The sequence below is a fragment of the Schistosoma mansoni genome, chromosome W (genome assembly GCF_000237925.1).
Source record: "Schistosoma mansoni strain Puerto Rico chromosome W, complete genome".
Classification (NCBI taxonomy): Eukaryota; Metazoa; Platyhelminthes; class Trematoda; order Strigeidida; family Schistosomatidae; genus Schistosoma; species Schistosoma mansoni.
Genome location: NC_031502.1, coordinates 16,156,916 through 16,217,863, shown reverse-complemented (window position 1 = coordinate 16,217,863; position 60,948 = coordinate 16,156,916). Strand labels below are relative to the sequence as shown.

General features: G+C 37.0%; 2 protein-coding genes across 2 annotated transcripts; both read left to right on the top strand.

Moving 5' to 3' along the window:
• Nucleotides 1–730: 730 nt before the first annotated feature.
• Nucleotides 731–39,378, top strand: Smp_171870 (putative sugar transporter; the record flags this gene model as incomplete). Its single annotated transcript, XM_018788754.1, has 13 exons — nucleotides 731–859; nucleotides 900–1,190; nucleotides 12,614–12,862; nucleotides 13,848–13,946; nucleotides 16,091–16,162; nucleotides 20,529–20,653; nucleotides 21,947–22,010; nucleotides 23,185–23,310; nucleotides 24,710–24,841; nucleotides 31,561–31,717; nucleotides 31,890–32,045; nucleotides 35,632–35,825; nucleotides 39,019–39,378. The coding sequence occupies 13 exons, from the start codon at nucleotides 731–733 to the stop codon at nucleotides 39,118–39,120; spliced, it is 1,896 nt and encodes a 631-aa protein (XP_018654265.1). The 3' UTR covers nucleotides 39,121–39,378.
• Nucleotides 36,445–36,681, top strand: Smp_189850 (putative sugar transporter; the record flags this gene model as incomplete). The annotated part of the gene is made up of 1 exon (XM_018788755.1): nucleotides 36,445–36,681. The coding sequence occupies one exon, from the start codon at nucleotides 36,445–36,447 to the stop codon at nucleotides 36,679–36,681; it is 237 nt and encodes a 78-aa protein (XP_018654266.1).
• Nucleotides 39,379–60,948: the final 21,570 nt, after the last annotated feature.

Sequence of the window (60,948 nt, the reverse complement as noted above, 5' to 3'; positions counted from 1 at the left end):
TCACGGGTTTACTCTTGTGATTTGTTGCATGAATTTTTATCACTTGATCTCTCACTCGATCCTTGTATTCGGTTTGTGATCTCAAACCAATCAGTTATACTGTGGTGTATACTATCTTCATTTCACTGATATCGGTTTCATTGCGATTTCGTCCAAACTTTGTGTCATCAATCACATGCTTCAGTCTTGTTGTTTTAATAGAACGGAAGATTTTATATACAAAATAATACCGTATAGTATATTATTACAAAGGGCCTTGAAGTTTGGAAGTGAAAGAAGTGAAGCAGAACTCATAAAACGTTTACAACTACTCATGAACAAGAATGAAATTCAGTGGTACTATATCACCATCCGCAACTTAGTAGAAAATCCTTTTGTTCACATCACAACGGCCTAAAATAAGCCACCATCGTTTAGAATCACTATTTAATTATCATAAAATGATTTCAGACTCAAAGGGTTGGGAGAGAGCAAATGCATCTCTGTTGGATTAAGGTACAGCATCTTCAGAAGCTGTGTTCATCAGTCAAGTATACAAACAGAAAAAGGTTTCTCCTAGAAAGATGTCATCCACAAACTGTGAATGTTGTCATATCCAGAGCAAAGGACCTTAAATTTGAAATTGAAGTTGTTTCCATAGACAATGTAGACCATGTTTTGGAAATTATTAGTACTGTACAGATCTCTGGATAATAACCGCAGTACCCAGACACAGAAGGTAATATATTTGATGAGTAAATACTTTGCTCAGTTAAGGAAATCAAATAAAACGCTTTTCATTACAGCGACCAACTTGTTATCATCTGATAGTCTGGGTGCTGATATAGCTGTTGGGTCTTCAAGACGTTTCGGAATATCAGTGAGTTTTGGAAAACTTCATACAGCATTTATTTCGCCAGCTGAAGCACTTACCGGATTATTACCAGTCGGTCGCAATGAACCAACCTGCCTGTCGACTTGCCTTACAAACGCGGGGACGACATATTCGTAGAGGTAAAGTAACAAGTAACTTTTACACATTTCAAGCATTGCTTGCTAATATGGTTGCTTCCTATGCTGTCCATCATGGTCCGGACGGATTAAAACAAATAGCTTCACGTATCTATAGAAATACTTTACGCTTAATATCAGCTATAGAAAATAGGGGTTATAAGATTGGCAATCAGACTTCAGTATTTGATGTGACCAAAGTATTGCTAGTTTCTAAACAAAATTGTCTTCAGTTTATTTGAAGAAAAGCATTCGAAAAAAGGGTAGATCTCTTAAATTATTGAAACGGTAGGGCAATTGGTTTATTATTAAATGAAGCTCTAACCAGCGAAGATTTTAATGACCTAATGTACACTTTTGGAGCAACTCGAGTGAAGTCTAAGGAACATTCAATTTCCTCTATCCGACAGATATCTTAATTTAATGCGTAAACATATTTATTTAACACATCCTGTATTCAATTTATTTCATTCAGTAACTGAATTATTACGATATATTAAAAATCTAGATAATTAAGATATCTGTCTAGCACCTCCTCAGATCTTTTGCTTTTGATGCATGAGCGTTATATTCGTTATTCAATACTCAGCATATAAGCTGTTTATTCTCAAACAATCCGTCGAGTAATATAAGTCGAAAACATCAAAAGAGGTAAGGCACAAAGGGACAAAGAATATACGACTAAGGCGAATAATGTGAGTGGGTTTCGCCTACCGAATGAACCATTTTCCTAGCCACTAATAGGACATTATGAGAAAGGTGGATGGAAACATTGAGCCAAATCTTTGTGAACACGTAATATAAACTCACACAATGACCACTCGCAATAACGACGAATTCCGAAAGGAATTCAGGTGACTTTTGCTTTTTTCCCTGTTTATTTCACTCTGTTTTAGTACTTCTTAAGTTATATTTTTTACACAGACTGGCCGTATATATTTCACATGAACTACTCCCCAAACCGTTGTTAGCATAAGACATGCTTATAGGCTTTATGTGACTAATACTACCACGAAAAAGTGGTTCTTCGACGAAGGATTCTCGATCAAATGTGACTAAGTACTTGAAGAGCTTTTCGTTGTCATTTTCGCATGCTTAGCAAAGTTATGTACTAAGTCAACGACTACTGCTACAGCGTGATTTATAATGCAATCATATAACTCATTTTCATTAACATCCCTCAAATTGTTTACTATATTTTTAACTTCTGACGTTTCCGAATGTGTTCTGAACTATGAAATGCCTTGAGCTTAGTTACGATTTGACAATCACGTATTATGATCGATTAAGAAATGAAACTAAGAACTAAATCAGTCGACAACCTAACTAATAACTATATACACAAATAGTGTTGTTTTTCCACTGTTATCTTTATACAAACACTGACTACAAGTTCATACCGTTATCATGGAGATGGGTTAGAAGTTATACTCGTCTGGGCCAAACCTATACTCTCTCTGATAATCACGTAGTGTGCATTCACTGTATCGACTTACAAACACTTAAATATTTGAAGACAATTTATAATACAGTACCTGTAAGGTTTTAATGGCATTGGGCCCTAACCACACAATCCTCAGAGCTGAGTATGAAACGGCTGAGAAAATAGATATTGAACATTATATTAGCTGTATAGATTTCACGGCGAGACTATAACTTATGGACGAACCAATCAAGTTTAAGATAGCGGGTCTTGGATTTTGGCGCGAAATTTGTTCGTGCCTTTGGCTGATTAACATTTCGGCATTATAGTTGTCACTTTGTGTTCATAACATTATATCTAATTCCTAATCCTAACCTTTAAAGTCAAAACTGAACTCTGATTCCTCATACTAATATATAACCCTCATTTAACTCTAATAAGTAGGATAAGTAGGATATCCTAAGGTCATTTTAGCGTTGCTGAAAGGTCGCCCATAAATTACAGCCTCACTGATTTCCCATACTTAATTTCAAACTCCGCAAGGCAACCAGAACATTGGGTTTACGACATGACTCACACGGCTACGCTCATATTAGGCCAATTACTGTCCGCTGTCCATTTGAAATTCTGCAACTTCCCAGTATTGTTATGTTGAAAAACCTTATTTTATACGAATAACAGTTCATATATTTGGTTTTTCTTGTGGTGTAAGTGGAACCTACCACGCATATGACTTTTATATTCGATTATTATTATCAGCAGAAATTACTTGTACTGTTCATACTCTAGGCAGCTAACGCGGCATTCCAGCGTGGCTAGTTAGGGCACTTTTGCATACTTATCCGTCCTTTTATTGTTATTTTTCCTCATGTCTGAGTAAGTTCAGGTCAATGAACATCGTGTGGATGTGAGTTTTGTGGATGAGAACACCGAGCCCCCACACAGACACTCGAACCACTGTCCTCTCGAACGTTAGACCACGCGGTTGACAAATAGACCACACCGGCTGTGGTGACCGGGATCGCAGTATTTACTTATGTTGTTCACGATACTCATTACTAGTAGAACTCGCACGCTTGTAAAGTGCAAACTGACTTATTTCCAAGGTGACTAGGGGATAAAGTTTCACTACAGCATACATGCCTTACAGCAAGTCATCAAATGGTTGATCTGTAAGTCTCTGATTATGTCGCTGACCATAAAAAAGTACTCGATTCTCAGGATCTTCGAAATTTCATTTCTCTCCTTAATCGTATATTCTATTTTTGCATAAGAATTATGTTTCCTATTATCTAATTGTAAATGTTGAAAAGCTTTGTGTGTTTGAATAAGTAACTTCGCACTCGATTGTGTGCCAACCACGAGTCTGTAGCTGTAAATAATTCCCCAAAATCAATAGCTCATTAAGTGTTCGACATTGGATGCTGACCATGTTGTTTAAGTGGACTTGTTTAACTGAAGGCTTTCGGTCATGCATCCGTACCAGATCACGTTTCAACTCGGCGTGGGACACAGCTCCTACGTTCATTAGCCAGCTTATAGTAAAGGTTCCTCGATATATTGGTAACGTATCAAATATATCTTTCCTACCTCTCCTCGTCTGACTTCTGGTTTCTATTCGACTGGGAACGAACGATTATAGAAGATACTACTGGTTGCTAGTTGCAAAACTAGAATATCCGTCGTATCCTCAGTGGTGAGACCGACGTGATCTGGTACACCAAGCCAATATACTGTGAGTCTGTTCCATTTTGGAATATTATTATTCATTGTTATTCTTTATTTGAATTTTATATATTGTGATATACTTTTTTTCGCGAGAATTTTTTTTCTCGGATATATTTTAATTAGACATTTTTCGTTATCTATATTACTATGACGGAACACTCACCTAAGGTTCTTAAGTTTAAGTCTATTCCCCCTATTTCGATTCAGTTAACGCCATTTTGGCCCGACAATATCGAGTCCTGGTTCTGCTACGCAGAAGCTGATTTTTGCATGCACGGAATCACGGACTCGCGCACACGATTCCTCGCGGTAGTTAAGGCGTTACCGCGCGAGTTTAACAGGTACGTAACACCTAGTATGTTTACTAGTGATGTTCCCGAACCTTACGAAACTCTCAAATGTTCGATTCTAAAACGTGGAGACCTAACCGACCGACAACGGTTAGACCAACTCTTCCATAACATCGACTTGCAACAGGGTTCTGCGACAGACATGTTGCTAAGAATGAGAGAGGTTATCGACCAACGAACCTTCGATGATGGCCTATTCAGACAACTTTCCCTGTCTAACCTTCCTCATCAGGTGCAGGCAGTGCTTGTTTCGTTTCAAAACAACACCATAGACGAGCTGGCTGCATCTGACGACCAAATCTTAGAAATCACTAAATCTTCTAAGGCCGAGGTTTTTTCAGTCAAAGAAAAACCCCAATCGACCTCGACTGACATGGCCGAACTATGTCACACGCTTACAAGATATCTTAGAGTTCGTAATGACCGTAGTCGGTCAAAATCCTCATGTAGGAGCGTTTCACGTAAGAGATCTGGCTCTCGACCACGAGAGACAGACAATCCCGACTGGTGCTGGTATCATAACCAGTACGGTAAGTCTTCCAGAAATTGCAGGAAACCCTGAAATTATCCTACCTCAAAATCGAGTGACACGAAAAACAGTTCGGGAAACTTCCCAGCCGGCACGCGTTAACGGCAACCGTAGCCGGCGAACACAGCCGCCTCTTATATGTCACAGATGTGACCACGAAAGTTCGCTACCTCGTCGACACTGGCGCAGAAGTTAGCGTTCTTCCAGCAAATCCCGACGACAGACTTCGCGAGTCTGTTTTAAGTTTACAGGCAGCGAACGGAAAGCCGGTCGCTACTTACAGTAAAAGGTACGTCTACCTTAACGTGGGTTTACGCAAACCCATACACTGGATTTTCGTGGTTGCAGATGTCTCCATGCCAATCATTGGTATAGACCTGTTACAACACCACAATCTACTCATCGACACACGCTCACGAAGGTTAATAGATGGAAACACTAAGTTATCTGTTTGCGTAACTCCTTGTTCTGGTTGCAGGTTATCCCCAGTCACGATTAAGCACACCATAGACCCCTCGTACCAATCAGTACTCGACAAATACCCCGGGATATACCAATCACAATCGAAATTGCCTGGTGTAACCATCAATGTTACACATCACATCTCGACTACAGGACCACCTGTATTTTCGAAAGCCCGTCGACTCGCCCCCGAAAAGCTTAGGTTAGCCAAAAACGAATTTGACCATATGATAGACTTAGGTATAATTAGACCATCGAATAGTCCATGGTCATCCCCATTACACATGGTCCCTAAAAAGGACAGCAACGATTGGCGGCCAACTGGTGATTATCGGCGTCTGAATGCCAAAACCATTCCCGATCGTTACCCGCTGCCTCAAATTAACGATTTGACAGCTACCTTGAAAGGTACAACTGTCTTTTCAAAAATCGACTTAGTTAAGGCCTATAACCAAATACCGATGGCACCTGACGACATTCCTAAAACCGCCATCATCACTCCTTTCGGTCTTTATGAATTCTTACGAATGCCTTTTGGTTTAAGAAATGCAGCTCAAACCTTCCAAAGGTTTATAGACGACGTCTTTCGAGGCCTCAACTTCGTACATACGTATGTTGATGACTGTCTTATAGCAAGTTCGGACAGAGAATCGCATCTCAAGCATCCGGACATTGTTTTAGATCGACTCCAAAGGCATGGCATTACTGCCAACATTCAGAAATGCCAAATCGGATCCAACTCCTTAGACTTCTTAGGACACACTATTGATGCCCAAGGCATCCGACCCCTTAGGAGCAAAGTGGCGGCCATTCTGGATTACCCAGAACCGACCACGATCAAGTACTTACGAACTTTTAACGGACTTGTAAGTTTCTATAGACGGTTCATACCCAAATGCGCATCTCTTATGAAACCGTTAACCGATCAACTTCGTGGAAATGCGAAATCAATTAGTTTAGACGACACAGCCCGTAAAGCATTCTCCACAGTTAAGGAACACATCGCTAAAGCAACCCTGCTTGCTCATCAGGACACTCAAGCGCCCATTAGTATCGCCGTAGACGCATCCGACTCAGCAATCGGAGCAGTCTTACAACAATGGGTTAACAACTCGTGGCAACCTTTAGGATTTTTCTCCAGACGGTCGTTAGACGCGGAATCTAGGTACAGCACGTTCGGTAGGGAACTCCTAGCTATGTATTGTGCTGTACGGCATTTCCAACATTCCATCGAAGGAAGAGAATTCACGTTTTTTACCGATCACAAACCTCTTACCTTCTCTTTAGGTTCATCTTCAGACAAGTACTCACCGCGAGAGTCTCGACAACTCGACTACATTTCGCAGTTTACTTCAGACATACAACACATTTCTGGAGCTAACAATGTAGTCGCAGACGCCTTGTCCCGAATAAGTTCCTTGAACAGTTTCCAGGGAATCGACCTTCTTAAACTCGCTCAGCTTCAAAAAGAAGACATTGATCTTCAGCATGAGTTATCCTCGACAACTCAAACTACGTATTAAGCAGATGGAAACAGGTAAGGAAACCTTACTATGTGACACATCTACAAGTAGGGATCGTCCAATAGTACCAAAACACTATCGACGCAACGTCTTCAATACGTTGCACAATATTTCTCATCCAGGTGCTCGTGCAACAGTCAAACTTATAGCCGAACGGTTTTGTTGGCCTGGCATGAATAAAGACGTGAGGGAGTTGGCACGCTCCTGTGTAAGCTGTCAGAAATCTAAGGTCATAAGACACAACAAATGTCCCTTAGGCTCTTTCAAGACCCCTGACGCTCGTTTCGACCACGTCCATCTAGATTTGGTAGGACCCTTACCCGACTCGAACGGATACTCATATCTCTTAACATGCGTAGACCGTTTTACTCGATGGCCAGAAGCAGTACTGATTAAGGACATTACTGCTGAAACCGTGGCCCGCGCTTTCGTCGAACGATGGGTAGCAAATTTCGGCTACCCTTCAACCATCACTACAGACCGCGGACGCCAGTTCGAATCTGGACTTTTCCGTTGTTTGACCTCACTTTTAGGAATCACGCGCTTCCGAACGACCGCCTACCACCCACAAGCAAACGAGTTGGTAGAACGTTTTCATTGACAACTAAAAGCTTCATTATCAGCTTCAAACGTTTCACAGTGGACAGACGCTCTTCCACTCGTCTTGCTAGGTATCCGCAATGCAGTGAAAGCTGACATTGGATACAGGGCATCTCAACTCGTTTACGGAACGACACTCCGACTCCCAGGAGAATTCGTGGATCCTTCAGCTTCTTCATTGAACATGGATCTAAACGCCGACACGAGTAGGCTTTCAAACGCTATGCGTTCAGTTAAACCTGCTCACACTCGACCTCAATCAACTGATGTTTTCGTTCAACCCGAATTACGACATAGTACACACGTCTTCGTTCGTCGAGACTCACATCGACGACCCCTTGAATCAGCATACGAAGGACCCTTCAAAGTTCTTCAACGCGAACCTAAGTACTATGTAGTCGACAAGAACGGTACGAACGATAGCATCAGTATCGATCAACTCAAAGCAGCGTACTTAGAAGGAAACCCTAGCTACGTCGATTTTCCTTCGGTACAAGCAAACGACACAGCTACTACACTCGTAGTACCCTACACGACAGCCGACACACAACTTGATACTTCGTCAACGTCGATAGATAAACCTAAAACAACGCGTTCTGGAAGACGAGTAAGATTTCCAGAACATCTTAACGAATATTGCACGTAGGACATAAGCTTTATCTTGAATTACCCTTTCATAGTTTATTATAAAAAATTTTTTTAATATGCTCATTTTGTTTATTTATATAAAAAACAAAACATTATTATTTTTTTTGAGCGTATATATATTTTTTTATATATAAAAAAAACAAAAAAACCCATTTTTTCCGATCGCTTTTACGCTGTTAGTAAGTGTATTGGTTTTTTTCCGCTCATCTTGTGTCCTTACGCAAGTACGAGTGTATTTTCGACATGCACTCACACGTCTTATTTTTCCTCTTTTCCAGGACGGCTGGAAAAGAACGAAGAAGTTTCGCAAGGAATCGAAATTTACATTGTACTTTATTTCTTTATTGCTACGTTGTACATTTTGGTCCCTTAGTTTAAGGGAAGACGACCAGACGCTGCTAAACGAAGCAAGCTATCAGAAGAGTGTTTACCAACGACAAACTCGTTGGGTTTAAACTTCTGGCTGGTCACGTCTTAGGGGCATCACTACCTCACTAGGGGGGAGTGATCTGTAGCTGTAAATAATTCCCCAAAATCAATAGCTCATTAAGTGTTCGACATTGGATGCTGACCATGTTGTTTAAGTGGACTTGTTTAACTGAAGGCTTTCGGTCATGCATCCGTACCAGATCACGTTGCAACTCGGCGTGGGACACAGCTCCTACGTTCATTAGCCAGCTTATAGTAAAGGTTCCTCGATATATTGGTAACGTATCAAATATATCTTTCCTACCTCTCCTCGTCTGACTTCTGGTTTCTATTCGACTGGGAACGAACGATTATAGAAGATACTACTGGTTGCTAGTTGCAAAACTAGAATATCCGTCGTATCCTCAAGCCAAATAAGGACTTAAACGCTATTAGTCTGGTTTATTCTATCGAGAGAATGAGGGATACCTACAGGCACGAAAATTCCTCTGATTGACGAGTCGGATGAGTTTAAAGCGATAAACTTGGGTGCTTTGATGTTCTGATGTGCTGGCATAGTTGCTTTTGTGATATTTCCTTAATTATGGAAAAAATTCCTTGGTAGTTTCATCCAAATTGAAGATTTTCTCATTTCCATGAAGTTGGTATGTTAAGGGTCTTATAATGACCGTGTAATCTCGTATTAACCGTTAATATAAATTCACTAGGCCGTTGAAAGTACGTAAATGCTAAACTATGGTAGGTCCTCGGTAATCCCAAATGGCTGAATTTTGCTTTGCAGAGGGCGGATGCCTTGATCATCAATACTGTGTCCGAAAAAGTATACGGAATCAGTTCCGAAACTGACATTCCTAAACGTCCACAGTAATGCTGTGATTTCGCAGTCGTTTGAAAACATGGTCTGGATGCTGGGGGAAAAGATTCTATGTCTGGGCATGTGACCAAGGAGTCATCTACATAAGCGTGTATGAATTCGAGACCTCAGAAGAAGCCGTCAATGGATTTCTGGAAATTTTGCGCAGAAGTTCTTAGGGCGGAAAATGTGCGCAAAACTTTGTAGACTCCGAAAGGGGTAACCGATTTTTGGAGAAAGCAGTTCTACCTTTTGAGGTAGCTGCCAAGTCGTCAATGTGCAGCAAAGGGTAACGATAGAGAGTTGTTTTCGTATTAAGTCGTCTGCAGTCACTAGTCCCACACCAATCATTGCTATCACTTTTACGGGCCACGTGCAAAGAGGATGCCCGTGAACTGATTGGTGGCAGAATGATTCCTAAGTCTATTATGATGTCAAATTCGTTTTTGGCTACCCTCAGCTTTTCTGAAGCTAGCCAGGGTGGTGGTCCTGTAGTCGTTATGTAGTGTGCGAAATTGTCCGTTGCATGAAGTAATAAAGATAGCGTTTGGTACAGTTTGAGGTATTAGTAGAGTATCCGTTAATAGTATGGGTCGAAAATGTGCTTAACAGCGACTCGGAATGATCTACAACAGAGGTATATGAAGTCGTTGTGTATTGCTTGAGGCATTTCTTTGACATAAATTAACCTCGACTCTGGAGGTTCTGGTAATCTCCAGAGTCTGATCGACAAATGCAAACAGTTCGTATACAGCGTCATTTTGGAATGAAACAAGAACCATCTGTTCCTGTTGGCGGGGAGCTCAGATAACAACGGCTGTATAAACAGACCATCATCAAATGTTCGTTGACCAATGAACACTCGCTTTCGCAGCGACTTTTCTGTTGTTGAGCTCGATGTTGTGGAAGAGTTAGTCTAACCCTTGTTGGTCGGTCAGGTCTTCAGGTTTATGAATGGTCTTCTTCAAAGTGTTGTAGTTCCAAAACACCACTGGTAAATATACAAGGTGTGACGTATCTGTCGACACCTCGAGGTAATGCCTCCACCACTGCGAAGAGTTGTGCATGTTGGTCTGTTATGCCTTACTCGTGGAAGTCAGCTTCTGAGTAGCAGAACCAGGCTTCGATCGTGTCGGGTCAGAATGGCATGAGTTGGAGAGTGGGAGGCAAAAGAGTTTTAATCTTCGATAGCTTAGATATCTGTCCCATCATAATGAACATGAAATATACAAATGGGCAGGAAAACTATACGAAAATATTAGAACAAAATCACTATATGTAAAGATAAAACTTAAGAAATGATGCATATTGTTTCAGCAGGGAACAGAGTCACAATTTATTGTTTGACAACTCCTTTACACATAACACCTTTATATCGGAGGTATGCCAACTCAGGCAAATCAAAAGTCAGGAATGAGTGTGTTGGAAGATATATTTGAAAGAGTGTCGATATGTTGAGAAATGTTTGGTCTAACCTGGCTAACAGTTGCAAGGAATGTGTAGCACGGCGTACCTATTCGTGGTCTGGTGTGGATGGGTGACCGGGAGCCTTCAGGTACTGATTTCCAGTAAAAACATGCAGAAGTATAAATTTTGAGGATTGATTAACCACTGAACGCTTCTCAACACGGCGACAACATTTCTGATTTGACTCGGATGGTATACTTTAATTATATTGGTGTTACAGACAAAATCGTCGTGACAATATAAATATCTGTGGCATCTGCAAATCATCTCTTTCTTCCTTCTTCCATATTTAATAATGGTTTATTTTTCGTTTTCGAAATTTCATATGACCAACCAAAGTAGTTCTGAGGTGATGCGATACAATACCTACTAAACTCATTTTTATGTGAAATCCTCACCTATCATCGTGTAAGCAAATCATCCTCTGACCAGTAATCGCCACGTTAAGAATAGGATAATCGAGTGTTTAGAGTAACCTATCTGGACGATTCAAAACCCTTCGAATCGTTTTATAACCATAGCAAGATAGGGTATGATAAGCTGAGTTATGTGTACCAGCTCGTTACAAATATATGAATTTCTAATTCGAAATAAAACGTTTTGTAAGCACTGTCAAATTACATTGTATCATAGCATCAAGGCGGGAAGAGGTAAAGGCGTCCAACCAAATCGTGTTTTGTCTTTTTCGTACTCGCATCGTAAATTTCCTTATGTGGTAATCAAGATTTGTCTTTCCAATTATTTCCCTATTAGTAAAATAAAAATATAGAGTACTCCAAATTTTCTTCTTTTCTAGAGATTCTTATTCCTGGTAATCTATAGTTTTGAAAGAGCAAAATGCATCTGACTCCATCTAATGGTAGTTTTTTAGTCATAAAAGAGTCATATCTCGTATACTAAAAAATCGATGACACATAATCTTGTCAGTACGTTGCAGAATTCTGCAATGGTATGTAACCTCAACGTGACGTCACCGTTGCCTCTAGGTTATCTCGGCATAAGATGTTCTAGACTTGAGTTCACACATTAGGATTAATTGTGCAGTGCTGTTCTGCATATCGCCTTGCAGCACAACAAGATAGTATTGTGGATGGTTTTTTTCACGGGTCGGTTGGCTTGGTCATTGGAAAAACTGACATAACTGGTACTAAACATTTTCCTGGCATACTGTGACCTAATAATAATCTGAGCATTAAGTTTTTTCCGAAAAGATATGTATATTAATGACTCAATTGATGCCCATCTCTTGTATCTTGAACATCAAGACTGGAGTTAATATCATTCATTTGTTTAGTTTTATCTGTCCTGTGTTCCATATTATTCACAATTTCCAGGTTCATTGTTTACCTATGTTTATTGAATCTATGTTTTTATGGTGACGGTTTTCTTGTAATTGATATGAGCTCTATTATTATTCGTCTTAACAGATCTTCCACCTCGATGTTTTAAAAATGAGTACTTTGTTTCGTTACTTCAGATATGCTTCTGATATTGTAAATATGACCAAACAGTTGACCTAACTTCCCAACAAAACACCTGCAACTTTTATCGCAATTCAAGTTAATATATAATGGTTTGTTAAGGGCGTTATAATTGTATAAACCCTCTTAGGACTATCAGTCTTCGCCTCCTGTATATCAGTCCCTCTTTCCTGATAAATCTGGAAACAAACTGAATTCAAATGAAGTAGTTGGATCTACGCGAATAGACTCAGAAGATTTGGATAAGTCTAATTCCAGTAGAAACGGGTTAGATACAGAAAAAAAGCCGAACCCTACATATACAGTTGAAGATGCTGTGGAGTCAGCTGGTTTTGGAAGGTTTCAATTGAAGCTTTTCGTTTTATGTGGAGCCATATCGGTAAGCATCTTCGTTGTATCTAGCATTAAAGCTCATGGTTTCTACCCTGCATAGTTATTTCGGTGTATTAAAAAATATTTGTGATATAAATCTTTGGTATTGCCTTTCTAAAAAGAAGAAATGTTGAGGAAAATGTATTTTCCATTTTGAAATATACTTCCATGTTTATAAATACAGCACTTAAGAAATCAAAATAAGGAATATCCGATTTCAGGTAAAATGAGTTTATTATTCATAGTGAACTGTTTAACGTGACTTTTCAACCACAGCATACCCTGTTTTTGTACATCGTTGAAGACAGTTTAAAATGTTAACCAGGATATTAGTAAATTGCCAAAGAAACAAAGGCGAATAAAAAATGTGCATGGAAAGCATACATTTCGTCATCAAACTTGAAGTCTGTCGGTCCAATATCAACGGGAGTTCCAGAAAAGTCCGGAAATGAGAAAAATACAAACTCGGTTCTTTGTTTTTCTTAGTCCCAAATGCATGAGCGTGCAAACTACGAATGTGTCAAACCCTTGAACCATTAAGTTGTGTAAATGCCTTTTTAGACTCTTTGTCTTTTGATAACCTGTAGGACAAAACTGTGCAAGGTTCTGTTAATTTCTGTTTACTAATTTTATGATTAGTTGCATAAACTTTTTAATTTTTGTATTGCATTAAGAAAATCACATTATGTACCATCCTGGTACTATTTCGTTGTGTATCACCATAAGTGCAGAAAAATAATTTACTATAGCTGTAAATAACGTCCTCACGCCTCAACATTTCGGACTGATAAAATATATCTGTAAAATTATTCTTGAAATCTTCAGTCACTGTTGTCACTTTGCTTGAACAAACTAAGTAATGTGCTCCTTCTCACTAAATGCCGAATAGCTTGACATATATGAATAATTAGGGTTTATGGTTTACTTAACTTTATTTTTATTGTTAATTCTGCTAACAAACCTTACTAAACGTATCAAACTTCTACTCGTAGGCTGCAGATGCAATGGAAATGCTACTGCTTTCAGTACTTGGTCCAGCATTACGATGTTATTGGCTTCTGTCATCAGGGCAAGTCGCTGCCATAACTACAGTAAGTACGAGTTACCTGTTTAAAAATTTCAGAGAAAATTTACAAGCTTATTCGCTTTCTCAAGTTCTCTGTACATTGGTAGGCTTCAAAAAAACCCAAACCAGCTACGGTTTTGTCCTATGATCGCTTCTTCAGTGTTACTGGACATTTATTTTAGCCAAAACTAACCTTTACTGATTCTGATTCAATAGGATAAAAAATGGAAATACCAGGATGTCTTCTTCCAAATGACAGAAGCGAGTGTTTGAAAATTGTAAGATTCGTCTAAGTTCCTGCTCGTAGCAGCTTTCTTCCAAGAAAACAGTTTGCCTAACAGAGAATTCCTCAACAGTCGTACCATTAAGTAATAAAATAGCAAATAGGGAAACAAAGGTTAAAGATTTTTTTAACTGTATATCCCATTTACTCATTACTAAAAAAGGCTTTAGTAATGATGGGTGTTTGTATGAAAAGCAGTATCTCACGTTAGGTCAACAAGCGGCCTCGGTTCTTTTGATCAAAATTTTCTGGTAATCATCGTTACAATCAAATTAAGCATGCAAAACTTGTTATTTACAACTAGCGAGACAGTAAGGATTTTTACTGTTTTAAAATGGAAATCGTCCTAGTAATTGACGTATCAAGAGTCTGGACATTTTTGCGAATATTTTTCAGATAGCTTCAGCTTAATAATAGTGTACAGATGGATTGTACTTAAAATTGTACCTATCATTAAGTCTTATGAAAATATGTTCATATATATGTGTGCAGTTGATTTACGAGTGATGCACTTATTCGCACATATCAGTATTCACTTCTAGAATGCTGTTTGCTAGCGAATTACTTACCAAGATCGAGACAATGATTGACATCCGATTGCTAACCTACTCAAGTAGGAACTGAATTCGTAGTTTTAAGACACCTAAAATCAATTTAAGATGTATTAACAACAGATAAGAAGGATTTTGATGCAAACACATTGCACTTGACTAAGTGTGGATTCAAAATTCTCCCACAAGTAGACCATTCAAACACCCTAGAAAAATAATCATCAGTAGCATATTTTGTTAGCTCTCCTTACATGGAAAAATTAAAAAGACAGCTATGTACAGTCATTCAATCATATTGAAATAACAGTGACTGTTTGCATATTAAAGGCAGATTTGCCTCAGCCTCTGGATTTTATGTGGTTACAGGATAGCGTAATCACCCTTCAGTCTGTAAACTTTAGCAACTAGAATGTCTAGTTCTCAAGCTTCGACAGTACACGAGATGAGAAATTCGACTTGACCTTGAATCTGCAAGTTGTTGAGTTGATGATGAAGTAAAATACCCTACTCAACCACCAAATAATATTTCGTATATATTTTGTTTACGGGCTCATCTGCAGCTTCATTGGCAATTTTCCCGATCTCTGTCTAGTGTATCTGATTATCTTTATATATTCTTAACATTAAGTTTATACTTTTCTTTTCGTACTGTATTTGTGGCTTGCCTTATTATTATTATCAAGCTGCACAATCGTATATATATGAAAATGTTTTGTTAAAGTACTAATTCCGTGAGGAAATGTGAACACATTCGTTGAAAAGAAATCCCTTCACTAAACTTCGTGTTTTTGTTTTAATGTTTAAATGGGAATTATATACCGCTTGCTTTATAATTGTTTGTCATAATCCTTTTTAAGCGACTCAGACAATAATATCATTTATTAACTGGATCTGTTGTGAGATTACGAGCTAGTTCTCGTTTTTTGTATTGTTTGGTGCAATTTAATTCGAATAAAACATGTAATTTATCAACAGTGTTACTCTTTTAGTGGTCCTATTTTTTATAACTAATCAACTTTTCGGTTAAATTTGTCTCAGTCCCACTTATCTCATCAGGTTACTGTAACAACACTATATCTGCAACTAGCCTGGCGAACATTTATGTTGATCTCTAGTTATCCATGTATATCATATTCGTACGGTTAGAATCACAGCCTGTGAATGTTAACCAAAATTACGGATTTTCAATGTGCTAAGTTTCGAAAGAATACCAGGTACTTTTTTGATCAAAATGTTTATATTTTTGTGTTCGGTGATTAGAGTACCTTCAATATGATAAAAGAAATTGGGACAGTTGGGTGAAATTTAATTGCTTTGATCTTTGATATGTTGTAGGTTGTTTTTGCCGGGTTTTTATTTGGGGCTCCTTTGTGGGGTTTTATCGCAGATAGATTTGGTCGTTGGCCGGTAAGCTTTCATGATGTAGAAATTATTTAAATTCTCAACTTAATATCCAGATAGTTGAATCTGCTAACAATTTTTTCATAAATCTATTATTATTATTATTATTGTTATTATTATTATTATTAATATCACGATTATTATTCTGACGAAAACTCAGTATATTAGTTGTGGGAATCTTCACGCCCAGGATTTGTTTTCATCCTCTTGTTAAAGTCTTCTTGTGATTTTTAGCAGTATTTAGAAAAGAAACTTACGCCTCTTACCCCTCATGGAAGAGCATAGGCCGCCCACCAGCATTCTCCATCCAACCCTGTCCTGGGTAATCATTTCCAGTTCTTTCCGTTTGTTATTCATCCTTTTCATGTCTGCTTCTATTTCTCGGTGTAATGTGTCCTTTGATCTTCCTCTTTTCCGCTTCCCTTCCGGATTCCAAGCTAGGGATTGCCTCGTGATGCAGTTCGGTGATTTCCGCAATGTATGTCCGATTCACTTCCAACGTTTTTTCCCAATTCCCTCTTCAGCTGGAAGCTGGTTTGTCCTCTCCCACAGAAGACTTGCTGATGGTATCCGGCCAGTGAATGTTGAGTTTTTTGCGAAGACGACTATTTATAAATAATTGTACCTTCTTGACAATGGTTGTAGTAGTTCTCCACGTTTCACCTCCGTACAGTAGGACTGTCTTGACGTTCGTATTGAAGATTCTCACTTTGAAATTAGTTGAGAGTTGTTTGGAGTTCCATATGTTCTTCAATTGTAGGAATGCTGTCCTTGCTTTGTCAATCCTCGCCTTTACGTCTGCATCAGATCCCCCTTGTTTATCAACGATGCTTCCCAGGTACGTGAATGTTTCCACCTCTTCCAGAGTTTCGCCATCAAGTGTGATTGGGTTGGTGTTCTCCGTATTGTATTTAAGAATCTTGCTTTTTCCTTTGTGAATGTTGAGGCCTATTGATGCAGAGGCTGCTGCTACATTTGCTGTCTTCATCTGCATTTGTTCGTGTGTATGAGAGAGGAGAGCTAGGTCATCTGCGAAGTCCAAATCTTCTAATTGGTTCTGAGATGCTCATTGTATTCCGTGCTTCCCCTCAGATGTCGAAGTCTTCATAATCCAGTCAATCATCAGAAGTGACAGAAAGGGGGAGAGTAGACAGCCTTGTTTGACTCCGGTCCTTACTGGAAATGCATCTGTCAGCTGTCCTCCATGCACGACTTTGCAGTGTAGTCCGTCCGAATAATGTTAACAATCTTCTCAGGAACTCCATAGTGTCGAAAACGTTTCCATAATGTTCTCCTGTTCACACTGTCAAACACCTCATAGTCAATGAAGTTGATGTATAGTGACGAGTTCCACTCAATTGATTGTTCAACGATGATCCATAGCGTCGCAATTTGGTCTGTGCACGACCGATCCTTGCGGAATCCAGCCTGTTGATCTCTAAGTTGGGCGTCTACTGCCTCTTTCATCCAGTTCAGCAACACTCTGTTGAAAACTATTCCTGGTACTGACAGCAGTATGATGCCTCTGTAGTTCTCACATTTACTCAGATCTTTCTTTGGTATCTTGATGAGGTATCCTTCTTTCCAGTCCGTTGACACTTCTTCCTCCAAATCTTCTTGAACAGAATGTGAAGCATGTTTGCAGTTACTTCAGTGTCTGATTTCAGTGCTTCAGCTGGTATATTGTCAGGTCCTGCCGCTTTCCCGCTCTTGATTTATCTGGTGGCCATCTCAATTTCCTCGGTCGTTGGTGGATTGACAGATATAGGAAGGTCAGTGTGTGCTGCTTCGATGTCCGGTGGATTCAATGGAGCTGGCCTATTCAGCAGTCCCTCGAAGTATTCTATCCATCTTTTTCTCTGTTCTTGAATCTCCGTGATTGTCTTCCGTTCTTTGTCCTTGACTGGTCTCTCTAGTTTACTATATCTCCCTGCTAGTTTCTTCGTTGTATCATATAGTTGTTTCCTATTCCCTTCCCTTGCAGCTTTCTCTGCCGTCGTTGCTAGTTCTCCCATGTACTTCTGCTTGTCGGCTTTAATGCTCTTCTTCACTTCCTTGTTTGCTTCTGCGTACTCTGCTTGCGCCTTGACTTTCTCTGCTCGTGTTCGACTGTTGTTAATTGCTGTCTTCTTGTTCTTCCTTTGTTGAATCCTGTTCAGGGTTCCCATAGAGATCCATTCCTTATGATGATGCTTCTTGCGACCCAGAACGTCCTGACACGTCGAAGTTAGTGCTTGTTTGATCCCTTCCCAATTGTCCTCCATCGTAGTTTCTTGTTCTTTCAGTAGATCCTGTGAAGCTTGGAACCTGTTGTTGAGAGTTATCCTGAATTTTTAGAGATTGTCAGTATTTCGAAGGAAGGTTGTGTTGAACCTTTGTAGTGCTGTTTGTCCAGTTGTATAGTGTTTCTTTAGCTTCAGTTTCATCTTGGCAGTCACAGCCAGGTAGTGATCTGAAGCTATATCAGCTCCACTCCTGGTTCTCACATCTTCCATTGTCCTTCTGATTATTTTGTTGAAACAAATCTGATCTATTTGGTTCTCTGTGGTATGGTCCGGTGAGATCCATGTAGCTTTGTGTATGCGTTTGTGTGGAAATATTGTGCCACCTATAGTTTTTTGAATGCACATAGGTTTGAAAATCTCTCCCCATTTTCATTTCTCTTTCCTAGTCCATGTCGTCCAATTATATTTTCATATCCTATGTTGTCCACTCCGACTTTAGCATTTAGGTCCCTTATTAGGATGGTGAGGTCCTTTCTTGAGCACTTAGCTATGATTGCAGCCTCTCATAGGACTGATCTTTATCGTCGTCTTTGCTATCATTGATGGGTGCATAACATTGGATAACATTCATTGTGATCCCCTCCTTCTTTGTTTTCAATGATGCATTGATAATTCTGAATCCATGAGATTCCAATTCTATAAGTGCTATTCGTGCTTGTTTGGACAGCATCAGAGCAACTCCCTGAGTGTGTGAAGCATTTTCCTCTTCGTGACCAGAGTACAGTAGCATCTCTCCTGTATTTAGCCTTTGCTGTCTAGCTTGTGTCCAATGAGTTGCGCTGATTCCAAGTACTGCCAATTTGTATCTCCTCATTTCCATTGCTATTTGACTGGTCTTCACGGTATCCCACATTGTCCGGACGTTCCATGTACGTATAAAATTTGTTGCTCTGGTTGTTAGAAGGGGCATCGGCCTCTTGACTTCCGAAGAGTCTCGGCTTTCATCATGAGGCGTCATAATTCTTCCTTCAACTTGGAGGGCAGAGTTTAAATGGTTTGAATTATTTTTTCTGGTTAGCGTAGTTTTAGCGAGTTAGTTTTTCTACGGGATGGGATCGCTAACCCCGTGTCCAACCCTCCTTTTTATGGGCTTGGGACCGGCAGTAGCTCTAGAAGAGCTACAGGCGGAGTTAGAAAAGCAACTTACTAATTAAATATTAAAAGTATTATTTGTTTATGTATCGACACCAGATGTTTATTGATTTAAAGATCCAGTGTACCTATATCATATTTCAGACGTAAAGACAATATTTAATTATATAAATGACTGACATTAGTCTTATTATTACATGGACTTGGTGTTTTCATTCCTCATTGGTACTCTCCATTCGTATATTCTAATACCTGATATACTTTTATTAAGACAGTATCTTGAAGTTGTTAGTTTTTGGGAAGTTGTTTGTTCAAGAATGAGGTTCATTGACTGAAATTCATGCTAATACCGGGGAAAACTAGCTGTTGTTAGTCAACTCTTTCAGTTTTGTATTCAACTTTTTAAGGGCGCATAGTTTTAACAAAATAGTAGAACTACTATGTAGTACTATGGAAAACGAAAAAGTTCGGAACTTCCTAACTTTGGACTATTGTCCGATAGATCTCGTCCTATGTTTAAAAAGAGCTAGCTTAAGAGCTATCGTCCCCCATTCAACATTGTTCACCCTCATGTAAATTGTACGGCATCACCGTCCATCTATTCATTCTACTTATGTTGAAAAATGCATTATTCGCTAGAAATCTGACCTAAATCAGTCAAAACGTTAAGTTTTCATAAATCGCACCCGTACCGTTGAGTTATGGTCCACGAAGCTCCCATTCTAAACAGCTGATCTCCAAGAACATCAAAGAATTCTATGAATACTCACTCATTTTTCCGTACAGCTGGAGTAGAAAATAAGCATCTTACTTTCTTTTGTCTTCTCAGTAATTGAGTGCTAGTCGAAAAGTCTTTGGGGCTTCGTAAAAGTTTGGTTGGAGTTTATTGGCATCGTTTTCACTCTTATGTTCAGTGTTGTGCTACTACTTCACTTTGCATAACTAGTATCGGTCATAATAATTTATATAACTAAGAACTTTATTTTCTTAAACAGACTTTATTGATTGTTTTATCAATGATAACTTACTTCGGTATCATCACAAGTTGTGCCCCCACTTATATTTGGGTTATAATATTACGACTTCTGGTTGGATTCGCTATTGGTGGTGGAAATAGCAGGTTAGTTTGCTTAAATGAATTTCTTAAATTTCCAACTACCGATGATTACGCGATCATTCTTTTGTGTTTAACGAATGTTCAATTGTACTTAACGTATATACTCTCTACCTTCTGACAGTTAAAAAAATACGAGTTAACACAAAACGCTTAAGTAACTTCAATTACAAATGTTTAGACTGCGTTCCGAACTCGTAGAAAATTCGGAAGCTCTTTGATCTACACTTGATAATGTATCAATGCTGTTTTTAGCTGAAACTAAAGCAGATCATTGTTCAGTAACAACTTTATTATCCAAGTCATTTTTGCCAGATGAATATCAGTACTTTGCAAAATATAAAATGACTTTATTGTCTTTGGAAAATACTTGATTTAGGGGAGTGGAATTTTAACCGACTAAATACCCGGATGAAGTTCAAGTTAAATGAATTCAGCATGTGCATAATTTACTTATTTTTATATTAATCCTAATTGTAGTGTGAATAACTTATCAGTAAGGTCATTAGCTGCAATGCTTTGCTAAAGCAACCAAAAATATCTTGTAAGTTGTAGATGTACTTCGCATCTGGTACGTTAATTAGACTTACTAATTTCTGTTCACCAACGAAGTAAAATGTGGTTTATCACAATGACATTAATTTACTCAACCTATGTTTTAGGTTAATTTAGTTATAGTAGACTTGGTTCTTAATGGTATATATGTCACTTATCTATGAAGAACTTCATTAGTGGTCAGTCATTCTTTGTTCTAAATACCAATTATCTTATCTACCAAATGAAAATTGTTCTTTTCACACTTTATTTCAGTTTTACCTGTGTTAATCATATCAATTTTCTAGAGTTATAACATTTTTATCATTACTCTTATTGATAATGTCAACGTTATGGTCATCTTACTAGGGTTTCTAGACACATTTTATCGACCACTCTATTAAAATAAAATAAATATCCCATGACAGTTGTAACTGCGACCCGCATTCAGGATAGTTTGTATAAGTATGATGATTATTTACTATTAATAACTACCACTGAAGTTTTTTTATTGTGATCAATGGTATGCCAACGCTTTAGGCAGATTGTGTTCGTGTACAATAGGGGTGATGATTAGAGTTGAATGAAGACATCGATCATACCGGTATTCATATTACCACTGTTTTGGTCGAGAGCATTGACTTAATAGTTTGAACACGTGAATCTCTCTCATTACAATACGGCTTTAAGTCCCGTAGTTTTTGATTATAAAGTCACTTCTATGTCAGTTTGTTAATTCCCTATTTCTGTTCATCCCATTTTTAGCTTCACGTTATTCTCCGAATTTCTGACCGTTAAGCATCGGGCCAAAGTTCTGTTAGCTTTCAATGTAAGTTGTTATGCCATTTATTCGTCTTCAAGTTCCTCTATGAAGTAAGAAGATAAAAAGAAACAATCAAATAGTTTATTCCAATTATTTGTGACCACGGGTTTCATTGTCTTAGTATAAACTAATGGTTGATAAGTTCGTCAAATGTGGTCTTATTATTTCTATAAAACAGTTTCTTTATTCATTTCTTATATATCTTTGTCTTGCTTAGTAATATAACACATTACTTAATTGTTTGTCTCCAGTTAACTTCTAACAGTTTTCCTTACCATCAATCTTATATTTCAGATGAAATACAAAAAAATGTTTTGTTACTGTTCTACATTTATCAAGCGACACCGTTTTATACTACTGCAAGTGTTCAACAGTATCAGTTCGTATGCATTATCAGCTTCTTTCTGAGTTTAATTTCTTGTTAGACAATGAGTTGAAATCATCCGTAGTATAAATACGAAAGATGACATACTTTTCCCCACTATATTTCCGTTGATTAGATATACTACGATTTTTCTATTTACCTGCCTTGCTCTCTTTTCATCTGCCAATCATCATCTAGCTGCCGTAATTATACTAATAAATCATTCAGAGTATTCACTTATTTTATCAGTATTTATCAGTAATTAGCAAATTGTCTTTGAAGGTTTGTATATCACCCCTCTATTGTGTTTACAGTTACTGAAGCTAACTTTTTTCGAGCTTCCTTAATATGTTTACTTAAACTATTGACTAAGTAATCATATATTGTTTTTGAAAATCATGGAAAGATATTATTTTCTTCATTATTGCTTGCTCTACTTTTATATAGATTCTGCATCTGTTGAACTCACGTATCTTCATAGGTAATTAATCTTCGTTATTGACTTTCTTAATCTGATATTCCACAATCCCATACAAAATATAATCACTCTACAGTGATCCAGCGAACACATTTTTTTATCCATATCATTAATGTGCTGCATCAATTAGAATCAGTTGCTCCTAATAAACAAGCATTTTATTGATCCATCACTACTATTTTTTGTTTCCTTCCTATTTTGACCGGTTATATTACTAAGAAAATTATCATACAGTAGTTTCGACTTGCATTTATCCAATTAATTTCATTGGGAGGTTATACTTTGCCCCCCTAGACTCCTTATATATTGTGGTTTTTTCTCGACATATTAACGTCTAGATATTCTGGGCTTTTGGAAGCACATTTGAAGTCGGTTTGGCATACCTTATTCTACCAAGATTTGGCTGGCGATGGCTGGTATTTGTTTCAGCCTTACCACTATTGATTTTCTTATTTTTATTGAGGGTAAGATACCATTTTATCTAAATTTGAGATATATTTATTTCAGACTTTATTAAATAATTAACATTCATTAAACTCGTATTGTGACAATCATGTGACTGGTTATTTCTCCTTGAAGTTATCTAGGTTGTAGTGATTCTTTTTGTTAAAACTTTGAATTTCCTGCTGTTCATCTTTGGAATTGAATAGGTCAGTCTCTGTTAATATCTGAGGGATTAATCAATAATGCTAAATTTTAGGCTCTAATGAAAGCTTACCTGTTGAACCAACAGCAGCTCTGGTGGTTCACTGAACTGGAGAATAATACCCTAGTGAGTGAAGCGATGGGTATTAGTTTCGAAACATCCTGATTTTCACTAACTACTGAGTCATAAACAAGATACAAGTACAAACATTATTAAAATATCTAGTCAGTTAGTCGAAAACTAACAGAGATTGACCAGTTTAGTCCTACGAATCTCCAACAAAAAGTGTAGTAGCCAGTTAGCATTCTTTTTTTCAGTACAAGTTGTGATAGATGAATAATCTTAGATGTTGAATTTGCTTAATATTGCAACGTAGATGTTCAACTCCTTAATTTATTAGAGATTCGAACAGAATTGGAAACAATATTCATTGTGAAAGATCACTGGGGAACTGACAAACAGTCGATGCATATTTTCATCGTAGTAAACCTGAACGACTTTCAGAACCTAATCATTCTTATAGTAACTTGCCCAGAACTCAATAATTATTCGTAAATTCATCTAAGTCCTTATCGGAATTTGCATTATGCAAGGCAAACATCTTCACAAAACTGCAAAACGGTCACTACTACTAAACAGTAAGTAACTTCCATAATAAATAAAGAAATTATGTAAAATCACAATAGTTCTTTTCACATTCATTTGGTTAATGATAACATAACGACATTTAAAGTAATCTCATTTCATTAGCTAACTAGTGACATCACCCAAACTGATATAAGATAGTTTTCCATTGGTTCTCCAACTGATTTTCTCATCTTGATGGAATTTTTCCTTTAAATTAACTCCTTACCTAATACTACCAACCCGTCCTTGTAAAACTTTGAATGATCTATACATAAGTTAACTAATCTCTCTATTAATCTACACATAGTTTTGTACTGTATTCCGTAAATTTATATCATACACTTCAGTGGTATTATTGAATAATGATTAATACATTATCGTGTGCAAAAAATATATTATCAATGTAATTGACACTCGCATGGTTGATTATATTTTTTTATTCCTACCTCGAAATAACCTGATTTTCTAAATATCAGTGCTCTATAGTTACATGTGCTTGTAAACTCTTATTTGTGTTGAATCATTACCTCAGGTTATCCCATTCGCTAAATTACTTTAAAATTCTCCTTCGTAATATTTTCAAATATTAGTTTCTGCCTGAGTCTCCAAGATATCTTGTTGGTGCCGGAAAAACTGAAGAAGCTGAACGTATCATTGCAGATTTGTTCCGTACAAATCGGGTTGTTCCCCTTAGTGGTACTCTTGTATCATCCACTGTACCTGTAAGTCAAAAACCAAACACTTCTGTTGTATTGTTCCGCATAATTTGATTCTGTTTCTCTAACGTCGTCAGCTTAATAAATACATGCTAAACTCTAGTTGGTATTTGTAATTGGCTTTGCCCTTTGATATTATATCGGTATGCGTGTTTATTAAGTGCTCAAATTTTGTTGGCTGACATATTGAGTATGCATTTTATCATAATATATTTCCTCCAATTTTGTGAAATCATTGCTAATTTGTTACTGACTATGTTCGCCCTCACAACGAACTGGCGTATGCTAAAGAACCATTCAGAGTAAGGAGGGACTAAGTAGTAGTTTCGTTCTAGGTTAAAAAAACGCTACAGCTAATCTAAAGCGAGGGAGAACATCTGGTTCTAATAGATTAACCCGGAGATCATTTAGGATGGTGGTCCAGATTTGGCAGTTAAGTTGACTGAGATATTATCTGAATATTGGGAGCTAAACATAATCTCATCTAACTCGTATCGATCCCTGATCGTTCCAGTTTGTAAGAACAAAAATTATCCTTTGATGATCACAGAGGAATCAGTTTGACTAATGTAGTGTTAAAAACGCTAGTCTCCATAATCATCAGATGCTTAACTAGGCTTCATAAAGAGCAAACCTACGAAAACCAGGCTGGTCTCAGACCTGGACATGGATGTGCAGACAAAATATTCACTCTTCATCAGGTTTTAGAATATGGGTATATTTACAGATGCCTGACAATGGTTATATTTCTTGATCTTAAGACAGCATTTGATTCCATAGACCGAAATATTTTGTGGCAGTGTTTGTCATTGAAGCACATCAGTCGTCTTCAGGCTCTTTACAAACTAATCCACTGGTCAAATCAAAGATTATGGAGAACTGTCAACCTCAAATAATGTTCGGCAGTCCCCCCCGTTTTGTTTAAATTTTCCATAGATATCTTCTTAGAAAAAACACTCTCCTCATCTAACTTTTCAGGAGTTAGTTTCCTACCAAAAGGTTTGTTCATAAACTTAGGATGGACACATAGGATGGTCCTATTTGGTAAAGATAATGATAAAATACAACCTTTTGCATATTGGGGATGCGTTTCTTCCCCTTTATATCCTTCAGACTTGATCTGCGTCAATGCTTAAACCAATGATAAGGAGTGGAATGGTTGAGTGAGTTGACCACTTCACATACTTTAGAAGTCTCACCATCCGCTGATGGTCTAGTATCCGGCAAAATCTCGGCACGGATTCAGAAAGCCCAATCAGCCTTTTTCAACTTCATCACCTATGGGATAGGCGAAATCCAACCATAGGGCTTGTATACTGCACAGGAGTTTACTCTGTATTACTTTATGGCTGTGAAACATAGTTTTCGATAATAGAGGACTAGATTTCCGATTATAAGTGTCTTCGAAGCATAGCTTGCTTTTTGTGAAAAAACCGAGTAGGCAATGTTGCGATTAGGAATAAGGTCTTAGAGAATGTTGGAAAACCGGTTAATTATGTTATGAATCTTCGTTGATTAAGATGGTCAGGACATCACTTACCTAAACAGTGATGTTTTCTAGTGTAAGAGTGGGTTAGAAAAAAGCGGCGACAAACCAAAACATAGCATCAGTTCAGTGAGTCATTAACTGTTAGTCTGAGCAATGCAGAGTACCTAGTTGTGGTCTGGGTGATAACCGAAACCAACATCTGAAGACTTAAGGTGACATGGTTCAGAATTGTTTGCAGTGATGCAGATGTATTCACTATCTATTTTCCTCCATATCTTGAATTTCAATATCCCTTCATGTATACTTTTTCACTGTCTTTGGAAACCATGTTCCCAAGCAAAGATGGATAGTGGATAGCAGTGAAATCCACGACGCGTGTTTCGTCCTACTTGGGACTCGTCAGCCGGATGTACCTGCATCTCAGAGTTGATGTTCACTCTGGGACTCGAACCCAGTGCCGTTCGCTTCAAACGCAATCGCGTTATCCACTCACCTACTGAGTCCTGATAGCCACTTGCTTGTGCAATGGGGTGAAGTTATATTCACTTGGTGTTATATACTTTTATCTTCCCATAGTGACTTCAGGCAATATCGAGGCAGTCCGCATAGGATGCACATATGCCAACAAGAGACTGATCAATTGTAGTCCTAAATAACAATAGGAAGATACAAGTATACAACACCAAGTGAACATATTCCCAAGGTTTAGTCTTTTTATGATAGCAGCTACATTATTTTGATCTCTTTTTTTACTCATCTTGCTAATTTCATGTATTTGTGTTAATATGATATAGCGACTTGTGTGAAAAAGTCTCTATGCCAGACTCTATATTTCCTTGTATAATCTTAGTATATTACTCTTAAGCATTGTACCCTCATCCTAACTGACCCAGTCAGACTCAAGACCTCTAGAGTTTGCGACGATCACGATGTCATCCAACTACTAAGTCAAGATTCATTGAAACATCCCCCACTTCGCGTTGTATCGTTGATGCGCATCTGTCTTTCTCATAACTATCTTGACTGCATAGTTCACAGCTTCCCAATAGAACAATTGCTATTAAGGGGATTTTATACGGACTTTCTGTATTATTTGTTGGTAATTTTCGTAACAAACAAACGTCATTTTTAAGAATTTCTAGACTGGAACCAAATGTCTGTCTAGTCTTATTCATATAGGTTTACTTGCTAATATATATGTGTGATGACAACTTCCTCAAAATATGAAATGTATTCATGAAACCATTCTACCAAAAATTATTATCCTGTTTAGTTTACAACTGGGTAGTCAACCTTGTTCAGACTTTTTTCAATGGAATAGAATATATCAAGGTCTAATCTATGTGTTTTTGTTGCTGTAAACTGTTGTTACACCAAAGATACAATGTTTCTTTAATCATGACAAATGTTGAGTGCTTACCTGCTCTTCGATCTATCAAGATGATATAAAACATGTACATAAAAGAATTTCGAGTTTGTTTTCCGATTCAGACCAAATTATTATGACTCTTGCTAGCCTAAACTTCTTACTTTCCGAACGAGATTTCAGAATGGCTGCTGTCGTTATGTTTGAACTTCAACAATTTATTGAAGAATCAAGTTTCAAACTTCTGCAAGAGGATCCCATGTCTTAATGGAACTTCAATTAGCAAGAAGTTTTTTACTTGCCAACTATTTTAGTTTATGGCACTGTAGTTAGTACTGCCTTTCTATCAATTTAATATGTATTATGATTCTCGTTTGTTTGGTTGTTTATTAAACAACATCCACCTTTTTTCTAAACTACGTATCTGTTAATTCATGTAGCTTATTCAAAATCGATTCAATGTCAGACAAGTATTGTGATTTATTTATTCACATAATTTTCTATTTACCTACTGCATGAATTACTTTTGCTTTTCTATGTTTAATTTATGATAAGGATATTTATGAAGCCACCAAAAGAGTGACCTTGAATATGATCATTATCTTTCTTTCTATTGATTGAGTCTTTTTTTTCTGATCAATTGTTGCTCAACAATGACAAACTTCAGATAGAAGTCTTCTACCTGAAGTTTGTTCTGATGATGCCGTCCATAATAATGATAAAAGCTCCACGACCGAACCATCTAGCTCAGAGAACAAAACTCCATCAAAATCATCCATCTGAGCTGCAAATCTCCACCACCTCAAAATCATACTAGCGTAGTAGGCTTCTCGTTGTTCGAAAATGGGAGAATTTCGTCAAAAGGGAGGCTTCCACTCGAGAAAACCTGTATTTTCTCCACGAGTGTCTTCGTCAGCATGTTCTACCAACAAGTGTAAGATACAGACCTCCAATCAACTGCCCAATGGGATGGAGAATAGCTAAACAACAGGAGTACCTAATAAACTATTCTTTCTTGTCGACAAAATTTAACTGAGATACCCAAAAGAGTCTTTATGTTTTTTACTTTAGCAATTGTTTTTTTCTAAAGGGTCTACAAAACGTTATTCTTATCCATTAGATCCATATCTTAACAATTAACTGCCTTGCATACACCTATTTTTACAAATGATTAAAAAAACCTGCAGTTAAGATCTCTGCCTGTAACATTCTAAGCATTGCCTATTTCCTTGGATTTGTTAAGACGTTAACTGCGTCTTGCACAGTTGTTCAAGTGAATTTTTAAAGATTCGAAAGAGGTCCTTCAAAGTGATATTTTACACTTGGAAATTGTGGTATTGATTGGAGGATGCCCAAGTCAGTTGTTGTTATAATTCCTAATCTGACAGCTTAGTGGTTAAAGCAATCGGCTTTCAACCTACAGGTCACTGATTCGAACCCAGTGTCACTTTAGTACGGGTAGTTGGGTAACATTACTACCCTCTGCATACAAGTGGTGTGGCTCAAAACCAAGTTCATGAAACTTGTACTTATTGAACGTGTCACGTCATCATTAATTACGAAACTCTAGCACAGAAATTATAAATAACACAGAAGTTTGTCGAAGAGAAAAAAAGATGAAGTAAGAGCTAAACAAAATATCTTCAACGTTTATCTCGCGATAGGCTATTTATTTGTCACTGCAAAAATATAGTTTTAAATCACCTTACATAAAATCTTCAGCAACCAATTTCTGCAACCTGAGAGTTAGTTCATTGTCCTACATTTCTGTGCACACTTCAGACAGGAAATCTAGGACCAAGTGTATCTATTCCGCTTGTTCATCCAACTATCTCCAATCTTTATTCCCCATAATTCCACTTGTGTTATCACTTTATGTCAAGAGATGTACTTGATGCTTAAAGTAAAACACCCCAAGCCCTTGATCAATGTAGTATTTGTTACTTTTCATTTGTAATGAAAGTGTTCGTCATATATTAGGAAAAATAATCCCTACACACGTTTTGCTCCAATTCATTAAATTTTCTTATCCATGTGTCTAATAAGGAGAAATTCCAGTTAAATCAGAGTATCTCCATCACTTAAGCGTATAGCATTGTGAAATCATTATTATCATCGCTGTTATTTATGGTTTTATTCAATATTATGTTTCGTACTATATGTACTTCCCAGCACAAAGTTTTTCAATAAGTTTCTTAAACTTATTGAAATATTTTGTTCTGAGAACAAAAAGTCAATAGGTGCATACATATATACATGAAATTAGTAAATAAACTGTCTGGAGTTGAATGTAAAAGTTTTTTAATACAATAAGAATCTATACAACTTTTTAATTGGAAACATGTTTAAGAATACAAGCTATTGACCAGGACAGGTTTTACAACCTGTTCGTCTCATAGTATATTTGGTAGATACGGTATTTTAGAGCTTTTATACCTTTGCTTACATCCGTGATATTTGATGTATTGGCGTCTCGTTCTACCTGAAAATACACAAGGAGAAAAAAATAAATGAAATAGATGGTTATTATCACATAACATAACACCTCCCAGGAGCCACATGCCCTGCTAACTCTCTTCAGCACTCCGCAACACAGCAAAATCTTTTCTGAAAAGCCTGGAAAGTAGTGATTTCGAACAGTAAAGTATGATAGATAATATGCAAGGATTTACAAATCGTAAAAGTAAATGTCGAGTAATGCCAAAAGTATGTGGCCTCTTTATGAAATAGGTCAAACGGAAAACTTTCTTCGATATCAATAAAACATGAGAAGCTCAAGATAGATCACAGTAAAAACTTACGCCAAGATAAATAACCTCTGACACTGTTTTTATTACAGAATCTCTAATAGTACAAACTTAATGGGATTCCGAAAGGGTATTCGAGTACTGCCCTTGTCCCGGGCTAAAGTTAACAGTTTGACATTTGAAGTATTCAAGTGTAAGACCATTAAAAACAGACCATCGGTCAATAAGAGACAAGAACCCATTCATTTCAAGGGGTATGTGAAGAGGCAGGAATCGGAGTAGATCGAATGAGATCATTAGCATACGTAACAAAGTATGTTCTATAAGAAATGGCAGATCATGAAAAAGAAAAAATGAGAAAATAAAAGGGAAAAAGACAACTTGTGGCGCACCGTGAATTAGTAGAAACGTTGAACACTTTCCTCTATGCACGGTACGCTGTTTTCTTTCGGAGAGATAAGACACTTGGTTGTCAGTGTTGATGGTGCCAAAGTTGTTCGGTAGTTGTGTTCTCGAAACAGAGGCAGAAGTATGGTCTAGAAATGCGCATAAAACATATTCCTTACCTTTTTCCAAACTCAGTGCTGTATTACGATGCAAAAAAATAGCAGCATCTAAGATACTTCTTTTGCGATTGTAAGCAAACTGATGTGCGTCAGTATACTCTTTTAAGGCAGATTGAAGTGTTAGTAGTAATGAACGAAGGGTTGTAATTGAATTTGACCAAGCTATTTATGGGACAACTTGAATTCTCCCTAATATTGATTTAGTCGTTATGATGATCACCAGAAATAAAAAAGCAGATAAAGACTAAATGAGTTTATCTACATTTAAATGAGTTTTGGTTTTAGTGAGAAATACAGGATTTGCGGGAGTTCGTATGATAGATTTCGGGATAAAATCCTAAGAACTCCGATTATAGAGTCTTATAATAATAGTTGCAGTGGTCGTCCCAATTCGTAAAAAATTCAAGTTGAATAAATTGTATTCCTCCAATTCGGGTTCCAATTGTCTTAGTCATTTCCGTAATCATTTCTTATCAGGGTTGTTTTTGTTCAGATGAAGAATGTATCATTTATTTGTGCTTACTAAAAAGATCATTATCTTTTCATCTGTTTTATAGATACGAGATAGAGGTAGCATAAAAGGAATGTTTGGGAAAACCTATTTGGTGACTACATTAATGTTGCCAATTATATGGTTCAGTGCAGCATTTGTTTATTATGGCGTCGTTTTGATAAGTGCTGAAATATTTCGCTTCAAGCACTCTTGTTTTGGTAGTAAGTTTAACTGTCTGCCTTCAAGTAACTGTTTATTCGAGAGACTTTGCTTGTTTCTTTGTTCAATAGTACGACAGTTTTTGATTAGCATAGAAACAATTCGTTGTGTATGACTTTAGTGACTCTACAGTAGTATAGTTATCTGGTTTTCGTTCTTTTTCTTGCTTATTAGAACCTGTTCTAACACCAGATTATCGTGGTAACCTGAGCCATTTTAACGTCGCACCACTTGTGGAAACTTCGAACCAAATGGTCAACTTTTGTTGTAAAGAGTTGTCTGAGGATGATTATGTGGCTATGCTAGTCTCTTCAATTGGTGAATTTGTCAGTAAGTCTTTGGGTTAGTTTTGTAAAAAAAATAGTCTTTAAAATGTTATCTGGCGAACAACGAATAAATAATCTTTTTTTGAGATTTCTTGAAATAATGCACCGTCATTTTATCTGAGGTTCCACTGGCAATTACCACTTTTTTCTAAGACCATATTGAATATTCTTATACCATAGTATGACAAAAATCACTAAATGTATGTCTACGTAGTATGGGTGATAGTTTTACTGGTTAGATGTTTTCGGACACTAGATTGTATGCACTAGATCAACTAGATTCATATTTTCCTCTAATTTTAAGTTGACACTCTGTCCATACTCTTGCTAAATCATTTTATTTGCTTTATTCGATGGTCACCTAATGATACGTTTTCCGGGAAGTTTGTGTACATATGAAATATATGTTGTATTGTTTTTTTACATTATCAGTATATATGTTATATTTAAGTCTTATGGATTCGAATATTGAACTAATACATATACGGTAGTGCAGTTTTCAATATACAGATATATCAGATAAGACATATTTCTGAAGGTATAACAGGTGGTAGATTTAGTTAATCTGTTACAAAATCGATAGATATTTTTGTATACACGTAGTGTTTTTATACTTGCTGATCAATACAGACCAGTTTATTCCATTGTCTTATTGCGTTACATTTGTCATCTAACTTTTTGGACAATAGTTTAAGAAGTCCAAAAGCTATATTAAAGTAGTGTGAGTAATTAGATACATATGATTTCCTCAATTTTCAAATTAACAATCAGAGTAGAATGTGATGTACTAGTCAGTCAGGTAGTCAATCGCTAAAATTCATATTCAAGTGGAGTTTTTTTTTGAGCTGGATGGTTTAGTTGTGGAGCTTTCATTGTTCTTCCGAACAACATATCAGCGCCAAACTTCAGGTAAAATTAAAGTATTTGCATCGATGTGTTTGTTGATTGCTAATTGACCTGGGCGCCAAGCTTCTAAAAATTCTCTGATGTTTTTAGTATTCTCTCTATCCAAGATTTTAACATTTCCCCAGTCGAATATGTGTCCGCAGTTGTTCACATGCATTGATATAAACAAAGGTGTTTCAAGGAGTTTGGTCCCTAATTAATGTTTATGCAGGCGAGGATGAAAAGGTCCTTGGATTTGCCGAATGCAGTGTTTTTCACAACTTGACGATGTTCAGCTCTTTTTTTATCATTTCGTTCTTTGGTTTGCTTGGGATTTATTGAATTGATTTTGCTGGTTTGCGTGTTGCATCTATTCCAAACGGCTTCAATAATCTCGTTGTAATTTCTGATGTCTTTTATATATGGTAGGATGATTTGTTTGTTGGTTTTTATACATGACTTCGTTTCTACTGACGAGTGGATTTGATGCTTTTGAAGGATAGACATTAGATACTTTTCTTTATTTTTCCGTGCTGCAAATGTGCTCCAGTGTGTTCTTGTCATCTTGAATAAAGCTCGTACACAGTTTATTTTGTGAGTCCTTGGGTTATTGGTACTGTAATTGAAAATTTGATTTGTGTGGGTCGGCTTCTGATAAACTTGTGTCTCCAGTTTTCCTGTGTCCATTCTGGTGAATAATACGTCAAAGAATGATAATTTGTATTTTGAATTATTTTTCTAGCGACGATAGAGTTTCTTTTGATAAGCTTGTTTCAGTCAAGATGAATAAGACTGTCAGATCGAAGGATATTGATATGACGGGATTAAAAAGAAGAATTACATCTTTTTGCTCATTGTTATTTCTGGTCAACATTATTTCCGTTTGTAATTCAATGCGTTAATTATTCGGAGCAATATTTGTTTTAATTCCCAGTGTGATATTTTATTCAGGATAACAGTAGTTCGAGTGTGGTGTTTTATTCAAGATATGATATTCTTTGTATTAAATTAACCTTAACTACGCTCAGCATGACACGTAGCATGTGGTTCGTTATAACTCTGGGTATTTCTTATACATGTGATTCCATCCTAATTATTAATCAAAATAAGTGTAAAATCAATATATGAATGAATGTATTTTAGACTAGGGTCGTCGTCTTGTTTTGAGATTAATAAATCTTTACTTGTACCAGTCTTGGTGTTCTTACTTCACGTTGTGGGAATTACAGTGGTTCCTCGTTTTACAACTATAAGTAATAAGCAATTCCGACATAACAATTAGCAAAGACCAGACATAACAGATATCGTCAGTTCGTTGATCTGAATCTCCTTAACCTTATCCAAGAATTTTATGGTAGATTTGATCGCGTGATTGGATAAATCCATTAAAGGTTCCAACATTCCTGACATTTCTGTTGATAAATTGTATGTTGGTCTTCCGAGGAGTGACACGATTGGACGTAATGTGGGTATTTAGCTTGTGCATTTTCGGCCCACCATTGAGTCGAGAGTGTACTGGTCCACTGGATTCCGTCCTCCTTTGATCTTGCTCCGACATTTCTCCTGCTTTGACAAACTTGTTTAAAGTCCCTTAACATTTGGTTGTCGGACTCTTTGATTGGATTTTTGTTCACTGATTTGTATATCCTTTCATCCTCAAGCAGTTCTTTGCTTTCCTGATATATTGTTCCTTGTTCATAACTACCGTAGCGCGTTTTTGTGCACTGGAACTATGGTAATATCTTCTCTAGTTCTGAGTTTCTTTAAAACTGTCTGTTCTTGTGCGGTCATTTGGGTTTTGTCTTCTGTCGAGTTAGTGGCACTATGGTTTGTCTTAATTCCTACTGAGTTTTTTCCTGTATCCCGACAGTTTTGAGTGATGACTCTAATGCGGCGGAGAATTCTAGTTTTTTGAAACGTCACGTGTATTGTAGTTAAATGCTTTTCGGAGATTTTCTTCTTTCTTTATCAGAGGTTGTTTTGCAAGAATGACCACACAGTTGTTTGTGTTTCTTCTATGGGTGGCTTTGAAATCTTGATTCGTTTTTTTCCTTGAGAGTGTTTCTTTGTCCTCTATGTCGTCTGCTTGATATCTCGATCTCTGTTGTCAATATTCTCAAATGTTCTGATGTGAGTATCCTCTCTAGCTTCCTTTTTTGGTCATCCATGATCTGTTAGTATCATTCGCATTCGCTAGGATCTTAATATTTCGATTAGTTCCACGTTAGTGCAACACCTACAATCAAACTTAAATCCCAAAGAATATTAAATATTCGTTTTCTCCTTTCTTGACTTTACTTTCTTGTAGTACTTCTGTGATTTATATTATTCGTTCTCATCGTCTAACTAGGGAAATACTATCTATCTTATTCACATTCACAGACCTGTTATTAATCCTGATATTTGCTTCCGATATCACTCTAACTAGCCTTAAATGGGACAAAAGTAATCCTGACTGTTTTTACTTCTCAATTACTATGTAAAGTTGCATGTAAATGTGAAGTAATTGTGTGAGTGGATCATCGACTTGTGAACTATCGAATTAATAGTTATTTACCTAAGAGAATCGTTTAAAAGCTTTGACTGTACTTTACCTCTTTGTTACTTAGTCTTTCCTTCCTTTCGTGATTTCAAATCAGCTACTATTCATTTCGTAAAATTCCTTTTTTATGGTTCTTTCGGTCACCTGTCTGTTTTTTTTTCAGGTATACCATTGATGATTCTCATGGTCGACTTAGCTGGAAGAAAGGTTACTTTGGCTACGTGGAATGGACTTATAGCTGTTCTGTTTATGTTACTTTATCTTTGTATGCCTAAATCAGCCTTAACGGCTCTATTGTTTGTTTTGCGCGCTTTGTCTGCCGGTTTATTTAGTCTTGCATACGTTTACACAACAGAGGTATGTGTTTACACATAAGTATTTTGGAAGTTATTTGTATTCGTAAGTAGTTTGTGCTAACCACTCCATCTCATTTCTTACAAAAGAAACTTTTAACTAGCAAATGTGATAAATGTTTTTTTTAATTCTAAGAAATTCAAAGGCATCTTCGCTGAATATAATGATTCGACGTCTTACACTTATATAATAACATTGTTATAAATCGTACTAGCGTTTTTTTTATTCATATACACATTTTCTTCCTACGGTATATAATTTTATTAGCTAATATAACATAATCGAATCTAATATTTGTTTTATTTATTTTTATGGTTTAAACAATTCTCTTGAATTCAGACAATTTCATTTTGTTCATTAACTTGATTGTCTTTCGGTGAGAGCAAACAGCTTCGTTTTCGATTTACCTTTTAAGTGACATTAAAAAAATAGCCGCATAACACTGCCGTCACATTTCATTTATTGTTTTACTGAATTTTTATTACTGACTGAATACTTCAAGTGATTTTCAATAGTTTATACTTAGAGTTTAATCGATTAAAGCTGCATTATTGTATACGAACCCACCCCATATCTTTATTTTTAGGTCTATCCTACAACTGTTCGTGCAGTAGCTGTCGGGATGTTCAGTTCGATTGCCCGATTGGGTGCAATGGTCACACCTTATGTAGCTCAAGTAATGATGCCAGAAGTATCGGAAATCGGAGCTTTATCTTTATATGCCTCTGTAACCCTGGTAGTCTCAATTGTATCCCTTTTCCTACCAATAGAAACAAAAGGGCGTCAGCTACCTGTATGTTTATATATTATTTTTCATTGCTTAGTTCTTCATTTACGAAAATTAGAGTTTTATATTTGACCTTAACCCTAATCAATTTGTTGATTAATGTACCAAGACTGTTTGTGTATGATAATAATTACTGTTTATTTGTGTGTATGCGTACACATTGTTTACTCGATGAGACTGACTGCTACCATTAAATATTTGCAATAAAATATTCAGTTTAAAGGACGGTTTTCATGGCCACTAGGTGAAGATACCGTAAACAATTCTTCTGCCTTTTCATATAACTGCCTACCATAACGTGTATGTGAATAACTTTTTCCTGAATTCGAACAACCCTGCGTAAAGGAGGAAGGTTTGGCATGAGTTCAGCATCCACACCCCGTAGAAAACAACCTTGGTGAAAAATGCTAACCAGAATAAACGATTTAAACTATGTAAAATGACATGTAAGTTGAAGAATCTTCATTCAGAAAATTTATGACGCCCCACAGTGAAAGCCGATATTCTTCGGAAGTCGCGAGGCCAATGCTTCTTCTAACAACCAGAGCAACAATTAATATAGGTGCATGGAATGTTCGGACAATGTAAGAGTCCAGGAGGACTAACCAAATAGCTACAGAAACGAGGAGATACAATTTGGAGGTGCTCGGAATCAGTCAGACCCATTGGACCCAAGATGTACAGAAAAGGATAGATTTGGAAGAAATGCTCCTCTACTCTGGTCACGAAAAAGATAATAACTCACACACTCAAGGAGTTGCACTGATGCTTTCCAAAGAAGCACGTAATGCACTTATAGGATGGGAATCTCACGAACCCAGTATCATCAAAGCACCTTTCAAAACAAGGCAGGAGGGAATCACAATGAGTGTTTTCAATGTTATGCACCCATCACTAATAGTAACGACAATGATAAAGATCGGTTTTACGAGAGGCTGCAATCAATCACAGAGAGGTGATCAAGAAAGGACCTGACCATTCTGATAACAAAGATAACAAATAAAGGATATCTGAACATATGTGGGAACTTCAGAGGCACCACACTACTATCGGTACCAGGAAACATTTTCAACAGAGTATTGCTGAACCTGGTGAACGATTCAGTAGACATACAGCTTTGATATCAACAGACCGGATTCCGTAAGGATCGGTCGTTCACAGATCAAATCGCGATATTATGGATTACTGTTGAGCAATCAGTTGAATGAAATTCGTCACTACACATCAACTTCCTTGACTATGAGAAGGCGTTTGACAGTGTGGATAGGCGAACCATATGGAACCTTTGGCGATATGGCGTACCTGTGAAGATCGTAAAACATCCGGAATTAACACAACGGACTACACTACAAAGTCAGGCATAGAGGACATTTGGCAGACATATTCCAAGTGAGGACCGGAGTCAAACTAGACTGCTTACTCTCCTCCTTTTTCTTCTAGTTGACTGGATTATGAAGACCTCCTCATCTCTTGGGGAAGCAGAGAACACAATGGACAGCTCGAAATGAACTATACGATTTAGACTTTGTATATGACCTGGCCTTTCAATCCCATACACACGAACAAATGCAGGTCAAAACAAACAATGTGACAACAGCCTCTACACTGGTAGGCCTGAACATACACAAGGGGGAAAGCAAGATCGTGAAATACAACATGGCGATCACCAACCAGATCAAACTTTGTGGGGAATCACAGGGAGAAGAGGTGGAAACCTTTACGTACCTGGACAACATTATCGATGAACAAGGAGGATCAAATGCAGACGTAAAGGCAACGATTAGCAAAGCAAGGATAGCATTCCTACAGTTGAAGAACATATGGGACTCAAAACAATTGTCAACCAATATCAAAGTCACAATCTTCAATACGAATGTTAAGACAGTTCTACTGTACGGAGTTGGAACTTGGAGAACTACCACAACCATCATCAAAATGGTACAAGTATTCATAAACAACTGTCTGGGCAAAATATTTCAGATCCGTTGGTCGGTTACAATCAGAAACAGCCTACTGTGGGAAAGGACAAACCAGCTTCGAACTGAAGAGGAAATTGGGAAAAAACTCCGGTAGTGGATAGGGCATGCATTAAGGAAATCATCAAACTGAATCACGAAGCAAGCGCCAACTTGGAATTCTAAAGACAAAAAGAAAAAACGAAGGCCAAGGAACACACTGGGTCGGAAATTGGTAGCAGACATCAAAAGGATGAATAGCAACTCGAAACAACTGGGAAAGATTGTCCAGGACAGAGTTCGTTTGAGAATGCTGGTGGGCTGCCCACGCTCCGCTAACAGGATCTAACAGGTTTAAGTAAGTATTGAATTCTAATTTTCCTTAGACCTGCTTGTTTTTCCACTTCTTCATCATTAGTCCAGTCTTTTCTTTCAATTGCCTTTCCCGTTTTAGAATTCTGTAGATGCGCCATCGACTTCTTCGATTCCAACTAGAAATCCACCACCCATCGCTTCTCCAAAGACCAGGAATGCATCATCTGAAATCTCAAAGTAAATCATTATTTATATTACTCAAGGTCATTGTAATGTTCGCTGTTTTGGGATTATAACATATATGTATTCACTTGTCTTTCTTATATTTTCATCATAATACTCACTAATATTTATTTATTTGGATTTGTGTGTTTTCACGAGGTAAATAGAGTACATAAAAGATATTACTTTTTTTCTCTCGTTATTCTGTCGCTACACTAACATTGTAACTGTCGGGTCGAATAAAGCTAACATTAGACATGCAATAAATAAAACAATGTTGGAAACCAACTAAAATATTTTATGTTTGCCTTCTATTTTTGTATTACATGTGTCGTTGTTACATTTTTTTAGCACCTCAGGCCCGTTGTGATATGTGTATGTAAAAACAATAAAAAATAAATCATCACTTGTATGGTTATGTAACTTTAGATGTAATGTCCTGTTTGCATCTTTTCTTCTACCTTCTTCTTTTTTTCCTTTCCTTTGTGTTTTGGACTTCTGTGGGTGAAATCAATAAATACTATGACTATAATGTGTACTTTTGTATTTCTTTGGATGTAGAATAAAAGTGTCCCACTATGATAGATAGCTAAAAGTTACGGGTTAATGGTTATTTGTATTTATGTACTTGTTGAGTAGTACACATATGCAAAGCAATGACTCGAAACTCCCGCTGAACACGGATAGACTAGAATTCAATGAACAACATTTTATAGTCTATTGTCTTGTAATAGAATGAACGTGTCGTAGTTTATAATTCCCAACATCTTTAAGTCACTGTCGAATTATTCCGTTTGGCACAGATCACAAGTTGTTTATTTGTTTTTTGTTGCGTTTTAGATGAAGTTTGTAATATGGTTGAATAGCCAACTCACGTATTTTCTCAGTCAATCTTTTTCTTGTTAATTATTACCTAAATCTATTCAGGTACCTAATATCCGATATGTGATCGCATTGTAATTAGTTTATGGAACCCTTGGAGGTGTTAACTTATCGACTAAAGTATATTAGTAATCAATCACCTAATTTACTAACATACAAGTGCGAACCTTCGTAATTTTTAGCTTCGTCATTATTGATTTGTCCTATACACGGGATTAGTTTGTTTGTAACTCTACCTATAATACTGTCCAACTATTGGAGAAATTAGAATGATATAATTCTGACAAAGATCACGTTATTACGGTGTACACTTGGCTGATTGAATACTCTAAAGTATTCTGCAAAAGTGATTCATATTTATTCAACAATTGTGCTGCTAAACAAGGTCTTTAAAATGACAACCAGCTAGTAAAACTAAGTATCTTATTGCTAGTTCACGAAGATCAATTTGAATTATCATACACCACAAGAATGCAGCATAAGTTTTTAGGAAACAAACAGTCGTTTACAGATTTACTGGGGAAGTCTTCATTATGCGACTATTAAAAAATGCTTGGCTAAAACCTTATCCAATTTGATTGTCTTACATGACAGCAGCTAAGGTGTTTTGTTGTTTCAGTAAAGCTCAACTTAACTTCTTTATCTTTCCTGTCACTGGTGTTCTTTTTTTATGGGGAGTCTTATTCCTAAAACTGTGTTCGTTATTGGTGATGTTGTTAACTCAGGTGTAGAGTGTATTTGAATCATCATTTTTATGAAATATTGCTATTATCCAAACCTAGTTTCCGGTTTTGTCATGAAATACGAGTGTATTTCACGTAGTTTTGCTAGCAGATATAAGAAACTTTGAGGAGATTAGTTACTTTCGATTTTCATTTGAAATGCTAAGTAGTATGACTTTCCGTCACATAATTAATGTAACTGAAAGCTGAACATAGTAATATCTGCTCTGTTACTTCGTTGTATTTTATGATTTCAGGCGTTACCTCAGGTCCGACAACCTAGGGTTCATAGCCACAAGTTAATGTTTCATTCACTGAAACTTGAGCAGGTCTTCTGTAACAAACTTCGTATAATCTTCCTTACACTTACTATCGAGAAATGGGCTCAAACTGTTTCCAGTGTAGATTACTATAGAACCTAGAAAATTATATCATATTTCTTGAAGCTAGTTCCCAAAATACTAATTTCGTTTCGCGTGTCGTGTACATTAGTTTATGGTAAAACTCATCAATTTACTCGAAACTGAGAAATCTTTAGAGAAGTATTTCTACATTTCCCTTGAACACAGCAAAACTGATATTTTTATTTTGTTGTATACCCATTTCAGTAGCGCATAGCTATATTTGTTTCAAACAATTACTAATGTAAATATTACATGGGTCTTGGAATGTAAACAGTAGTTTACAATAACGAATCATACTACTAAACACTCGCGTGGTCTATAAATCAAACTAGATGCATAAATCTTCGCACTTATTGATACAAAATCTCGTATTAAGAAGTTAAATAACCTGATAGGACAATTAATTAGTAAGATTCTAGTTTCAGGTATTTTATCATGCGAATACTAAGTATCGTTAAAGCCTGTTAATATGAAGAGGAGTGTTTATTGTATGGTTTATCCATTCTAAGTACCATTACTTAACTATACAGTTTATGAAAATGTGTCAATTCCTGGAATAGGTTTAATCACAACACGTCAGTAGGGTGACTATGATGTATAAATCAATGATCCAATCCTCAGTTTTTCTGTGTAATACTTGTTGGTGATCAAATTTGTCTTCAATACCATTAGTATTACACAAATATCAGTCCAAGTAATACAGGAAACAATAGTGTTTCATTGGAGTCATTCCATACCTACCTTGTGTACGAAGAATGATTTTGTACGCTACCAAACATATTGAAGCGAAGCACCGTAAGTTATTATAGGGTCATTATAATTAGACTGATAAGTGGAGAGTATCAAAAATAAAAGTGACATTTTACGAGCACTTACTCTTCTGTGTTGTCTATAGATTTCAGCACATATTGATTGGTAACAGATTTTCGAACGACTTTGTCGATTTCGTTGTATGAATAATACTTTTAACTCAATAATGAAAAGGTAAGCTCAAATTCCGTTTGTCTGTCTTTGAAATCAGTTTTATATTGTCTATAGCTTGATATTGATGAGAACGATTGATACGTCATAGCGATTTCCAGATATCTCAAAAGACGATGAACATAATATCTGGGTGTTGGTTGACAACAACAGACCAAAGGCAAAAATCCATGTTGAAGCCCGTTATTAATTTATTTACTTTTTTTCTTGTTAATCTGCACTTCAGTCTGCGTGATCATTAGTCATTTATCATAATAGTTATTATCAGTATGAAGTTGCGGAGATTATTAAGTTTTTGATTGAGATCGTGGATCGATTGATGTTAGATCACCATTGAAAACCTGGAAGCACTAGACAGCCATTTCATCCTATTATGGTTATTGATTAGCTCCACAGACCATTATCTGCAAACTTATCAAAACCTAATTTTCCATCCGGTTAGTATGTCTGATTTAATCTAAAAACTGTAAGTAATATATTGTAGCCTGGGGAAAATTCTTGTTCTCAATAATGTCCGAAACCACCATTACTGTTTGTCATTTTAATTAATTCAGTCTGTTAGTGCTTCTTCCCAAAAGAAGTCTTACAGTATATGTTTGCTAATTTAAGTGACCGATAACACATGGATTCAGTGAAACCTGAATCATAATATCACTGAATATGTATTTAAATAGTTGAATCGACGAATAAGTATATTAGTCAATATGACCGAGTTTTAATAATAAACATTAGGAACTGAACGGAAATAAAATATCAAAATGACACCAGGATTGAACCATTCAGTAATTGCAGCAGTATTTTAGTAATCTTGGCAATAGAATGAGCGCTAATTGTATTTGAGTGAAGTTACCCGGAATTGTATTGCATTGGTCTGATCTAAACTGGATAGTAATGAACGAATGTATAGTAATCTTGTGGTGTGGGCTACTTATATCGACATAAGTAGTTTATATCGTGAGTAAGGAATAAAATATCCGACAACAGACGATCGAGAAAAGAACAGAAATAGAAAGCAATTGGTGTGGAAGTCCAGGATCAATGAAGCTTGAGACAATTGATGAACATTTTGCAAATAGAGTATCAAAGTATGATTTTTGTATTTTATCAAGCAACTTTGTAATTTTTTGGTTGTCCTCACCTGTGTTCTCATTCATTACAATCTGATCTGTGTCTTGTAACAACTGTATCTCAAAAAAAGGACTTATAGATAGGTTAGAGTATGTCGAAAATTACGTGAGTAGTTATTCAAGATTACCCGTATAACTAGGTACAAGAAAACCAATAGAATTGAATTTATAAGTCTGATAGTCACATGATTATTCTAGTCTCATGTAGTCCAAAAGAGTATATTCTTGTATGAACTTGTCATATGTGGTGCAGCACCTTAGTATAACTTTATGAAAGGTAAAAAAACAATATTTGTTTGATTTTTAAAATCACAGCGAAATTTCAAAAAGTATAATTTAAAAAAAGGTGTATTATGAGAGCTCAGAATTGAGAAACGGCTTTTGAATTTTTGCACCAAATTCAAAAAGCACACATTCTGTCATAAGTCATATAATGCGATCATTAAAAATACATTTTCATAGTGTTCAGGTAGTTTAAAAAGATAATTAAATTATTTTTGGCCATCATAGTGTAAAAATGACGGCGTTAAACATATTAAATACTGAACTCTTCTCAATTAAATTGTACATGGCACACAAATTAACCCTATCTGTAAGTCTTATCTTTAACCCTAACCAGGGCTCCTGAAAATCTACTTGCAAGATGATAAGGGTTTGCGAAGACCAATTTTCTACATCCTTTTGTATTCAGTTTATACAAATTATATATATATATATATATATATATATATATAAATTCCAGTCAAAAATAAATGTAGATGGAGACTAAAACACCTAGATAAGATTTTAAATAGAGGTTGATGTTACATTCATTTATGTAACAAAAACGTATCCAACCCCTTAAAACAGCAGAAGCACTTGCCATTCATGAGTTGAAGCCAGAGCCGCGCGTACGAAAGAAGTACGTCTTATCGTTACCTTGGCCTTAAATTATTATTTCGATTACCGTTATTACTATTATTATTATTATTATTATTATTTATAAGAACTTTCGTCTAAATTAGAGCGAATAGTTTCACAGTATTTGAGCGCCGAGTTGATGTAAGACATTAAATAGGAATAATATATTTGTAAAATCTCAGCGAATGAATTTGAAGTAATTCCAACGTTTCGCCTGGCAATCTGGTCCAAGCTTTTTCAAGGAAATATTTCGTGTTTTTAATGTTTAAATGGGAATTATGTGTCAAAGTGGGATTTGTTTACGCAAATCCCAGAAAGTAATTGCGTTAAGGATAATATACCAGTTGATTCAGTTTTATAAATAATTGAACGGGTTTCCATAGAAATGCCTACAAATCAAACAATGCGAAATGTCAGTTATATAAATTAAATGGAATACTGGGTGTTTTCTACGTGGTTACCCTGTTCGTATTATGTGTACGCAGACTTTTCTGTAATAAATGACGTCCGATCCACATTAATACCTGTAGTGCCGTGCTTCAATAATAGCTCACTTCGATAACCTTTATTATACCAATTTTAACGGTGTATAAAATCAGAAGGCAAAAGGAAGCGGCAACTACATTTTTATTGATGAATGATGCAGACCAGAAAGCTGTGGGCACATGAGCAAGTGTAAGCGAACGAAGCAAAGACGATGCATAGTGGAGATGGCCGGGAAGCCAACTCGCTATGAGCAAGCATTACTCAATATTTATAATCAGGCAAAAATGAATGACAGACATATGATGAGTAGGGTACGAAGGGTACACATATACGCTCATATAAAAGTATAGTCAAGGTCAATAAGCGAATAATTAACAAGACCAAAATATGACTCATAATATATGGGTGAATTGGCTTGGCCAGTAGCTAGAATAAAGTATATGGGCTTAACATAACAACCGATACTACACACCTGATTGAAAACCTATTTATTAAATAAAATGTGCTTCAAACTTGTTTATGATATTTAATAAATAAAATTTGGTGCAAACTTATAGAACAATCGTTAAAATTTCAAAAGGGTGGTTATCTTCATGCTATCTGGTTCAACAATAAAAGTACGATTTTTAGCTCACGTTAGAGTGAATACCTAATTCACATTTTTATTTTAACCGAACATATATTTCAACACTAAACAAAATTGGGCAAAATTGCCCATTACCGAAACACCTAAAAAATGGGAGAATATATTATTGGAAAGTTTGTACAAATGAAAATGAAAATACCTCCACGAACACACACACTTTTGTAATGTGACCTATTGCTTTACTTTTAAATATGAAGTTTTTCCTCATGACTCCCCTTGCTGTACAATCCGTTGGTCGTTTGATTCTAGGTGAGGTGAATACCATCTATTGTAATTGTAGTTTTTTCATGTCTCTGGCAAGTTTCTGTAATTCTCACAAACATGATCACCGTTGTTTTACTTGACAATTTGGTTGTGACTACTGCCATATAAATTAGTTCCCTCTTTTGGCCTTGTTGCTTGTACAAACTAAAATTATTCACTTTTTGATTGTAAATTGGGTGAGACTGTAATGTATGAGCGACCTTCGGGAGACTCTGACTCTGACAAGTCAGCTACTCACTAAGGTCATAAAGAAGGCTATAACTTAGTATATGGGATGAGAACTTGGAGTTAGAATTTAATTAATGCTTTTTATCACGAACTGACATTAGCTATAATGTCAAATATGTTATTTAACGACATAAGTTAAAAGCTATCCCCCGTTTAAGATTACTGCACATTGGTCTACACTACCTTAAAGGGCTGAAGTGAAGGTGGTGACTCTGTATTTAAACAGCAGGGAGTGATACGCTAGATTATATGCAGCCTTGGGGTTCTGGTATACGTGCGTTTGTAACCGTTGGGTAACTTTTAGAATAATCTTATTGATCACTTCAGCAGTTGTTTATTGTCTTGTGTTCCGTAACAAAATAAAATTGCATTGTTTTGATGTTTCCTACCTATGTCTACTAGTAGTACTATTGGACCAAATAGCTACAATATGGCTTTTGTAGACCTGGACGTTATTCTTCGACAGCGACTGCCTGACCAATGACTCTTCAATTTGACAGATTTTGGACATGAGTTTTAAAATTTTCAACGGGTGAGGGAAGAAAGTCTCACAAATGCAGATGACGTACATCCATTACATCAGTCAGCTAAGTAAAGGAAATCATAGTGAACGTTAGAATTATTTGAAAATTACTTTTAAATTCACAGATGAGTGCTGCAGTCATTGAACTTTTCAAATCGCTAATAAGTCAGTTACTTAGGCAATAAAGAAGTTAGCAGTAGAAACCACACGTATATGCCAGCACGACTGTTGATTTTCTCAGACGATCGGAGCAGCTTTTGTTCAACTTGTAATGTATTCGTTCGAACAGCAACAAGATGCTCCACACACTTGAAGGTTGTTATACCACCAAAGTCCCTCCGAAAATTGATAGCTATATGATAGGAATTCTAACAACAGCAATTCTATTTTCCTGTTATATGCCTCATCTTTGGTAGACGTCATAACAATTTAGTTCACAAACTGCATCTTTCCATGGATTACTCCTATTAAAACACTATTTCACAGGTTATCCACATGCTCAAATATCACAGTTGTAATATAGACAGGATATTCCAAATTCTCGATCTATACAAACATCTTTCCTGCAGAACGTCAGCTAACTATCTCATAACGATAATTTATGATCAGATTTAAAGACTTTACACATTGTGATGAAAATTATGTATAATAAACTATTCACTGGATGTTTACTGCTTTTTTCATATTCGCGGCGATACGGAGAGGTAGATATTGCTGATGAGCGTAAGCGTTTATAGCAGTTTTATCCCCAGCCGTCTCAGATTTCATGATGTGAATGTACGATACAATCCTTCTGTAGTCAGAGGTATGTTTGCGGAAATCCACTTTAGGATCTGTCACTCGTGTATCAAGTTACCCTACGTGACAATGTGGTAGTGTATCGTAAAAACACTACATTAGTGCATTATAATTATTTTATATGGAGTTCAGCTTATTTGGATATCTTAGCAAGGACGTTTGGTAATTAATCCACCATCCACGAAATACTTAATACCGATTTGTTCTCCACCTAGATACTGTTAGAGCATAAAATACACTTAAAGTACTTACGTCACATATTTCATTAGTCCCTACACTTGGAATTTAAATTCATGGTAATGTTACAAGCCATCTTCCTAATAGTATTTCATGTTGAATGACTTCCAAAGCGGTTATGTGTTTAATATCTCATGTATTCTGGGACTAATGTGAGTACTAAGCACAACACAAGAAACCAGAAGTTGTGTATTTCATTACTCAGGATTAGCTTACTCTATTTCGATTGACGTTTAGTATAATGCATGTAGTTTCCTCAATATATCAAGCTTTCCAGCCAATCACTTACTTAGTTTGGCACATTATTTCACGGTATCTCTTGACCAGGCGTACAAATGAATCAACACTACAGCTAAATGGACTAAATGTCTAAACGACAGAGTTAAAAAGCTAACGTTTGCTAATCTCAAGTAGAAGATTGCTTGCACTTATTTTCCATAATCTCTTACACACGTCTCAGTATTCTTTCGATAAGACTAAAAGCAGCAATCCCGAGGTCCCAAGGCGAAGTCGTACTGCCGACTGTACAGAGGTGTGACGGCAGTAAGGTGTTTCCTTCAGACAACCAGCATAACAGAGATGCTGCCTTCCCACAAGGAGGGGTGGGATTAGAAGAGGTCGACCCTAAAAATGCACACCTCGCCTTATCCCACGAATTTCCGTCTCCGGCGGTAAGGTCCTTTGAAGAACGGAGCTAACACGTCAGAAATCTCCCACAAAAAGGCCGTGTGTGGCCGGCCTCAAGTAGTTGTCTGTTGGGCACTGCGGTCACGCTCCAAGGTCCTTAAGATCAACACTTATCAAACTTCCTTTGCAGGTCCCTCAAAAAGTACCCTTCCCCGGTGTGGGCAGCCGGGAAGTGAAATCACCCCTCATACTCGTAACTGCACACGAGACCAAGTTGGCACATTCAAATCCTTCCTACACCTGCTAGTAACTCTCTTATCTCCACGACTAACCCTTCTCACGTCCTTTTATCACCTCGCACCGCTAGGGTAAACGATTCGAGTACACGGAACGTTATTACTGGTCTCCTGAAACCACGCTCTAAACTACATGTAGGAACTTTTAACATCCGAACATTGTGCCAAATAGGACAACAGGCCTCCTTGGCTAGGAAAGACACCTGGGTGGATCTTATGGTGTCGTGGCTAAAAGAACAGATATTGGCGACCGTCTGTTGCAGCTATGCTCAAATAACCGCCTATTTCTTGCAAATACTAACTTTAAGCATAAGGAAAAACATCTTTTGACATGGCGACCCCTGAATTCGTCCCAACGTTGGACCCAATTAGATCATAACGCTATCAGCCACCGATGGAGGGGCTCAATAGAAGACTGTCACTCACTCTGGAGCACGTGTTTAGATTCAGATCATGCTCTAGTGAGAGCACGTGAAGAGCAGACTAGAGAAAACCAGGCTGATTTCCGACCTGGACGTGGTTGTATAGACCAGATATTCACTCTACGTCAGGTCCTAGAACATAGACATACATTCAGACGTCCCACAATCGTAGTATTTCTTGAACTTAAGGCGGCATTCGACTCCGTTGATCGTGAGGTTCTATGGCTATGGCAGTGTTTGTCATTGAAAGGAGTACCAAAGAAGCGCATTAACTTCATAAAGGCTCTCTACTCGAACACAACTGGTCGAGTTAGAGCCTATGGCGAACTGTCGTCAGAATTGATTACCTCAAGTGGTGTCCGTCGGGGCTGTCCACTTTCGCCATTCTTGTTTAACTTTGTCATCGACATGCTTTTAGAGATAACAATTTCATTATCTAAATCTCCGGGAGTTGAACTTTTACCGGGGGACTCACTTGTTGACTTAGAATACGCCGACGACATAGTTTTATTTGGTGAAGACGCTGACAATATGCAGTCTTCTGACCACTATAAGCAACAATGCAGGCATGTTCGGGATGCGATTCTCCCCCTCGAAGTGCAAAATTATACTTCGAGATTGGGTTGCAGCGACACCTGAACTAATGATAGGGAGTGAAATAGTTGAGCGTGTTGACTACTTCACTTATCTTGGGAGTCTCATCAGCATTTGTGGTCTAGTGTGTGACGAAATCTCAGCACGGATAAAGAAGGCTCGTCTAGCTTTCGTCAACTTGCGTCATTTATGGCGTAGGCGAGATATCCGTCTAGCAACAAAAGGACGGGTTTACTGTGCAGCAGTTCGTTCCGTCCTACGTTATGGCAGTGAAACATGGCCGATAAGAGTAGTGGATATTCGTAGGCTACTAGTATTTGATCACAGGTGTCTTCGAAGCATTGCTCGTATATCCTGGGACCACCGGCTAAGTAATGCAGTCGTTAGGAAACGGGTACTAGGTGAGGATGGCGAATCGATTGATGAAGTAGTGAGACTTCATTAGTTGAGATGGCTGGGATATGTGGTACGTATGCCCAACCACCAACGTGCGATGTTTTATGGTGTAGGAGTAGGTTGGAAGAAAGCTAAGGGTGTCCAAACCAAACCGTGGCACAAATCCATAAAGTCACTGGCGAGTGGACTGAGCTATGTTGGTTGGTGTAGACTACCTGGTTGGGATTCGCGAGATGATAGCAATCGATGGTTAGAGACCTTCAATGACAAGGCTCAAAATCGTTTGCAACGGCGAAGGTGCATTCACTCTTTCTGTTCTGCCGAATTCTACCCTTCCTAATTCTTTATGCCCCTTTTATTTCTTATTTTTCCAAATATATTTCACTGGATTATACTGTTTGAATAACATCCTCAAACCCTAATCTTTCACATAATGCTTATTCTCTTACTACCTCTGCCATTATGGGTTTTGTATCGACAACTGCATCTCTGTGCTCATGGGGCATGGCAACTCCTACTGACGAATGTACGTACGAAGTTCTACGTTGTGACTGACTGACTGACTTTCAATACCACAAGATCGACAACAAATATATCTTATTTCAATCGTCAACAGCCTTCTGGTATTTGGTTTGCCGAGGGATCCAACTTGGTACGTTGCACGTAATCTTCTTGTAGTGGTGATCATAGTCCATTGCGACTCGGCGTTATCTACAATACAACAAGCCTAGTAGTTGAAGCTTTATTGACTTCCATCCTGTAAGAGTAAATAAATCTCTGAAATTTGAAGTTCTGTAAGTCGTCAACACTTGATGCTGACTGCGTTAATTTTACTGGACTCACCTAGCCGAAGGTTCTCGATCACGCATCCACACAAAATCACGAATAGGTACGCCGTGCTACACATTCCTTGCAATGTTAGCCAGGTTAGACCAAACATTTCTCAACATATCGACACTCTTTCAAATATATCTTCCAACACACTCATTCCTGACTTTTGATTTGCCTGAGTTGGCATACCTCCGATATAAAGGTGTTATGTGTAAAGGAGTTGTCAAACAATAAATTGTGACTCTGTTCCCTGCTGAAACAATATGCATCATTTCTTAAGTTTTATCTTTACATATAGTGATTTTGTTCTAATATTTTCGTATAGTTTTCCTGCCCATTTGTATATTTCATGTTCATTATGATGGGACAGATATCTAAGCTATCGAAGATTAAAACTCTTTTGCCTCCCACTCTCCAACTCATGCCATTCTGACCCGACACGATCGAAGCCTGGTTCTGCTACTCAGAAGCTGACTTCCACGAGTAAGGCATAACAGACCAACGTGCACAACTCTTCGCAGTGGTGGAGGCATTACCTCGAGGTGTCGACAGATACGTCACACCTTGTATATTTACCAGTGGTGTTTTGGAACTACAACACTTTGAAGAAGACCATTCATAAACCTGAAGACCTGACCGACCAACAAGGGTTAGACTAACTCTTCCACAACATCGAGCTCAACAACAGAAAAGTCGCTGCGAAAGCGAGTGTTCATTGGTCAACGAACATTTGATGATGGTCTGTTTATACAGCCGTTGTTATCTGAGCTCCCCGCCAACAGGAACAGATGGTTCTTGTTTCATTCCAAAATGACGCTGTATACGAACTGTTTGCATTTGTCGATCAGACTCTGGAGATTACCAGAACCTCCAGAGTCGAGGTTAATTTATGTCAAAGAAATGCCTCAAGCAATGCAAAACGATTTCATATACCTCTGCCAGACTCTCTCTCCTCATCTCAATACTCATCCTTTTCGCAAACCTCATCTGACCACTTCTTTACCAGTCATGAGTCACTTTTGTCACTCTCTTTGGTATATCTAGAACTCCCTGACGACAGCCAACTTAGTACTGCAAGCTTACACATCAACTCGAGACGTACGTAGCTTCAAGGGCCTTCTATGATAGTCAGAGTTTGTTTAATTTGATAAACTATTACGGGAGTAAGGCAAAACCAACAATCGATGTATGTATTGTAAGTGGTATTTATACTGATTTTAGCCAAAAAAAACTTCAAAAGATTATTTAAATAGTCACATTAAACTGCTTTCAAAATGTTAGAAAGCTCATTAAGTGGTATGAACGCAGATTATAATAATGCTGAACAGCCTTCAAACCGAAAAATTGCTCCGTGACTCTGGAACAAGTATATTTTACTGTTGATTAAAACGTCTTCGTGACTTGAGAACAAGTGGTAAAGACGTCGCCCTGACTAATGCAAGTACAGGGAGTTAAAGAGATAGAAAAATTGCCAGATAACGACAAGGTCATTGTAATGCTCGCTGTTTTGGGATTATAACATATATGTATTCACTTGTCTCTCTTATATTTTCATCATAATACTCACTAATATTTATTTATTTGGATTTGTGTGTTTTCACGAGGTAAATAGAGTACATAAAAGATATTACTTTTTTTCTCTCGTTATTCTGTCGCTACACTAACATTGTAACTGTCGGGTCGAATAAAGCTAACATTAGACATGCAATAAATAAAACAATGTTGGAAATCAATCAAAATATTTTATGTTTGCCTTTTGATTTTGCAATAATTTGCGGAAAATATCAGCTGAATCATGAAGTAAACACCACATTGTAAACCTTAAGGCAAGAAGAATAGATGGAGGGCGGGACTTGGAAACAGACACTAGAAATTAGGATAGCAACTATAATAGATTGCTCTGGACAGTGTTCGATGAAGGATACTGGTGGGATGCTTACTCATCTCCTGCAGAGGCCAAAATGTGTAGGCATGTGAGGAAACTTAGACATACGACCTTCTTTGACATGCGTTAGTCGTCCCTTTTTCATTAGTCCTGTGAATGATTTGGATTTGACATACAGGTATTATGTTAGTCCTATGGATTCATCTAGTTAACTAGAAGATAAGATAATCTCATGAATAGAGTAATAGACTCTTCTTATAATCACAAATTTTTGATGTTTTATCAGATCGCTTATACAAACAAACTATTCTCGTAACCGCACCTTTCAGTTACAAAATATGTACGTCGGAACGAATCGCTTCATTCTCTTGAGACTGAAGAATAATGGCAAGAGACATAGGCTTGTCGTATCTTAACTGAAATTATGCTACATTTTAGTGTCCATAGATGTATGTGAATCAACAAAGAAATGCAGTCGTTTCATATAACACTCAGGTAAACATCCATAGTTTGGTGGCAATGAATAAAAGTCAATAAATGCGCCTGGGTACTCACATTTGAGCAGACGAATTATCAATTTAAATTGAACAGACATATAAAAGAGGTAAAAAGGTCTAATGAAAGGTATATACATGTAAATTGACAACGTATAAAGCATACGGGTCAAGGAAAAAGACATCCACGCATATCTCTATAAATGCGTTTGAGGTCACAACCAAATATTTGACGAAAAGAAACATAAGTATACAGAATAACTCCAAAATAATAAAGTAATTTTCTATTCGAAAAGCTAATATAAATCTACTCACATGTCAGAATAGAGTCGCTACAAGCTCCATACTCAAGTGAAGTAGCCTTGATGAAATTTTCGAATTTTAAATTTAGATGAAGAACCTCTCCTTCTTCACCAGAAAAATGTACATCCCAGACTTTATATATACTTATCATAACCTCTTATTCACCAATAATATTAGCCGTAAGTAATGACTACAAACTAATTCTCTCCGTTTGCTATCTTTCTGTATTGAAATCGCTAGTTTACCTTTTCAGTTTGCCCATGTAGATATTTTAGAAAAAGCAACCGATTTCGCTATACAGAATATTCGAATATTCTTGTTCTGAAGTTAGGACTTTAATTCAGCCTTATCGTCACTTTTCACACAACTTCGCTTGCTGAGGATACAATATAACTAATACACCTATAAAGTAAGGACTGCAATCTGAGATCTGTAAACAAGCCCCGTAACGGCGATTTATATTCAAACTGATTAAATGACGCTCAACATGAAAGTCCATTAATTTTTTTTAGCATAAGCAGTAATCTGTGAAGCGAATTACTTGTAGACATTCAACTTTCTTTCTTTGCTTTGCCTAAATTCACTCATTCTTTTTATAATTCTTTTGCGGATAATAGGCTTGAGGAACTTTATAATGAACTAACTGTGCAAGGCAATCCACAATCACCTGATTCCTTGGTCTTAGCACATTAGTAGGTCATTCCGTAATCGTTTTTCACTCCCTGCAATTAGACCGATTTCAAGCCTTCCAGACTTTATAAACACATCAGTTTCTTTAAACAGTAATTGAAATCAAGACATCCTCACTAGATTTGATCTCCTTCTGATCTTCTATACTTATCTCCTGATGAAAAACATTTATGTATATATGTATGCATTAAGGTGATTAAAAGATTATTTTGAAGATACTTAAAGTACATCAGTATATTCTTAAGGCTCTACAAAGTTAATAGCTTTTGTTTTCCCTTTGTTAAATTCATCGTTCTATATTGATAATTAGCTGATGCATGAATTCGTGTCCTGTTTTGTAACTCGCTTCTTCATTACACGTAATTTTAAGACGTCAAAAGTTGTTTTAGCAGATTTCTCAGCAAAAATGTTAGTCATAATTAAACAAAGTCTGATTCCATCACCTAATGGAGGCGAATAAATTCCTAAGATATGTAGTGCTGTACGTCTTCGGCATTTGTGCCGACCCCATTGGATTTACTGAACACATTGTAGCTAAAGGAACTAGGTAACGTAACAGCAACAGATAATGAATGGGCGCGCCGTGCTTCATATCCTTTGCAAGAACTTGTCAGACTAGATCAAACGCTTCTCAACATATCTACAACCTTCCAGACATTTCTTCAAATTCATTCATTCTTGATTCATGATTTCATTTAGTTGGTATGCCTTAATTGTAAGGGCACTTTTAAACCCTGAATATTTGTGGCACCTTCACTGGTGTACCCGACGTGATCAGGTCCACTGATAGGTAGTCAGTGAGTCTGTTTCTTGTCGTTGCATTATACATCATTTTTGATATTTAAATATCGTTTGACAACGAGTCGAGCTACTCCGTTCATCCAGAAGCAAACAAGTTTACACCAGTTCTTGCCTGTCCAGACATGTTGAAGACTCTGTTGGCAAACAGCGATGATGATCACTACTGCAAACATATGGATAATACAAGAAAGTTGCATGTTGACGTAAACGTTTCCAATCTGCTTAAGTATGTCATCAGCCCCAACCTCACAGGGACTGTAGATCAGATGAATGATATAAATGATTTCCTAGATCGTGTTGCTTCAGTAGTGTTTGAAAGAATAAGATGATCTAGAAGTGCATTTTTGTTTGATATACTGTGCACATATGTCCTTAAAAATATCACGTTTAATCTGTCTAAAGCCAGTAATATGAAACATATACCATGTATGTGCACAACATTAGAAAGAAGCCACTCTGGTATGCACTCACCAACCCTGTTCAAATTCAACTCATCTTTAGACGCCAGTGAGTTTCTAACTTTCTCCGTTTCGATGAGACGAAAGTAGATTTTCAAGGATGTTAAGATTCTTTCAGATAGAACACCATGCCATGAAAAAGCAGGACAAGCTATTTACAGACCACTAGTTTCAAAATCTCAAAAGCATCATAATCCTAATGGTCATAAAATTAAGTCTGGTTCTGAGAAAACCTCTTGCTTTACAAAATTGCCACCGCTGATAAACTCTTTTAAATCTCCTAGAGTTAGGAACTCAGAAAGTAATTCTAATGTATGTAGTGTCCATTCTCCATAAAATGTTAATTTGGACCTAACACTAAGTAGTTCTACTAGTGACGAATCAGATAATACAATTCAAACTCGTGTCAGTGCAACACCCAGTCACAGTAAATGTGCAACGGCTCATAGGAAAATTAGTCATAACATTTATGTAACTAAACACACACTGAGCATCGATGTGTTCGAAGCTTGCAAACCATTGCAAGTATACTTCACGACACTCGATTCTTCTCAAATTGCGAAGGGACTAAAATAGACCACAAACCTTGGAAATAAACGTCTGAAAAATGTTACTAACATTAGGTATTAAAAGTAATTCGAATTATAAGCGGCCACTTAGTCGCAGACTTAGACATGATAGTTTTCTTGGTTCAACTCCCAAGATGTACACTATAACTCTGTCAAATGTTACAATCAATAAAAATCAGGGGACGTTTTTGTGATTCTGATGGCTTTTCTGCCGGCAACGGTGGGTATATTACAAACGATGACAAAGTTGTTGAATCGACTCCCACTCACAACACAATTCTTACCTTAGCCAATTCCACGAGTATCCATGGAGCCACCATTCGTGATCTATACTATAACCTGCTACACCATGATACCTCTCAGCTTCTTCTTTCATTCAACTCCTGCTCTCTGTTCAATAAAATTACCCATCATAAGACCCTTTCATTCCTTGTAAATCTAACCATTATACATATTACGGAAACGTGGTGCAAATTATTCATGTTCAATCACTCCTTGCACGTGAATGACTACGTTTTCTTTCCGATCGATAAACGTCATGGAATAGGCAGTACAATTATCTATGTCCGTTCGGACATTCAGACTTGTAAATGTGAGAATGAATGTCTTGATTATATATATGACTCCACTTGAGTTACAGTGAATTGCGGATTGCAAAATTATCTACTGGTAGGATGCATATACAGACCATCTCATACGGATACTAATTTCGAAAAATTGCTAGCAAACATATTCTTTGTTGCTTCACATCAACCGCAAACGTTTAAAATCATCAGAGGTGATTTTAATCTGCCGAACGTTACATGGAGATCAACTTCGATACCAGGTAGATATAACAAGTTAGTTGAAGCATTATAACTTTGTGGATGGGCTGGACCGTAAAGGATTAATTCCTATATATCTGAATCCAATGAATAAATAATATACCGTTAACGGAATATCTAGTGCAGGCTAAATCTCCTAGTAGAATTATGGGTTTACTCGAGTTTATTCAGACGCCTGAACAACAGTTATAGAGATAGTTTATTATTGAAGTTTGGTAAAAATCCGCAAGTGTACAGATAGCAAGCACACAGTGAAAACAAGCGAGTGAGTATGTGTGTGTGAGCATGAGTGTTGAAAATCCATATATATTTATGAGCGCTAATGGACTGTGGGTAAATTACTGATTGTCTTTGCTTACAACCAATGAGAGAACAAATTAGAGATTGACGTGCAGACACATGCGCTCAATCAGACTCACTCATATATTTACAAAGTGCATTAAATTTCTAAATTATAGAGAACACACAAATAATACAATAGTTGAATGGGCTTGTTACAAAACAAGTCCGAAAGCAGGCTGGGAAGAATAATATACTTGATTTATTACTTACAATAAACATCGAATCTATCTCAGTGCGCATAAGTGATGAATTTTCTATGAGTGATCATAGAGTCGTATCGGGTATTGTTCATTCTCTTAACATTATACAATTGAACTATGAAGCTGCAGCAGTGTACAGAGAAGGTGGTTTGATCAGCAAACCTGAAAGCTCACTGAAACCCTTGTTCGATGCTTATCATGGGAACCTTATTTCACACAAATAATGTTGACGTCGCACTTTCCTACTATGTGACTTATAACCCTAATAGATGCTAGACTACTTTGAAAACCTCCGATAAAATGCCGAGAAAATTCAAATGCCTCTACCAAAAGCATCATGACGTGTATGTGCTTCAGAGTATACTTAACTTGATCGACAGAAATGCCTCATCTGAATGCAAGCATTTTATGAATATAGAAAATAAAGTCTTAGGTAGTAAAATCCAGAGTTATCAAATATCGTGTAAAATCGAATTCTCTTGGCACAACTAAATTCTCCATGGTTAATGGAAGCACTTTTGACGACCCTAATACTATTAGTGAACAGTTCAGCCAGAATTTTTCGCATTGCTATAACACTGAAACCAAAACCTCTATCAATACGTTTCCAATGTTGACATCTAGACACCGAACCAAAATCGATTTTATATCCACCAACATCAAACAGCCCGTAGCCGCCCTGAAAACGTCCTATGACGGTGGACATGACGGGATTCCGTCATCATTTGTGAGACATGGTAGTAGAGAATTCTCATTATTCCGTTTAAGTCTGTTTGACAAATCTATGATATGGAGCCTCACCGCCTGTAAGGAAAACATCCTTAATCACCCCTAGATTCAGAACGAGATCACTTAGTGATATTGCTAACTGTAAGCTCATTAACTTGACACCTGTGCTGTCTAGCACCACAGGAAAAGTCATTCACGAACAGCTATTATCATTTTTACTTTCGACTAGCCTGATAAGCCCATTCCAACACAGGTTTATGGCCCAACTCTCATGTTTCACATCGCACCTGAGACTTTTTGGTCAAATTACCCAGAGAAGAGATGCTGGTCAAACAGTGATAGTTCGGTACTTAGGTTTCATCAAGGCCTTCGATAGTGTCTCACTCTTTACGTTTTAAATAAATATTATCCTTGAGCATTGGAAAATTGTAATTAGGACATGAAAAATTCTCGCAATAGACATGACAAGCTCAGGAAACATTAAGAAGCATTTTATCCAATCAGCGTTTGATTAGAAGTCTAACTAGAAATATCGCGAAAATGAAAAGTCACATGTAGAGGTTCTGATTGGCTGATTACTACATTGCAACTATGTTTAGCAGTATCCTAGAATTTTCAGTAAAACCCAAGGACTTCTAAAATACTATAAAGACCCTATATTTTCTACACATAAATGAATCTTTGGAGTAAAGTGCTTCTCGTATATTTTGCGCCTTTTCTCTCGTGTCCAAGTCGCTGTGTAGTTCTAGCTCGGCGGTTACGAGACTAGCTTAGGATCCGAGTATAGCGCTCAATAAATAAGACATATCAAGTCGGTCATCCCTTTTCTGTCTCATTTCCTTTCAACTTATCATTATCCTTAAGCATCGGGAGCTTTAATTAAGAGAAAATCTTTAGTTACACTTATCTTCACCACGTGTATATGACTCATACACAATGATCTTTTCTTCCTTCCTTTTTTTACTCATCTGATGATACCTGTATAGTTTCTTATTATTGTTCTGTGTTCACAAACTATCTGCGTATTTCGCGTTTCCTACGTTTCTGTTACCTTCATTTCTCCATTTCCTTATTCAAAGTCAGCTGACTTTTCTTCTCGATTACACAGAACCTGTTTTTTATGGAAAATATTATGTTGACATTATTGAAACGTGTTTATTATTGCATTTCTGGAGAAACCCGAAACGATTTCTTCATAACACTCATGCACTCATAAGCAGTATGTGAGTAGTAATAATAATGTTGTATTTTCGGATATACTTGTCCATCTATACATTTTATCCTCATAGTAACAGGACAGACACCAAAATCGTTCAAGATCTACACTCTTACGCCACCCATCTCACGAACGTGATGGTAATGCCGCTTGATTTTAACAGGTTTGTCACACCAAGTTGTGTGTTTTCAAATTTCGTGTTGACAAATGAATTTTTAAGAAAATTTTTAAACATCATTTCCGTCTTGCCATACGCTTTTACGATTTTGGAAACAATTTCAGTCACATGTACATGTCAACTGTTTATTCTGCTATTGATAACAAACTGAATACTGTATATATCACTGTAGCTACGTGGTAGTCTGCTCAGAATCGTCCACTCTTTCCTTCACTGGAAGAAATAAAGAGATAATCCTCATCCTCCACAAGGAAATCCGACCAGAGAGCCATTACAACAATCAACGATGAATTTGGTTCATGATTCCTAATTAATGATCAAGGTTTTATAAGAGTTCCCATCCTGCGTATGTAAACAACTTCTGATGCAACCACTGTTTCAGTGAACTACGTAAGCCCGCATAAAAAGAGAACAGTAACAAAGACAGAAACGGAACAAAGAGGTAAAAAAGGATAACAAACTCCACATTGTCTTAACAAACTTTCCTCACGCAACTAATCAGCCTGAAACGCTTCCTAACACTGGTTTTGACAATTTGACCGTTTACGTCAGCGAGTTTTAAAGTTACTAAATGTTGGAAGGCCATTAAACTAGGGATCAAATTGTATTTACACCTTGCAGCACGTGGTATGGGTGAAAAGCTAGATCAAGGGTTTCCGTGTATGTGTAAGGTGTTCTCACTAGTTTTTTGGGAAGCTTATCTCTGCGATATGGGGCAAATCTAGCCACCTGACGTGAATTTTTATTAATTACATGCTCAATATTCACACGTTATCATAGTCATTTTAGTAATTTCATATTTTTTCGGTCAGTTTTCGAGGTTTTTAATTTTTATCGCCACATTTATCAGGCTAGCCAAGCATCAAAGCATTGAAAAGGTACTATCATTCAAGCTCATTTGTGAGTACGGTTAGACTTTCGTTACATATGAGCTCTTAACAACTCTTGAATATGATTCACCGTGAAAATTGACATTGATCCTTACTAGTCGATGCAGCTGTGAGGTTAAGTAATGTCATATTATATATTCTTCTGTAAATGCCTTGCAGGCTCTGTTCAGTCATACGGACATACGTGTGATGATGATAACTTGTTTATGCCAACTATCTATACATTTACTCTTCATCGGTGAGGCGACCAGTAGAGGCGTAAATTATGGATTCCAGCAATAGTGAAGCATGCATTCTATTGACACACCATTTCTTCCAAACGGCATCTTCATTAATTTAAATGTTTTCGGCCGTCGAAAATAGTCAGTTCAATTTGCAGTCTCTCATTAGAGAACGAAAGAACTGTCGGCGAATGTTTGTTGTTCACATCCTTTATTACAAGTCCAGGTTGTGGAATGAATATGAATATTTGCAGTTTACTGCAGGACACAAATCAATGTCCGCCCCAAAAACATTGCACTGAATCGCTCCATTAACATCACTGCAGCACAGCATATAGAGAAAAGAATAATGCTCACCTCATGAAATACAATGCTGTTAAACATGTGGTGAACAGAACAGCACTTTCTCATTGTCAACTAATCAGTCTTCACTAGTGAAGAAAGAGTGTCAATCTATTTGTTTAAGTCCTTTCAATTAGTTGTGCTGCCAAGATACACTCTCACTTTGAACGTATCAGCAGAAGGGGCTGATATTACACATTTTGGTAGGGAATTCTAGTACTTTACCTCTCCGAGCAAGAAATGGAACTCCAAATGCGGACGAGTTGATCCCGCTTTTTAGCTTTCTCAAAATGTTATATGATGTTATCAGTCCTGGATGGAAGGAGATAAGGCATTATTGC